This window comes from Lynx canadensis, chromosome F2 (genome assembly GCF_007474595.2).
Source record: "Lynx canadensis isolate LIC74 chromosome F2, mLynCan4.pri.v2, whole genome shotgun sequence".
Classification (NCBI taxonomy): domain Eukaryota; kingdom Metazoa; phylum Chordata; class Mammalia; order Carnivora; family Felidae; genus Lynx; species Lynx canadensis.
The window spans coordinates 51,889,385-51,961,473 of record NC_044320.2 but is presented as its reverse complement, the minus strand read 5'-3'; positions in this window follow the sequence as shown (position 1 = coordinate 51,961,473).

Genomic DNA, 72,089 nt, shown 5'->3' with positions numbered 1-72,089 from the left:
ATTTTTCCATTTCATTATTTATTTTGCATCTCACCAAGCCCAAAAAACAGTTAAGTGATTCAGATGTATTCAAGTATTCTACCTGGATTTTTACTTGACTATTTGAGTGCTTTATGAAATTATTGTTTGTGGAATAATGACATTGACATTAATGATTAAATATTTTGAGAAGGACAAAATATTGGTAAACCAAAATTATCTCCATACCACTGAATTTTGGGAACAATAAAGATAACAGGGTCCCTGTTTCTATATACTCATGGGAAACAATAGAGCTCTGTTGTCTGTCCTGAATAGAGCTGAAGAGAAAGTACAAGGGGCAGCACCAGCTCTAAATTCTAGTTAAAAGACACACTGAAAGGCTGCCTCTCTGCTCTCAGATACACAGCAAGAAGCTTTAAGTTCATTACTGATAACCTGACATTTATAAGCCAGGGTGTCTTGGGTTTTAGCCTGTTCTGATTTGAATCTCATGAGCTTCACATTATGAATTTAGAGTTACATTGTGACTCAAAGGAAATAAAATAATCTTAGTAAAGGAGGATGTTAAGAATGGTTAGGGATATCCAATTTTTTTTTCTGAAATTTGTTTCACAAAGGAAGGTATAGCTTTGATAGGTCCTTCATATAAATCACCAGTAAATTTGAGATTTTGAGCAATAATTTTAGAAAACAACAAAAAAAGTTTTAAAAGTGTAAAGTGTATAATAGATGGTGTTCAATTGGGTTGTCTACTTTTACTTATTAATAGGTGTTCATTGTATGTTCTGTATGTAGGTCCTTTGTCACATATACTTGTTACAAGTACCTTCTCCCCTTGTTTTTCATAAAAATGTTTTAATCTCTTAATGGTTTGTTTTTGGTGAACGAAAGTTTTTTTTAATTTTATTTTAATGTAAACTACATTAATCTAAATGTAGTTTAAACTACATTTAGATTAATGTAGTTTAATACACTTTTTTCTCTATGAAAAACATTTTTGGTGTACTGTTTAATAAATCATTGGCTACTGCAAAGTTTTGAATACATTCATGGAGTAGTAGAATGAATAAAGAAAGTGTGGTACGTTCATGCAATGAATTAGTGAGCAGCACAGAAAATGATTGAACTACATCTACCTGCAGCAACATGATGTTAAGTGAAAGAAGCCAGGTGCATGCACTGTATGTCTATATACGTGGCATCTTTAAAAATATACAGAATTAATCTATGGTGATAAAAGTCAGGACAATGCCTGTGGCGGAAAAGAAGCAACTGAAACGGGGCTCTGGCATTCTGGTAATGCTTTGCTTCTTGATCAGAGTGATTATTATGTTCATTCTTTGAAAATTCCTCAAGCTCTACACTTAAGATTTCTGCATCTTTTTATATGTGTGTTTTATATTTAAAAAAATGCAAGAGGCAGCAGCTGAGTGGCTCAGTCGGTTAAGCATCCAACTCTTGATTTCAGGCTTAGGTGATGATCTTATGCTTTGTGGGATAGAGCCCCACGCTAGGCTCTGTGCTGATAGCATGGAGCCTACTTTGGATTCTGTCGTCTTCTCTCTCTGCCCCCCGCTGCTTGCTCTCTTTCTCTCTCTCAGAATAAATAAAAATAAACTTAAAAAATATTTAAGGAAATAAAAAGAGGAAGACAATTGGGCAAGAGAAATTTAAGATAGTAAGAACAGAAGTCTTTGAAAAGATGTGCTCTAAAAGGAGTTAGAACTGGTACAACACATATAGATTGAATGCTTCACTAAAATGTGTTTAAAAGGAAATATACAGGAGAGCCTGGGTAGTTCAGTCAGTTAAGCAACCGACTCTTGACTTCAGCTCAGGTCATGATCTCACGGTTCCTGAGTTCCAGCCCCAGCCCCATAATGGGCTCTGCACTGGCAGTGCTGAGCCTGCTCAAGAGTCTCTCTCTCCCGCTGTCTGCCCCTCCCTTGCTCACACTCTCTCTCAAAGTAAACAAATAAACCATTTAAAAATAATTTAAGAAGGAAATATACAATGATCTGTGCGTTTTCTTGGTTTTCTATAAATTCTCATTTAAAACAAATAAAGAAGTGGCACCTGGGTGACTCAGTCAGTTAAGCATCTGACTTCAGCTCAGGTCATGATCTCATGGTTCAACAGTTCAAGCCCCATGTTGGGCTTTGTGCTGACAGCTTGCAGCCTGGAGCCTGCTTAGGATTCTGTGACTCCCTCTCTGTCTGCCCCTCCCCCATTCATTCTCTCTCTCTCTCTCTCTCTCTCTCTCTCTCTCTCTCTCTCTCTTTCTCTCTCTCAAAAATAAACATTAAAAAAATTTTTAGGGGCACCTGGGTGGCTCAGCTGGTTAAGCATCGAACTTCGGCTCAGGTCATGATCTCACGGTTCAAGAGTTCAAGCCCCATATCGGGCTTTGTGCTGACAGCTCAGAGCCTGGAGCCTGCTTAGGATTCTGTGACTCCCTCTCTGTCTGCCCCTCCCCTGTTCATTCTCTCTCTCTCTCTCTCTCTCTCTCTCTCTCTCACTCTCTCCCCCTCTCCCCCTCTCCCTCTCAAAAATAAACATGAAAATTTTTTTATTTTTTTTTAGGAGCACCTGGGTGGCTCAGTCGGTTAAGCATCCGACTTCAGCTCAGGTCATGATCTCACAGTTCATGGGCTCAAGTTCTGCGGTCAGGCTCTATGCTGACAGCAGGAGCCTGGAGCCCGCTTTGGATACTGTGTCTTCCTCTCTCTCTGTCCCTCCCCATTTATACTCTGTTTCTCTCTCTCTCTCTCTCTCTCTCTCTCACTCTCTCTCTCTCTCTCTCTCTCTCAAAAAAATAAACATTTAAAAACTTGAAAAAATAAAAATAAAATAAAGAAAATATTATATGTAACTAAGACACATGATAAAATCAGAAATAATATATCCCTGAATATGCAAACATGGAAATTTGACACTGGAGATTGTTTCTTTACAAATATCAAGTTAATTTTTAAATATTTTAATACTGTGTACCAACTCATATTGGTATTTATACAAATCTATATTGTAACTGTGTATAGTAGAAAATATTTACTTTTATGCACGAACTGTACTACTGCTATTTTAAACTACTGATGGCAGTTTAAAACTACCAGAATGGTTAAATCACTATCATCTAATAGCACTGAAAATATAGATAAATATAGTATAAAATAGTAAATAATAAAAATTAAAATATACTATATAATTTAAATATGTAAATGTTTTATATATTTTTATGTGTCAGTATTATGTCAGTATTAATATGTGACCAATTTATTTATAAATGCAATTTACATTATAGTTATTTCATATAGCATATTAGTCTGGGCAATTCTTTAATCACCAGGAAAGTGATTCATAAGTGATATCTAGTAACTATTTAGGACACAGTGGAAATAAATTTATTATCTTAGGTTATAAATTATCCTAAGAAACAATAAAAAATTAATACCTTTATAAGCAGGGAACATAAGTGATATGAAAATATATGAACTGATGTACTTAATGTTACAAGAATAACCACTTAATCAATAGATATATATGAAGATCTTTGTGCAAGGCACAGATACAATCAAATTCTAATCTATGAGGAGCTGAAGATGAAATTAGTAGAGAAATATGTGTAAAGTAAAATATGTGTATGTGAAACAATGGTCTGTATAATACCATTAAGTACCTCTTACTGAAATGTTGAAATATGTGATACTAACTTAATATGATGGGAATATTGGTTTTGTTTAGAGTTTCACTAAGTAGCTTAAATATTTTAATAATTATGCATATACTGATAATCAAACCTTATATAAAAATAAAGGCTTTATTATGAATAAAAGATTACAAGGAAGCCTGGGTGGCTCAATCGATTAAGCATCCGACTTCAGCTCAGGTCATGATCTTGTGGTTTGTGAGCTCGAGCCCCATGTCTGGATCTGTGCTGACAGCTCAGAACCTGGAACCTGCTTCAGATTCTGTGTCTACCTCTCTCTCTGCCCCTCCCCTGTTCGTGCTCTCTCTCTCTCTCTCTGTCTCTCTCTCAAAAATAAATAATAAAACATTAAAAATTTTAAAAAACAGAATAAAAGTTTACATATTTGGAACATATAAAAGAAATTTTTTTGTTTAGAAAAATCGTAAGCATATATATCTATGCTCATATATGAATAATATACATAGTATATATATAAATGGATTTATATATGTAGATAGATATATGTAGATCAATACATGTAGTATATATAGGTAGATGTATATACATGTAGATTGATATATATGTAGATAGATATAATTTAGTACAGTATGTATTATATACACTCCCATACATATATATATATTTTTACATAGTGTGCTTTATAATGAAATAACATTAGTTCACTGAAGCAGGTTGGGATACATCCAGATGCAGGCCCTGAATAAGAATGTAAGTGTGAGTGGTTTGTTTGGGAGGTGATCCCAAGAAACCCTTAAGAGGAGTGAGAAAAAGAGACAAAAAGAAGAAAACTTACACTGGGTGTATTATTAATATTATCTCTATAGATAACTAGAGTTCAACACCTCTGGAAAACAGTTGGGACATTGATTAGTTATATTTAAGGGCCACAAAAATGGGTATATTTGTACTTCAACTCCTGTTCATTATTCATTGAAAGCGGCAACTGAGAGTGCTAACTCCTCGGACTTCTGATCTACCCAATAAGTGAACCTAAACTAGAATGATGGTGAATACTGAGAGACATGGGAGGGACATTGACAGTGTCTGCAACAAGGAGCAATCAATGTGGTTGGCAATAATCTAAAGTGACCACCAAGAATCCAATCCTTTGGGGAGGATACCTTGTATAATTTCCTCCCTCAAGTGCACTCAGTAGCTGTAAATATGACGGGTCTCACATTGTAGTTATGCTATGTTACATGGCGAAAAGATTTCATGTAAGTAATTAAGATGACAAATCAGTTGATTTGGATTTGATCAAAAGGGATGTGATCTGATTTAATCAGGCAGGATCCCTTAAAACTTAAGGAAACATTCAAAGAATGATTTAATTTTCTCCTGCTCATCCTGAAGAAGATGGAAGCTGTCACGGGTTTTATGGCTGTAAAACTAACTCATTGAATGAGCTCACATGAGACCAACACCTTAAGTGAAACCTGCAAAACCCTGAGCAGAGAATGCAATTATGTTGCGCCTGGACTTCTGAACCACAGATACTCTGAGATAATAAATTTGTATTGTTGTAAGCTGCTAACTTTTTGGTCATTTTTTTATGAAGCGATAGAATACTAATACACATAGGCATAAAACACACACACATAAATCTTACAAATTTGGTTTAAAAATTGCAGCCCTTTATAGATTTTAGATACTAGCCCTTTGTCCGATATGTCATTTGCAAATATCTTTTCCCATTCCGTTGGTTGCCTTTTAGTTTTGTTGGTTGTTTCTTTTGCTGTGCAGAAGCTTTTTATCTTCATAAGGTCCCAGTAATTCACTTTTGCTTTTAATTCCCTTGCCTTTGGGGATGTGTCGAGTAAGAGATTGCTACGGCTGAGGTCAGAGAGGTCTTTTCCTGCTTTCTCCTCTAAGGTTTTGATGGTTTCCTGTCTCACATTTAGGTCCTTTATCCATTTTGAGTTTATTTTTGTACATGGTGTGAGAAAGTGGTCTAGTTTCAACCTTCTGCATGTTGCTGTCCAGTTCTCCCAGCACCATTTGTTAAAGAGGCTGTCTTTTTTCCATTGGATGTTCTTTCCTGCTTTGTCAAAGATGAGTTGGCCATACATTTGTGGGTCTAGTTCTGGGGTTTCTATTCTATTTCATTGGTCTGTGTGTCTGTTTTTGTGCCAATACCATGCTGTCTTGATGATTACAGCTTTGTAGTAGAGGCTAAAGTCTGGGATTGTGATGCCTCCTGTTTTGGTCTTCTTCTTCAAAATTCCTTTGGCTATTCGGGGCCTTTTGTGGTTCCATATGAATTTTAGGATTGCTTGTTCTAGTCTCAGAAAATTAAAAATAGACCTACCCTATGACCCAGCAATAGCACTGCTAGGAATTTATCCAAGGGATACAGGAGTACTGATGCATAGGGGCACTTGTACCCCAATGTTCATAGCAGCACTCTCAACAATAGCCAAATTATGGAAAGAGCCTAAATGTCCATCAACTGATGAATGGATAAAGAAATTGTGGTATATATACACAATGGAATACTACGTGGCAATGAGAAAAAATGAAATATGGCCTTTTGTAGCAACGTGGATGGAACTGGAGAGTGTAATGCTAAGTGAAATAAGCCATACAGAGAAAGACAGATACCATATGGTTTCACTCTTATGTGGATCCTGAGAAACTTAACAGGAACCCACGGGGGAGGGGAAGGAAAAAAAAAAAAAAAAGAAAAGAGGGGGTGGGAGGGAGGGGAGGGTGGGTGATGGGTATTGAGGAGGGCACCTTTTGGGATGAGCACTGGGTGTTGTATGGAAACCAATTTGTCAATAAATTTCATATATATAAAAAAAAAGTAAATGAACATTAAAAAAATAAATAAAATATAATGCAGTCTGAGAAAAAAAAAAAATTGTAGCCCTTACCGTTTATCTTGTTCCGGCTGAGACTGATTTAAACATCTCATTCACCAATTCTTAAAGTCCATTTTAGGGGCGCCTGGGTGAAGCAGTCGGTTGAGCGTCCGACTTCAGCCAGGTCACGATCTCGCGGTCCGTGAGTTCGGGCCCCGTGTCAGGCTCTGGGCTGATGGCTCGGAGCCTGGAGCCTGTTTCCGATTCTGTGTCTCCCTCTCTCTCTGCCCCTCCCCCGTTCATGCTCTGTCTCTCTCTGTCCCAAAAAAAAAAAAAAAAAAAAAAAAAAGTCCATTTTATTGGTAATGTTCCTTTTATTGAACACATGTGCAAATCCTTGCCCAACTCTGGTGGTTTCCCAAATCAACTTCTAAGTACTCAGTCATTTGTCCAGGGTGAGAACCACTTTCTCTTAGTTGTAATATAAATGTATTTGTTTTGCTTTGCCACTGTTTTATAAACTCCTATTTACATCACCAAAATTCTAGCCACCATCCTTTCCACTGTCACATTTTCATTCTCCTCTTCTTCTTGATAACCACTTCCATTTTCTTCATTTTTTTTTATGCACATTGACCCAATAACTTACAAGTACGTTTACTCTCTTTACTTCAATGGCTAAGTGTTTTAGTTCCTTCTCTCCCTAGCCCTTCTAAATCTCCACAAAATGCTACATGTAACACACATATACACTCATACATACATAAATACTACATAGAAGACATTATTGATGAGTTGTATTAATTAATCCAAAATATATGGATTAATATATTGATGTGTAGACATATCAGGGGATGATTATATAAGAACAAAACCTAATGTACCTGAGCATCCAACTGACTTACTCTAACCTTCACTCAAGAAAGAGATATCAATATCATTTCTAAGTTCTTCACAGAAAAACTAGACAGAGTTTCCCAGATTGGAAAGTGATAGAAGGGAATTATTGGAAGACTAAATGTGGAAACTTCTTTGCAAAATGATTGGTTTTTTGAATATGGAACAAGAATTGGGAATTATTAACAAATTTTGTGGATTTCCTGAGGAATGAGTGACAAAAACCCTACTCCCATACAGAATCTCATACAGAAAAACCACCTCAGAGGAAAATTTCACCTGGGAAGTTTGAACCTAGTTCCCAGGGCTACAAGTCGCAGTAAAAATTCCTATTCCCTATGAATACAAGCTATGAAGCTTCGTAACTTTTAAGATCATGTAAGTTTATATGGTTAACATATTAACAGTGACTTTTCAAACAAGATAAAGAGAGTCCTAACAAGACAGCGATACACCTTATGGAAACTTTAATGACCTTTGGGACTGGCTTCATAATGAATAGAATGAGGGTTCCCACGCTTTTAAGTGAGAAAAAAATAAATACTATATTTGTTTATATTTTGTTTTTATTTATTTTTTAAATTGTTTTTAAGTGTTTTATTCTTGAGGGAGAGAGACAGAGACATACAAGCGGGGAAGGGGCAGAGCGAGAGAGGGATGCAGAATCCGAAGCAGGCTCCAGGCTCTGAGCTGTGAGCACAGAGCCCAATACGGAGCTCTCTCACAAGCGGTGAGATCATGACCCGAGCCGAAGTCGGAAACTTTACCGACTGAGCCACCCAGACGCCCCTATATTTTGTTTTTATAGTTAAATAAAATTAATGTGCTTTTATACCTATTCTTAGAAAGATAGATGTTTGATAGATCAATCATTTTGCAGATATAAATATGGATAATTGATGAGAGGTTAGGTAGTCAAGGAGGCTAAATAGGTAGATGGATTGAGAATTGATAAATAGGTAGATGGATAGAGAAATTTATGGTTGTGAGTGGAAGAACATGCAGTTAGATAGTTTTCCTAATTATAGATATCTTAAAAATCCATATAATGATTACAAGAATAAGGATATAAGCCTGATTAGTAGTTACTCCAAGGATGCCTTTTTAATGTTCTTTAGGGAGAGCTACAAAACATATTTAACCAACCAAAGCTTCAGGCTAGATTTGGGCAGGGAGTTTATAATTATACAAATTAGAGGCCAAAATGATGAAATTAATGTCTTCATCAAATGAAGAAAAAGGTTAGTCAACTTCCACGAGGCTAGAAAGTAGTTAAGCTGCTAATTAACAATAGTCTTAAAATGTCTTTCATGCTGAAGACTCATTTAACTCTCACAGAGTGACTCCAGCCACCTCAAGTCAGTGTTGCAGACTCTAGGGATTTCTGCCCTTACGAGGAGCACAATCTAAAAGAATAATGAATACATGAACACATATAGTTTCACCATAAAGTAGAATATAATCAAGGATTAAAGTAAATACAAATTAAATTATACAAAGCACACCAGTGTAAACATTTAATTGTAGCTCAAAAACTTTGTAGTTGATGTGACATAATAATGCTCAAAGACTTTGACAATTAATTTAACTTCTATGATTTTAGGCAAATTACTCATTCTTTGTAAGCCTTAACTCATCTTGAGCATGGTTTTAGAAATATCATCTATTGTGTGAGGTTTCAGGGAGGATTTAAAAAATAACTTGTGTAAAGCATTTAAATTTTAAGTTTAGTTAATATTGTTAGGGTCTGTATGACTATAGCTTAGACCTTTTTATCAAAACTGTGCAAGCTATTTTAACGGAAGAAATATTTCTGGAAAGTAGTCTTGCTTGTTCAATAGTGAAAGTTAAAGGGAATAAATTTCTATTTAATAAAGTGTCCCTGGAAATAAAATATAAATAGTAGATATAACAAGCATTTCAGATTATAGAATAAAATTGTGAATTAGTTTGTTAATTACTCTATGCTTCATTTGTGAAAAGTAGAATTATAAAGTTACTGAGTCAACATCCCCCAAGGAAAGCCGATGCTAGAAGTAGAGAAGGAAGCTTAATATGTGAAAGGAGTAGATAGTTTGATTAATTTAGGTCAATAAAGGGTTTTGATGACAAAATGAATGACCATTTTAATGATACTGGTGGAGGAGTAAGGTGAGGAGGATACATGCATAGAAATGAAGAGAAGTAAATCATTGGATTTGACGTGGATTAAAGAAAATCTGTTAATAATATGCTAAAAAAAACTTGTCAGTAAATTTTTTCTATTTAAGGCATTTTATGGGAAAGGAAAAAAAACAAAAGGAGACAAAAACAAACAAACAAACAAAACAAACAAACAAACAAAAAAGGGGTATAAAAATCCCACTGGAGAGAAAAGGATGTAGGCACACTACATTCTTCTATTTCCAAGGTTCCTACAAGTTTTTTTTTAAACCAGATCACATATATTAATTGAAGAAAGCTTGCTTTTTTTTAAAAAAAAAAATTAGATTGAGGAAGACTAAAATCATAACTTCATATCCAGAAGTCTTGTAAGTTTATTTGTGAGATTTCCCCATCTTCTCCACACATAGCATGTTAAAAAATATAAGAATAAGCTAATTCAAAGACATGTACTCTCCTGAAAGCTAGAATATTACCTGAAGTTGAAGTTACATAACTGCTGGGCTCTGGGCCTAGAATCTAGCAGAGATACGTAAGCTATTTCATTTTGTTGGATAACAGGAATTAAATATTTTGCATGAAGTGTGCATATAGAACGAGGGGTGCCTGGGTGGCTCAGTTGGTTAAGTGTCTGACTTTGTCTCAAGTCACGATCTTGCATTTCGTGAGTTCTAGCCCCACGTTGGGCTCTGGGCTGAGAGCTCCAAGCCTGGAGCCTGCTTCAGATTCTCTGTCTTCCTCTCTCTCTGTCCCTCCCCTCGTTGCACTCGATTTCTTTCTATCAAAAATAAATAAACATTTAAACAATTTTAAAAAATTAGAACCAGAAAAGCTTTATGAAACTGGGACATAGAATGAGTCTCTCACATTCATGAAAGTGAGGATGAATAAAACACTGGCATTGGCCTGTATCTGAATGCTCTGATGTGAGGGGAATAGGGAAAGTGGACTCATTCTTGTAATGACAACAGGAGTCAAATTTCTCACTGGATTTGGTCAGCCTCCCTCCCTTCCTCCATCCCTCTATCTTTTCTTTCTTCTTGCTCCCTTTCCTCCCTCTTTCTGTCTTTCTTTTTCTCTTTCTTTTTTCCTTCCTTCCTTCCTTCCTTCCTCCCTTCCTCTTTCTTTTCCTAAATCAGATATATTGACAAGGTATAGATACATACTTTATGCATATAATACCTGCTTTGGGACTGTTTCTTATGGAAGAATAGAAGATAAGTCAACACAATATCCTCTATATGCAAGTTTAAGAGAAGTCAGAAGAGATGAAGAGGGAGAGGAAAAGGTATGGGAAAACAGAGAGATCAGAGAGAGAGAGAGAGAGAGAGAGAGAGAACTATGAAAATACCGTTAATGGAGACCAGTTTCCAGCATGATAGCATGAGGAGTTCTGCTGATTAACTCTCTAGTGACACTGATGTAAACTCTAGAAAAAACAATTTAATTCTCTGGAAATGGTTCTAAAGGAAAATTAGGAAAACCTATGAAAATTTAGTAATTTAGTAGGAAAGGAGGGAATCTGTGGTACTTGAACAGAGACTAATCCCTTACTACCTACCTTCTAAGTCAGAGAGACAGAAAAGCACTCCAAGAACACAGGGTTCCCCATCTCCCCAGTTCTCAATTGTCCTGCCTGTTGCTGAAGCTAAATCCCAGTGAGTACAGCTGAGAAGTGGGGCTCAGTTCTTCTGTCCAGCTCCCACTCAGGGAATGGAGATCCTATCTTTCGCCACTAGGTATTTCCTCATTATGGATACTGGGGCCCTGTCTTTGCCCCACCTCATGAGACAGTAATTCCATACCAATGGAGACAAGCTGAGAGGCTTCCCATCAAGTTCCCAACAAGTGCTTAGCACCTAGAGTAAGGCAGTCACTCACTGACAAGTTTGTCGTTGTCCTCATCCCATGCTCCAGAGACTTGGTAAGGGTAGAGGTAGGAGGAAAGAAGGAGGCCATGAAATACATAGTTCCTAATCCCTTTCTAAAGGAACTATCTTCATTTGCAACAGAGTTTGGGGAGATGAAGCCTAATAGAGGTTGTGGTGGCGAAATGTAATTGGGAGGACATTTAAGATGTAGGGTAAAGTATCAACTTGCTAGTGTGTAAGAGAGTGACTGGGAGTGGGGTAATAGAGAGGAACCGTACTGGGGTCAGAACAATATCAAACACTGACCACCGAAAACATTCCATCAAAAGAACCACAATCTGACTGAGTTAGTTGGTAGAAAAATCTATGCCCCAGGGCATTATTGAAATATTTGAGCAATAACCTGGAAATTAATGGAGTTCAACAGATAAGTGTGGTAAGGGAAAGAGAGTAAGGGAGCCTCACCAAACCACTGTTATCTCCAGGTGATTGTGGGTGTACCCAAAATGGTGCACCCCTGAGGAGCACAGGAGAACTAACTCTGTGTGAGGGGAAATAGACTTCACTAAAATAGTTCAGTGGGTCATTAAGTAATACACATGAAAATAACAATAACAAGGCTCAGAGGAATGGGAGACTGGTACCCAGAGTTGCTAAAATATATTCTATAAAATAACCAGTTTCTTTTCTTTTTAAGTTTATTTATTTCTTTTTGAGAGAGAGAGAGAACAGGGGAGAGGCAGAGAGAGGGAGAGAGTGAATCCCAAGTAGGCTCTGCGCTTTGAACGCAGAAGCCTGACTCAGGGCTCATGACCTGAGCCAAAACTGAGTTGGATGCTTAACCGAGTCACCCACATGCCCTAAAATGTCCAATTTGTAACAAAGAATTATGAGGCATGCAGATAAACAATATTATGTAACCTACAGACTGGGTAAAGAAAAAAAAGTAGGCCACAGAAACTTCTTATGAGAGTGAACAGATTTATCAGAAAAGAAAAATTTCAAAATGGCCATTATAAACAAGTTATAGAATTAAAGAAAAACCATGAATTAATAAATAAATGAAAGTATGATGATAATGTCACATCAAATAGAGAATATCAATAAATAGAAGTCATAAAAAAGAACACAGGAAATTCTGGAGTTGAAAAGGAAATAACTGAAAAAACCCACTAGGGGGTTCATAAGTAGATAAAAACTGACAGAAGAAAAACATATGTGAACTGAGAATAGATAGATAGAGAGCATGCAAACCAAAGCAGAGAGGGAAATAAGAATGAAAAAAAATGATGGGCACCAGCGTGGCTCAGTCAGTTGAGAATCTGACTTCGGCTCCCGTCATGATCCCACGGTTTTGAGGTTCAATCCCTGAGTTGGGCTCTGAGCTGACAGCTCACAGCCTGAAGCCTGCTTCAGATTCTGTCTCCTTCTCTCTCTCTGTCTCTTCCTCGCTTGTGCTCTCTCTCTCTCTCTCTCTCTCTCTCTCTCTCTCTCTCAAAAATAAATAAACCAAGAAAAAAAAGGAATGAAAAATTTGAGAAGAGCCTTAGGAAAATTAGGGATACTGGTTATCATACTGAAATACAGCTAATGGTAGTATCAGAAAGAGAGGAGAGAAGGGAGAAGAAAAAACATTGAATGAAATTACTGCTGAAAACTACACAAATGTATTGATAAGGAATTTACACATCTGGGATATATGAAAGGAAGATAAAAAGGAGGATAAGTTCAATGAGATCCACATAAATGAAGACAAACTAAATGCTTTCCCAGATAAACAAAAACTGAGAGAATCTGTTAGGAGTAGACTTGTCTTACAAGAAACACGCAAGGAAGTTCATCAAAGCTGGAAACAAGTGGTGCCAAGCAATAATTCAAATACACACATTCACAGAAAGAGTGCCACTAAAGATCATTATGTAGACAATTACAAAAGACAGCATGATTCCGTATTTCTGCACCTTTGTTCTCTTGATTAAAAAGCCATTGCATAAAGCAAAATTGAATAGGTTGATAAAAGTGTGGTTGACTGAATAATTCCCCCTTGCCCAAGATGTCCACATCTTGGTCCCTGGAACCTGTGAATACATGCTTCCTTCTACCTAACAGTATAATGACAGAGATGGCATAAAGATATCACAAATCAGTGTAAAATCATGGATTATTCTGTGGGTGACATTCAGATAGTGGGCTATGCAAATGTAAAATTAGATCAGATTATTACCTTATTCCATAAACAAAAATACAGAAGTGATCATTAAAACATCATATGCATCTCTAACCCCAAACTCCTTCCTCTACATTTTTCTTGTCCAATAGGTTTTTAAAAAAGACATATCCAAAATTCTTCAATAGACAACAAAATCTGTCATGTGTAGGGCATCTGGTGTTAACAGTAAACCAAATTTCTGAGGTTCGTATTCACTCTCTCACTTACATTCCAGGTGTAGAAAAGCAGCTGTATTAGGGCAACCATATCTAAAGCATTCTGGGACAATATTCGATTGATGTCATCTTTTGGAGAATTTTCTATTTGTACAAGTATGACAGTTTCCTATTTGTACACCACTTATACAAGTCTTCAGTTTTGTACTGCTACCAAATGTGGAGTTCATGGAAATGGATAGGAAAGCTGTGATTCACAATTAAACAAGATATGTTGGACGACAGAAGCCTAATGCCAAAAAATCTAAAAAGTCTGGATAAATGGGTTTCATCTAACTGATGTAATTTAACATAGACAAATGTTACATTCTGTTCTTAAGGCTTAATGATTTAAAGGCAGGAAAGCAGTCTGAGGAGAATACAAAATGTTAAGCTTTTAAGTTGAACTTGGAATTATATGTGAGTCAGTAATATAATATGATCTTGGGTGATTAAAAAGTTAACATAATCTTGTTTCATTAAAAGACAATGTATAGCCCAGAAGGAGTGAATTTTAAAGCTTATTCTGTTCGCTGGCAAGGGTATTTCTAAAAATAATAGCTGCAGAAATACATTTGTTTTTAAGAGGCAAATTTTCAAAGAACAATAGCATTTGAGTTAGCAGAATGTTGAGAGAGAAAAAGCCATTGACTCAAAATATTTACCACTGTGTTCCAAGTATAATACTAGGCAATGTACCATGGAGGGACACCATGAAAGGAATTAAGTGTGGTGTATTTTGTTATTGATCCCAATTATTTTTTTGCCTCTCCCTGTGAAATGATTATATTTCCTCTTCCCTTTATGCCAGGACTGACCATTTGGTTTTGAAAGTGACTGTGCAAATGACAAGTGTCAACTCTGAGCAAAAACTTTAAAATCCATGTGTGGTTCCTGCAATGTTTTCCGTTTTTTTGTTTTGTTTTGTTTTTTGTGTTTTTTTTTTTTTTCTCTCAGCCCTACTGTCCCTAAAGAGTCTGCTCTTTCAATGAAGACCCGTGTATCAGAGACACTGCTACCCTGCAGCTAAGCTGACAGGTATCCTGTGAGAGAAATCAGTCTTTGTAGTTGCAAACACTGAGATTTGGGAGTTGTTATAACAACATAACCTAGTGAAATTTGACTAATGTTTTAAGGCTGCTTAACTAGAAAAAGACATTTAGGGAGGTCATTGTCCACACCTCTCTGAATGGGTGTCACATGGAAAAATTATGAAAATTTACTTCTGAGGTTGAGCAAATGCCCTAGGCAAGGAGTTATAGGATAGGCTAGGATATGCTACATGAGCAAAAAGTGTAAAAGTCTCGGTCGTTTAACCCAACCAAGAATTATTTATTGCTCACAATACATGTCAGTGCGCATCTATGAGGCCTCTGTTCCATGTGGCCATTCAGATACTCCTGCTGATAGAGGCCTGCCACTATTTTGTAGATGCACCATCTAAAATGTGCTCTTTTGGTCACCAGAACAAAAGAGACAGTGGGAAAGCCATGCACTGGCTTTCTATGCATTGGCTCAAAAGTGGCACACTTCAGCTCATAAACTGGAGTTGTCACATGGCCACATCAAGCTGTAAGGGAGCTGGGAAATGTTAACCAGAGCATGCCATATTTGATAAGCACTATGTCTCTGTCATAGGAGTGAATGGTATTAAAAGACATAGTTGAGCCATATATATTAATGAACTTTATCATGATTATAGAAGATACTGAAGTAGAACAGATTATCTTGTTGACATAAATTCCCTTAGGGAATGATCAAGAGAGTTTATGGCCATTAATAAGATATGTGATAGAAGACATTTATAGATCCAAATACATTCTAGTGTTTAAGATATATAATCCTAAATTAGAAGATTTCATAGATTTAAGTGAGATTATCACAATATAAGCATCCTAAAGTAATTTTAGGTGAATATTGTAATAGGTAACAAAAAAGTTTCACAGTGTATTATATGATTGTATTTACACTTTATCTAATTTTACATAATTATTAGGAAGACTGTTCTTATGCTAAATTTTTCTTTTATTTGTAAATAATTATTTTTTGTTTTAATTTTTGAGAGACACACAGTTAAAAAACCTCCTATCATTTGCCCTTTCAAGACAGTTGAATTCAGACTTCATTCTAGTCTGTCTCCTTTATTGCAATAACCTTGAATAAATTGATTGCTTGTTTAACTTTCTCCAAGCAGTTTTGCTTTGACACCTATGCTCTAACTCTCTAGCTCTTTTCTTTTCCCTTCCATTATGAACCTTGTCCACTTTCAAAATTGGATAGAGGGGCGCCTAGGTGGCTCAGTCAGGTATGCAAACAATTTATTCAAGACAGACAGAGACAGCGTGAGCTGGGGGGGCTGGGGAGAGAGAGAGAGAGAGAGAGAGAGAGAGAGAGAGAGAGAGAGCGCACTGCCAGCACAGAGCCCAATGTGGGACTCAAACTTAGGAAACCATGAGATCATGACGTGAGCCAAAACCAAGAGTTAGATGCTTAGCCAACTCAGCCACCCAGGCGCCCCTAATATAATCATTTCCATTTAAACACTTAAATTTAATTAAATTTGATAAGTAAAGCATTTGATTTAAAAGTAAAAGTATTTCTGGGGTGTCTGTATAGCTCAGATGGTTAACCATCTGACTCTTGATTTGGCTCAGGTCATGATCTCACTGTTCACATTGGGCTCTGTCTGCTTGGGATTCTCTCTCCCCCAGTCTCTTTGCCCCTCCCCTGCACACACACATACACCCACGCGCGCTCTCTCTCTCTCTCTCTCTCTCTCTCTCTGTCTCTCTCTCTCTCTGTCTCTCTCTCTCAAAATAAATAAATAAACTTTAAAAAAGTGAAAGCATTTCTTTTTTATTACACTAATATCCATGCTCCCTAAGAAGAGAGTAGAATAAATATTCTAAAACAAGTTCTCACAGAATGAGAGCAGGAAGAACAGAGATAGAGGGAGACAGAATCTGAAGCAGGCTCCAGGCTCTGAGCTGTCAGCACAGAGCTGATGCAGGGCTGGAACTCATGAACCAGGAGATAATGACTTGAGCTGAAGTCAGATGCTTAATCAACTGAGCCATCCAGGCACTGCTCTTTTATTTGTAAACAATTCTAGTTGCATATTGTCATGTACATTCCAGATGTTTTCCCTATCTTTGGAGAAGATTATTTTAGTGCCAAAAATCTTTAAGGTGCTTTTGAGAGGTGAATCCTGGTTTTCTCTTTGGGTTTCAAATGTTGTTTATGGAGGAATCTACTCTATTGATTTGGTTAAGATTAGGTGTCTGATTAGAAACTCTGAAATAAATTATTAACCTCAAGACAGGCCAATGTAGAGTTAGAAGTCCTTTATCTAATCATTTTGTCTGGTTTCAATTAAAGACTAAATATTTTGAGCCAGAACATCTCTTTTTTATAGAGGCTAAAAGAGTTGAATTAACAAATATGTCAAAAGAAAAATTTAGTAAAGTTGATACACCTCTGTTATTAAAGAAGGATCATTCTGGAGTTGATTGGACACCACAATGTATCATTCTTGGGTCAGAGTAAATAGTATCTTACTACAAGGTCAATAGAATAATAGGAGATTTTTTAACTCTGTGTTGAGAGGGAGACCACTGGTCATTCATTTCCACTAATTGGTATTATCCAAAGGAAAAGTAAATTTTTTCCTATTGTTATGATAGGCGTCTACCTTCCCAAAGAGAATTCCCTGGGAAATAGGGAAACTATCTTACTTGCTGATTACCTTTCAAAGAGTTGGCTCCCAGGTCCCTGAAAAACATTCTTGAGTTGTAAAACTGGCAAGAGACTTTTTAAATGACTTAAATTTCAAAGATGAAGAAAAATATTCTACAAGCATTAGGTGAGAAAAAGAGAGTCAGGGGTTTATTGTCAGCAAGAAGACTATAAAGTTTAGTCAATCTGAGGAGAACTTTAAGGTCCTCTTGGTCATAAGGCAGATTGAAATCTGAGTGATCTTAATAATTAAGTGTCTCTTAACAGTGAAATGACAATGACTGTTTTGATTCCAATATTGATTCTCTAAATAATTACTTTTGTATCCTGTTAAGCCTGCAACGCCTGTGTGCATTTTATTACCAATCTACACATCTATATTTGAACTGCCAACAATTTAGCCGTTTGGAAAAAAAAAAAAACAGGTTTCCAATGTCGATCATTATTTTTCCCAAACTGAATGTGAGTTTAGTCATTGTTTTAAATTATTTTATTTTCTTATTTTAAGCAACAATTTAAAAAGTTTTTGATGCCTTACCATAAGTCACTGTATGTGATAGGGAATTAAGTGTATGGAAAATAAAATTTAGTGCCAAAAGGGAAACTGTGGGAAATTAAGTACTTAAAAAATGAAATAGAATTTTTAAGTTGTTGGATCTTTCTTCCAGTTTCATTGAATCATATCACTGTAATGGAACTTAAATGCTGTCTAGTCAGTTATGAGTGTAAGTAGGCAAAACGTGAAGCAGTGACTACAAAATGTCTACCGATGTAATGCTTAGAGAAGTCTCCAGTGCTGGGGCTCCAGGGATCCGCAGTCAGTTGAGCATCGAATTCTTGATTTTGGCTCAGGTCATGATCTCATGGGTTCATGGGTTTGAGACCTGCATCTGGCTGGCATCCGGCTCATCTCAGTGCAGAGCATGCTTGGGATTCTCTCTCTGGCCCTCCCTGGTGCATGCTCCCTCTCTCAAAGTAAAGTAAACTTTAAAAATGAATGAATGAATGAGCAAATAAATAATTAGTAAATAAACAAATAAATAAAATACACTTTGTCTTCTATTAAACAAATGTCACTAGTGCTGATAACCCACTTTTCTGCTTTCTCTACTTCAAAATACAACATAGGTTTGAATTTCCCTGCACCTTTGAAATTAGGTAAGTCCATAGATCTTGCTTTGAAAAAATGAAATGCAAGAAATATAAGTGATACTTGTCACTTCAGGATGAAAGCATGTAAGAGATGATAATTTTCCATTGTTTTATTCCTTTGCTGAGGAAATCATTGTAGCATGTGCTGACAGAGAGGCTTTGTGTGCTTACATTTTAAGTGGTAAAGGTAAGCAGACTTCCCTGCCAGTCAGCAGTTCCTGTGTAGTTATAAAGCTTGTTTTAAGCCACTGAGGTTCTGTGATTGTTAGTTATGGTATTATTACTTAACGTATCAGTTAATACCTTTACTATATGACTATTTTATAGATTCTACTTAATTTTGTGTTTTTGAAAGTCAGACATAATGCCAAAATGTCTGTGTCCTGAATGGAATAATCCACCTGATATGTAAAATCAATTTTTCATAAGTATCCTGAGATACTTGTGCTGATTCCAAGTCTAAGGTCAGAAAGCATCTTTTTTTCTTGATCGGTTACACTTCTGAGTTTTTGGTGTTCATTCCTTCTAGAAGAATTTCATCTTCTAGAAACACTCAAGTTTCTTATGAAAGATTTTCTTAACTTCAAATCACAGAAATCAAGGATTGTAGCATCAGTCGTTTTTCTCTCAGGAGGCCATGGCTTTTCTTATTCACATCCTCTTTTTAATCTGTGTTCTGTGTTCCAATGGAAATTGCAGAATGACAGCTTCGATAAAATTACAAAAGACTTAGTTTCAATCTTTGAATACCATAATGGAGTATTCTTATTTCACGTTTATCGACGTAAGAGAAACATTCACATGATCCTTCCCATAATAAAGAAAACCTTCTCAAAGGTGGATATTTTTTTTCTGATTTGCGTATGTTCAGCATCAATAAAAAAATAAATAAAACTGAACAACTGGAACATAGCACTGACATAGCTATAGGTATTATCAGAGGTATTTAGGAAGAAATTGCATTATACCATCCAGGATTATTCTAGAAAATAATTATCTTGGCAAAGTCATGAAGATAGAATTTGTACCAAAAAAAAAAAAAAAAATCCTGTCCCAAATCACCATATCAAGTGTTCTCATGACAGAAATCTCACTTCCTCCTACAGCCATTTTTTAATGTTATTTTTAGACAATATAGATTATTTAATGTATGCACTAATCAATAACAATAGATAAGGAACAATAGGAGCATGAAATGTTAACATTAGGTAAATATAGGCAAAGAAAATACAAAGCAAAAACATGAAAGAAAATAATACATAATGAATTCTGCTTTATGATTTGAACCCAGTATTAAGTTGTTCCATGTACCAATGTGATTTATAACATTTGATTTCCTTTCTATTAATCTTATTATCTGGCCATGTCGATGAGGATTTTAGAAAAATATGAGTCACAAGGTAAATCATGTGCTTATTACTGGAAAAAAAAAGTAAGAAAACAAGAGCTTGTAGATAATTACAAGAAGAGAGCAAATATATAAATCTAGGACATAAGGAGAAATAATATTTTTAAGGAAACACAATAAAACATTAAAATATGATTCCCTTAACTGCTCAATTCCACAAAGTACTTGCAAGGACTGAGAAATTTCAAACCCTACTGCTTTGTACAGAAGTGATACAGGCAAAATAAACACTAGAATAAAATGTTATATGTAAATATTATTAACCAATAATCAAAACATAAAGAACAGGAATTCTTTTTTTTTTTTTTTTTTTTAACTTTTGAGAAAGACCTAGTGCGAGCAGGGGAGGGACAGAGAGAGAGGGAGAATCTCAAGCAGACTCTCCACTATCAGCACAGAGCCCTAAGCAGCCTCAAGCTCATGAAACTGTGAGATCATGATCTGAACCAAAATCAAGAGTCTGATGCTTAACTGACTGAGCCACCCAGAAACCCGAGGAACAGGAATTCTTAACATTAACAAACTCTACACAACTGTGAATATAGAAAAGACCATAAGTGAGCATTTATATGGCCCTGAAAGGCTTGCTCTGCTTGGTGAACAAAAACAAAAACAAAAAAAGGAAACAAACAAACAAAAACCTAAGTAAGAAAGAAAAATTGATTAAGTAAGCTATACTTTTGGTTACAGGTCATGGAATGATATATCCCAACCAGACTGCTCCAGTATATGAGCATTTATCTCACAGTCAGTGGTTCAAAATAATTAAAATGAAAAGACTGAAGAAATCATCCTTCTAAATAATCTTACACAGTTTTTCATCAGCAGGTACTCAATAACATGCAAATCATTTTAGGAAAGCAGATTTTGAAACAGACCATGAAAGAATGATATTAGAGTCTTTTATCAGTTTCAGAGTTAAAAATAACATCATCCTGGAAATAAAAGGAGCACTGGAGAGACTATTTAAGATATGTAGCATATAAATTTATCTAAGGTAGAGCAAAACCAACTCAATTATTTACTCAAGAAAATTTTAAACACAGATGAAAAAGATGTTATTATAAAACCAGGGACAGACTCAGAAGAGAGTTTGAAGGGGGGAAAACATGGGCAAAAGGAAGTAGAAACACAAAGAAGAAACAGGTGAGAGAATAACATGTAACTAACGTTAGTGGTTTACCCCAGATCAAACAGTTGCAGCTATGTCATGGATTATTTGGTCTGTTTTCCAGAAAATTTCTCCAATGATGCTATTTAAGATTTTAGAAACAATTGAGTCACAAGAGAAAAAAATAGGGGAAAAGAAAAGTGTGTAGGGAATAGCAAATTTCTTTTTTGCTAATGTTGAGATCCAAGGAGGTGAGACTTCCACTGTAGGCAGAAGTTTCTTATTTATTTATGTATTTATGTATGTATGTATGTATGTATGTATTTATTTATTTTCAATTTTTTTGTTTTTATTTTAAAGAGAGAGAGAGAGATAGGGAGTGAGCAGGGGAGAGAGGCAGAGTGGGAGAGAGAATCTTAAGCAGGCTCCGCACCCAGGGTTCTACCTCACTACCCTGAGATCCTGACCTGAGCCAAAATCAAAAGTTGGACTGATGCTCAACTGACTGAGCCACCCAGGCACCCTGGGAGAAGTTTTAAAAAAGTGCAGAATGATAAAAATGACCACATAGAAGCTAAGTATTCAAGATCCAATAGGAACTACAGGAAGGAAATTACTAAAGAGGTGTCGTAGAAACCTATACTTCAAGAGTTGGAATTGATTAAATGGGGAAGGAGGATATGAAATCACCTTCAAGTGAACAGAGGACATACAAAATCTAGAAAAAAGCTATAAAATATTTTAAAATATAAATAACTGCAATCTATCTCACGTCAAGAGTCATTGCTTGTACAAAAAATGTGTATGGAGAGGAGGGGACTGAGTAAAACAATGTTTTGATTGGAAATAACAGAACCTTTTGGGTCAATAAAAAAATTATAGACGGTTCCTGGGGTGGCTCAGTTGGTTGAACGTCCGACTTTTGGTTTTAGTTCAGGTCATGATCTCAGGGTTGGGAGGTGTAGTCCAGCCTTGATCTCCATGCTTGGCATGGAGCCTGCTTAAGATTCTCTCTCTCCCTCTGCCTCTCCCTCTTCATGTGCACTCTCTCTCTCTCTCTCTCACTAAAAAAAAAAAAAAAAAACAATTATAGGAGGGAAGATAGTAGGTTATCTATAGTTTAAATAATAGTTTCTTACATATAAGCAAAAGGTAAGGGGGGAATATGAAGCACAATCTTAAGGATAATGTTTTTCTGTAAAAGTAGAAATATTGAAGAACCTACAATATTTTAAAAAGTCCAGAAGCCATGTCTCTAGAAGAGACATTCTTTTATAAAAGAAGAATGAAATAAATGAAGGTAGTAACATTGGAGACTCCTGGGTCTATTAGAATTATTTGTGCAGGAAAAAATGGTAATACATAAAAATATTTTATTATAAACATATGATAAAATATTTATTTGAGATGAAAATTCTTTTAAAGTTATAAAATCCTGTCCAAATACAAGAATTTATTTTTATTACTGTCACAAATGGATTCCTTTTAAATTACAGTTATAGCACTTCGGATGTCAAATATATTGGGGAATGAAAATGAATAATAAAACCAAATGAAAAAGCCTAAGGAAAGATATAATATTCCAGACGAGTTTTGTAAGATATTAGTTGGCATGTAACATGTCAGATATAATTGAAATACTAAACTACCCAAATGCACTGCAGAAAAAATAAAATGGAATCCTATGTATTTATTTCTGAAAATGTTTAAATGACATGTAGTAATTTTCATATTTGACAAGCCCCATGAACATGAAAATGAATTGAGAGTTTCAACTTGCATACATGCTTAGTCTCTTGACTCTATACTAATTTTGCCATTAATTTGAAAAAAAAATTAATATCCCTCAACCCTAATATTGTTAAGGGTGTGTGTGTGTGTGTGTGTGTGTGTGTATGTGCATGTTGGCTCATTACATCTATATTTCATAAAAACTATCCTGCCTTAAACCATTATATTCACATTAAAAGCAAAATTCTAGTGCATTGACTTCATTGACTCCAGAAAGAATATTTTAATAATATTGTCTTATGCCATATTTGTCCATTTTGGCCTTCCAAATTTAGATTTATGACAATTTATAAGTATAAGTTGTTTACCTAAGGCCTTGAAGCTATTTAATACAGAACAAGGAAGGACTTTTACCCATTGTTTTTTTCTTCAACCCTAAAATGCCATTCATTCATGGGCTTCAATGATATCCAGTTATACATTTATTAACTTCTGTTAAGATAAAATATTCATAAATGAAGTTGACATTGAGATACAGAAATATATCAGCCAGACAAAATGACTTTGAGCAAACTGCATATTATCCCAGTACAGAAAGGGAAGAAATTTAATTCAAAGGTCATCTATCTTTCATATACTTGCTGATAGATTAATTTACTTAATTCTTAATGATGCTATCATTTATTAAAATTAGGCTGTATTCCTTCAGCACTATGATAGCAGACTTGGGTGAGGTAAGTGGTGCTGTGAACGTATTACATATACCTCATTTGATTTTGACCTCAAAATAAAGCCCGGATATAATTTTTGTCTCAATTTTAAAAATAAAGGAAGTGAAGGGGCACATACAGGGCTTAGTCAGGTGAGTTGGACTTTTGATTTGGCTCAGGTCATGATCTCATGGTTCATTTAGGTTGAGTTCACAGGACTGAGCCCTGCATGGGGTTCTGTGCTGACAGTGTAGACAGCCTACTTGGAATTCTCTCTCTCCCTCTCTCTCTCTCACTGATCCTCCCCTGCTTGTGCTTTCTGTTTCTCAAAATAAATAAATAAACATTAAAAAATAATAAGGGCACCTGGGTGGTTGAGTCGGTTAGGTGTCTGACTTCAGCTCAGGTCATGATCTCACAGTTTGTGAGTTCGAGCCCCATGTTGGGCTCTGTGCTGATGGCTTGGAGCCTGGAGCCTGCTTAGGATTCTGTGTCTCCTTCTCTCTCCGTCCCTCCCCCACTCATGCTCTCTCTCTGTCTCCTGTCTCTCTGTCTCTGTCTCTCTCAAAAATAAACATTAAAAAAATTTTTTTAAATAATAAAAAAAGGGAGTGAAATTAAATTATTTTAGTTTGGACCAATAATCTAAATCTGGTTTTGTATATGGTTGAATGTTGAAGGTTGGTTAAGGAGAAGTAAACAGACAATAAGAGAATCCCAGAGACCCATAAAGCTACTCTTACCTTTTGAAGCAAACTACACAGAGCTATCTTTACTAACTGAAGCATATTAAGATCATTAGTGCATCACAGTGAGTACAGGGTATCTTTGTTTACCCCTCCAGGTCCACTCTCTACCTTTCCCTTCCCTGCTTTGTGTCATGAGAGGTTGATCTATATATGGTTTACATTAGTGAACTTCTTTGCCCTCTGGCTCTTCATTGGGTTCAAAGGAGAGTATTAGGAGGATGAAGGCGAATGGGATCTGAAAATGTATTCCTCTGCTTCCTGCACGCAGGCAGGGTCACAGTAGTCTGGCTGAGGCCCCCAGTGAAAAGGCAGAGCTTCAGCCATGCAGTCCTCTCCACACAGCTATCTCTGATTTTGAGTTCCAGCCACTGCTTTCTCTTCTTACCCTAGTAGGTCACTGCACCCTAACAGACTGTAAGCTGAGAGTAGGCGAGGCTGAAAAAAAGATCTGGAAACAGTGATCAAGACATAGATTTATTGGGGGAACTTACATACAGGGAGTCCAGGAGTAGCCAACTGCACAAAGCATTCCCCACTGGGATCTATATACAGCAGGCTCTTACAGCCTAGCGACTTTGTCTATCAGCTATTTGTAGCCCTGCCCCTCCTTGTATAGTAAGTGGTCCAAGGAGATCAAGGCCTGCACCTAGAGACTTTTCCTTATAAAGGAGATGCTCCAGGTTGGCCACCCCTGGAGCCCCTGACCTTGGACATTGAACATGTTTCTCTACACGTTCTGTTTGATGAGAATATACAGGGAGGACGTGATCTCTACATTTTAAAGATAGTAATTAACAGGGGCATTCAGGGTGTGTTTGCACAAACTAACTATCCAACACATACCATACACCTGGCTTGAAGCCCAGTGGGTTAATGACTTCCTGTTTCTACTGCTTTACCTCATAGATTCCCTCTACCTTGGGGCAAATTGTGTGAATAGTTACTTTTTAAACTTTCCCTAAAACAACCATTTTTATCCATACATCAGCCAGGATCCTGAGTGATATGTAGTAGGAGAAAAACAACAGCAACAACAGCAACAACAACAACAAACAAAAACAAAAACAAAACCCTTGTAGACTCTTCAGGAGTCTATAAGTTCCTTAAGAACAGAAAGTATGCTTCTTTTTTTTTTTCTCTTTGAGTTCTAGCCTTTGTCTATTACACAACAAGAAATCAATACATTTTCTTCTTGTTCAAAGTCACACCTCTAATTGGGATCTGCTTTTAGTTTCAGTGGGATGCTTAGAAATTCAAAGGATAGAGAGTAAACTGTTAAAACAAGTCCGTTAAGATCATGATATAGTTATAATCATTATATGAATATACAAAGTGGATATTAAATAAATATACATGTCAATATTCCAAATAACACACTGAAGACTCTTATCAATATTATAGTTGAGTCATAGCATAAATATCATCTGCTTATTAGCTAGATACATTGCAAGGTTAATATCTGTTTTTATATAGGTATCATGCAGCTTTTACAAGCAGGTCCTTCATTTCTTTTAATGTCTCCACACCTTCTAGAATAAGGTGCACCATAAAATTAGATCATTTATCCAAACAATATTTTATTCTATTAATATTCTAGAGTAGCAATGGAAACATGTAATAATTTTCATGGGCATTTGGGAAGGAAACATTAATGAAATTGGTGTGTATTGGATTAGGTAGGTATAAAGTACAAGCTTTCACATTTTCTAAGACCACTGTATTAATTAACAATAGTTTTATTTTATTTTATTTTTTTTTCAACGTTTATTTATTTTTGGGACAGAGAGAGACAGAGCATGAGCGGGCGAGGGGCAGAGAGAGAGGGAGACACAGAATCGGAAACAGGCTCCAGGCTCTGAGCCATCAGCCCAGAGCCCGACGCGGGGCTCGAACTCACGGACCTCGAGATCGTGACCTGGCTGAAGTCGGACGCTTAACCGACTGCGCCACCCAGGCGCCCCTTAATTAACAATAGTTTTAAAGAGCATCTTAATATTTCCATATTCTTAAAATAAGTTCAAATTTTCATTTAAGTACACACTAAATTACCATTTTCCTCATTTCTGTTAATTTTTCCCTTTTATGTTTTGAAAAATTGGTTAATGCAATTTTCCAAGATCAAGCCTCTTTTCCTTTTACTGAGACATACTCAAAGAGAAATACTTTTAAAAACTCACAAATGAATATTTTTAACCTTTCATGATGGGAATGTTTATCATGAATTTGACATGAGCTTTTAGAAACTTTGGGAAATTGAAAACCTTTTATTATCTAGTCCTATCACAAATGTGTATCAATAATAGAATACCATTTCCAAGTAAAGCTGAGAAAAATGAAAAAATATAGTAACCTAATTTCACTGACAAATAGTCACATCTTTGTTAGTTTATTTTTATTTAAATTTAATTCTAAAATAAATAATTCAAGTAAAAAAATGTATTTATAGTCACCCAAATCCAGCAATCCACAGGCTATGATAATGTGGAAAAAAATCTCATTACAGACACCTAAACACGTTGAATAAAATAGAACAAAAACTATTTTAAAAGCATAGCTTAACTCAGAAAATATGAGATAAAGCTTCATGTCTCAGAAAGAAGAAAGATCTGACAACTAGACAAGAGGGCACTTTGTTTGAACCTGTGGCTATATCGGACATGTGTTTGGGGAGGAGGAAAAGCTTTATACCTATTGCACAAGATACATATTTTCATAGTCATGCATGTATAAATGAATGGTTTTTATTATTTTAATTTTGAGATAATTGTGAATTCACATGCATTATAGTACAATGTCATAACCAGGATAGTGCACTTATATAGTCAAGACACAGAATATATCCATTATCATAAGGTTCCCTCATGTTGCTCTTTTTAAAAAATTTTTTAAAAAGTGTTTATTTATTTTTGAGAAAAAGAGGGAGACAGAGTGTCCGTGGGAAAGGGGCAGAGAGAGAGGGAGACACAGAATTTGAAGCAGGCTCCAAGCCCTGAGCTGTTAGCACAGAGCTCTATGCAGGGCTTCAACTCACGAACAGTGAGATCATGACCTGAGCAAAAGTCAGACGCTTAACCGACTGAGCCACCCAGGTGCCCCTCTGATGTTGCTCTTTAATTCATAGAGTCTCTTCCATCTTGCTACCACTCATTCTTTAAAATGTGGTTACCACTAAGCTGTAATCTATTTCCATAATTTTGTCATTTCAAGAATCTTACACAAATGGAATCATGTAGCATGTAACCCTTTGGGATTGTTTTGTTTTGTTTTGTTTTGTTTTTTACTTAATTCTTTGGAGACTTCCAGGTTACTTCATGTATCAATAGTTCATTCATTTTTATTGTTGAATAGTATTCTATGGCATAATGTATCCTAGCTTGTTAAAACGTTATCCTGTTAAAGAACAGCTGCATTGTTTCCAGTTTTTTGTTGTTATGAATAAAGTGGCTATAAACATTCATGTACAGATATTTGGGTAAGTTTAAGTCTTTAATTGCCTGGGGAAAAGTGCCTAATAATGCAATAGTTGGATTGTATGATGGTTGTGTGTATAGTTTCATAAGAGTTACTAGAGTTAACAATAAGGTATTGTGTACTTAAAAGACTTGTTAAAAGAGGGTAGATATCATGTTAAATGTTCTTACCACAAAAAAGAAAATATCCCCAAAACAAACTAACAACAACAACAACAAAACTGGTACAAGAAAACTTTTGATGTGATGAATATGTTTATTACCTTGATTTTGATGATGGAAACAAGAGTGCATACATATGCTTAAACTCGATGAGCTGTTTACATTAATAATGTGCAGAGGTTTTTTTAATATAGTTCATATAAAATGTTACATTATTTCAGGTGTACACTTAGTGATTTGACAAGCTTATACATTATGCTATGTTCACCACGAGTATAGGTACCATCTGCCCCATTACATCACTATTACAGTGTTATTGACTGTATTCCTTAGCTTTGCCTTTTATTCACATGACTTATTCATTCCATAACTGAGAACCTATATCTCCCCCTTCCTTCAGCCATTTGCCCATCTTTTACTCCCCTCCTCTTTGACAACCATCAGTTTGTTCTTTATATTTGTAGGTATGATTTTGCTTTTTGTTTATTTCTTTTTTTTCAAGATTCTATTAATGAGTGGAATCATATGGCATTTATCTTTCTCAGTGATATTTGTCTTTCTCAGTCTGACTACAAAGCTGTAGTAATCAAAACAGTATGGTACTGGCACAAAAAATAACACAAATCAATGGAATAAAATAGAGATCCCAGAAATAAACCCGAGATCATATGGTCAATCTATAACACAGGAGGCAAGAATATATAATGGGAAAAATATAGTCTTTTCAATACATCATGCAGGGGAAACTGAGCAACTAAATATAAAAGAATGAAACTTGACTACTTTCTAACACCATACACAAAAATAAACTCAAAGTAGATTAAAAACTTGAATATAAGACCTGAAACCATGAAACTATTAGAAGAAAACAGGTGGTAAACTCTTTGATATAGCTCTTGGATATGCTTTTTTGAATCTAACACCAAAAGCAAAGGCAAAAATATAAACAAACAAACAAACAAGTGAGACTACATCAAACTAAAACACTTCTGCAAAACAAAGGAAACATCAACAAGATAAAATGGCAGCCTAGAGAATGGGGCAAGATATTTGCAAATGGTATATCTGATACAGGGTTAATATCCAAAAAATATAAAGAACTTAAAGTATTCAACACCAAACAAATAATTCAGTTGAAAAATGGGCAGAAAATGTGAACAGACATCTTTCCAAAAAGACATTCAGATAGTCAACAGGTACCTAAAAATATTCTCTACATTATTAACCATCAAGTAAATGCAAATCAAAACTACAATGAAATGTTACTTTACACCTGTTAGAATGGCTAAAATCAAAAAGACAAAAAAGTAACAAGTGTTGGAGAGGATGTGGAGAAAAAGACACCCTCATGCACTGTTGGTAGCTATGTCAATTGGCATAGCTTTTGTGGAAAACAGTATGGAGTTTCCTCATACAATTAAAAACAGAAATACCATTTAATCCAATAGTTCCACTATTGGGTATTTATGCAGAGAAAACAAAAACACTAACTCAAAAAGACATATGCACCCCTTGTTTATAGCAGCATTTTTTACAATAGGGAATACATGGAAGCAACCTAAGTATCCATCAAAAGATATATGGCCAAGGAAGATTTGGCATATGAATACAGTGGAATATTATACTGCCACTAAAAAGGGTGAGGTCAAGCCATTTGAGACAACATGAATGGATCTACAAGGCATTATGCTAAGTGAAATATGTCAGATGGGCAGTTTTTTATAAAGAAATTATACCTTAATAAAGCTGGGATAAAAAGAAAGAAAGAAATTGCTAGACTGCTTTTCCAGAGTGGATGTACAATGTTATAAACACATAATAGAAATGCATTAGTAATGTAGTTTCTTTGTATCTTTGCCATCATTTGCTATTATCACTATTTTTTTTATATATTAGCCATCTTGATAGGTGCATGGTGATAGTTCATTGTGGATTTAATTTGCATGTTGAACCTCTTTTCAAGTGCTTTATTTTCCATCTATATGTCCTCTTCAGTGAAATGTCTTTTCATGCCTTTTGTCCATTTTAAAGGAAATTGTTTCCTTTTTGGGGTGGGGGATATAGTTGACACATAATGTTACATTAGTTTCAGGTATACAGCATATGGATTAAACTTTTTTATATGTTATGTTATGCTCACCACAAGTGTAGCTACCATCTGTTGAGTTTGTAGAGTTCTTATATGTTCTCAGTGTTAATCCTTTGTCAGATGTGTTTTGCAAATATCTCCTTTTGCTGTTTAATTTCTATTTGCATCTTCTTAATGGGGTCTTTCAAAGAGCAAAAGTTTTTAATACTATGAAATTCAACTTACTAATTTTTTTTTCTTGTGCTTTTGGTGTCAAATATAGGAATTGTTCACCTGGCCCTGGATTCCATAGATTCTCTCTCACTGTCTCTCTCTCTGTCTCTCTCTCTCTCTCTCTCTCTCTCTCTCTCTCGTTGTTTCCTAAAAAAAATATGGATCTATGTTTTATATATAAGTCCATGATCTACTTTGAGTTATAGCATTTTTAGTGGTTGTTCTAGATATCTAGTAGCCTGGGAGGGATGGAAGTCAAGATTTCCTGTTCTGTCTCTAGTCACACCTGAGGGAATGGGCTCCTTGTCACTGCTGGGTTGAAGTGACATTTCTGGCTTCCTACACGTTCTTCACTGATTCAAACACATATACATGCAAATTCTGTGTGTGTGTGTGTGTGTGTGTGTGTGTGTGTACCTATAATAACTAAAAACACAAATAAGTAAACTGGAACTCCAATAGATAATATTTTATTTTTAAAGTGTTCCATGTTTTTAAAGAGTTACATAAATTATCTAGAAATAAAGATCACCTCACTGAAATTTAAAATACCACCAGGGATACTGTAAACTGCATTTTAGAGTAAACTAATGAGAGACTATATATTTTAAATGATAAAACTGAGGAAAATATTCAGAACTGAATACAGGAAAATAAGGAGATAGGAAATGATTTTTTTAAAAAGATTAAGAGATATGATAAAATGAAATTAAAAAATTAATCATGACTAATATCATTCCAAAAGATGGACAAGAATAGAAAAATTAGAATTGAACAACATTCAAAAGATAAGGACAATATATTTGGTGTTGACAAAAGGCATGAATGAGATATGTAAAGCACAAATCTTGAGGAATACAAATAAGAAATCACACTGGGAAGCATTCCAATGAAATTGGAGAAAGTGAACCAGGAAACAGAGCAAGCAAGTACCTGAGCCAGATTTGTTGTCGCCTTGGTGCATATGTGCACAGATGCCATCCAGGTCTGGTAAATGGGGTTCATGTCCATGTGTGTTGCCCTTCATGAGTTGGATTTTATGGAGAAGTCTTCTTTCTGTCTCACAGACGTTAATCTGCGTTTCACCAGAGTGAAGAAAAAGTTACTTCTAAAGAAACAGCAATAGACTTGTTAATACCAATACAAGTGAGAGATTCTTCTATCTTTAAAAATGTTATTGAAAAACATGTAAATGATATTTAAAACGTGGGAAACATACAAAAACATCTTTTTAAAGAAAGACTGAGAATTTACTACCCATAGATTCTTGTTGGTGTGGTGTGGAAGAGAAAACAATTACAAAAAAAAAAGTCCTCCCATATCTATAGGATCTATTTCAAGCAAAAGGAAACTAAAGCTCAAGGAAAAAAATGGAATATAAGGAACTATGATAGCAAAGTTGGTAATATGTATCTCTAAACTAGCGTGAATTATACAAAGTAATATTGAAAACAATGGCTAAAGACTGTTCGGATAAACCATTCTTAAATCACAAGTGAATTTTTATGTCATTGGTATGTTTCTCACTCACTGCCACCATCTGAGCATCAGGGTCATTGTCCAAGCTGTTGCCCTCTATGTGTTGCCTCTGTATTCCAGTCTGCTTAATCATGTGGCACCTCCATATTAACATGTACTTCCACAGTCACTAGGGCAGGAGAACAACAGGTAGTTAGTAGAGAACTTTAAATACTTACACTATGAAGTGAGATGCTTTATGTCTGCTTATATTTCATTGTCCTGAAAAACACATACAACCACACCACAGTTTTGAGGAGCAGAGAATTCCGGACCTCCAAAGACACAGAAGAAAAGGAGAATCAAGTATGCATGAGCATTAGACTTCTTTTTCATAGAAATCATTCTTTTCTATTGTATTTGAATTATGGAAAGTTAATCACACTATGTCTAAGTGGATTTTTTTTAAACAACAATCCCTCCTGGAACAGGTTGAGTCCTTTTATTTATTTTTTTATTTTTAAAGATTATTTATTTTGAGAGAAAGAGAGAGTGAGAGAGTGAGAGAGTGGGCCTGAGCACAAGCAGAGGAGGGACAGAGAAAGAGAGAGAGAGAGAGAGAGAGAGAAAGAGAGAGAGAGAGAGAGAGAATCCCAAACAGGCTCCACAGATCAGCAAGTGGAGCCTGACATGGGGTTCAATCCTACATCCATGAGACCATGAGCTCAGTGGAAACAAAGAATTGGACACTCAACAACTGAACCACCCAGGTGCCCCTAGTCTTTTTAAATTTCATACTAAGGTTTTGCTTCAGTTCACAAAAATGTTCTTTAATAATTACTTTATTCACTATTTTTAATTTTTTTAATGTTTATATATTTTTGAGAGAGAGAGAGAGAAAGAGAGTGAGCACGAATGGGGGAGGGGCAGAGAGAGGGAGATAGAGTATCCAAAGCAGGCTCTGTGATGAGAGCAGAGCCCGACTTGGGGCTCACATTCATGAACTGTGAGATCATGACCTGAGCTGAAATCAAGAGTCAGCCGCTTAAACAACTGAGCCACCCAGACAGACCTAGTTTATTCACTATTTATATTACTTCTATCATTTTATTATTTTAGGGGCATTATTATTTTAACATTAGGTCCGTTAGACCTGTCCTCAATACCCTTATCTTTCCTTGCATAATTCTCTCAATAGTTTTGTACTATGAGTGACATTTCTATTTAATTTTCTAAGCCACAGATTATGGAGGATGAAAGTGATTAGCAGCAGTATCTAGTTTGCCAGATTGAAAACCTTGTTCCCTGGAATTCTGCCTCTAGAAATTTCACATGAGAGAGAAATGCTCTGCTGAAGCTACTCTTTTTGGGGATTTGTGTTAAGGGCAGTTGAATCATTACTGTTTTAGCCTCCATAATTCTCTCAGTGACTGATAGATTTCACCACTTTATGTACAGCCAAACAGCCAAACAGCCAAATGGAAGATGGGGTAGAAAGTGCTCCCCATTTTATGACCTTCCACAAAACAATCCCACCTCTATTTCTGTATCTCTGTACGCCTACACCCATTATTTTTAGCCACTATAAATGTATCCAACTACATACTGCAGCTTTTTATTCTGTTGTAAGGGAGGAGAAAGGAGTGGATATTAGGAATATCTAGCAAAATTTCTGCCATAATAGATTTGAAAATTAAATCCTAAATGGATTATCTTATTTGTTCAATAATCTATTAAATAAAATTATATTTTTAACATAAAATTTCAGTATTGCTGAAACATGAAATTTAGTTTAAAAATACATTCAGGGGCACCTGGATGGATTAGTCGGTTAAGCGTTTGACTCTTGATTTCAGCTCAGGTCTTGGTCTCAAGGTTTGTGAGATTAAGCCCTGAGTCAGGATATACACTGACAGTGTGGAGCCTACTTGGGATTCTCTCTCTCCCTCTCTCTCTCTCTCTCTCTCTCTCTCTCTCTCTGCCCTTCTCCTGTTCTTGTATGTGTGCTCTCAATCTCTCACTCTCTTTAAAAATAAATAAATTTTTAAAAAATGTGTAAAATGTATGCTAAATTAGTAATATGAATTATTAATTACATTAATATGTAATATCCACTATGTTACCTGTTACCCAGAACCAAAATGAATTGAATGAGTTACCAGGAATAGTAAGTGTTCTCCTTTGCAAAACATATTAAAGAAATAATTAATTCCAGAAACATACTTTTGGCCCTATTGATGTCTATGCATTTGCTATTTTATCAAATTTCATCCACCAAAAGAATAGCCATACATCTAATACAAAACTATTTTTGTTGGCTTTGAGTTTTTCTTCCTATAAAAATACTGGCACCTTTATGTGAATGTCCTATAGTTATATATGTTTGTGAGACAGATTACTTTAAGAATGCAAATCGAAAAGAAATGAAATTCCATGTGCTTTTATAATCTATAAATAGGAAGAACATACTGTAATTAGAGGCAGAATGATTTTGGAGTCAGCCAGACCTAAGTTTGAAATAAAGTTTAAATGTACTATCTGTGTGCACATGACCGCCTTAAGCCTTAACTTCATCTGTAAAGTGGGGCTAATAGAACTTACCTCACTGATTGTTACAGTAATTAAGCTAGATAATTTATGTAAAGCAGCTCACACAATGATTAGGCTGTCACCTCCTCCCAATTTATATGGCAAAACAGATCAAAGTGAGGAATATTTACTTTGGTATTCTTGATGTTTATTTAAGCATCAAGTATGAGTAGGATCATTATTGATGACTTCTTTCTGAAGAAATGGTTAAGAAAATAGGGAACTCAGCTTTATGGTAAAACATTCATACATTCACAGGTATTACTGGCATCTAACAATCTGTCTCACATAAAAAGCAGCACATGACTACATATATACATCAACACCCGCGTATATATTTATATGCATTAATCTAATTAAGGATCTCCATCAATCTAATCCCTTGAAAGTTGGAGGAAGAAATATTAAAATTTCAATGATTCTTACCACTGGTTTCACCTCAGAATTTTCCATATCCTTAAAAAGAATAGACTATTGCTTCTGGCTGAGATAAATTAAAAGAATTGGATATACCCTCATGTCTGAAACAGCCAAAACATAAAATATATGAAACAGTGGTTTTCAAGACATTGGAATTCATGAAAATCAGTGATCCCCCAAAGATAGAAAACAAATAAGATGATCACTATGACTGTCACACCTTGCTGATTTGGAAAGGGGTCCAGTCCATGACACTTGGAAGTCAAACTAAGCAGAGCAAGGCCAACTCCCTGAGCTGAGGAGACAGAGAAGAAAGTGTGAGGATACACTGGCTAGAGTTAGTTAACCAGATATATTATGGGTTAGGAGAAGCCAAGCAGAGACAGAACGCTGAAGTCTACAAAGCTGCCCTTCTCTCTCCAAATCATGTGAGGCAATTACAAGAGGCTGCAGAAAACGTACCTGAAAGGATGCTTAGTGCTCACCCTGGGTTGGAAAACTTGCCTCTTCTCACCAGTCAGGCTGGAAAATTTCATGTTTCACAGGGCATTATCTGGAGCTTGCAGAATGGAAATAATGAGCCCTAGGTGATTACTACTCTAGTCCTGCCTCTACCAACTCCACCCCCCACCCAACAAATGTTTCTGAATGACTTAAAAACATTCCAATACAAACTCAATTATGGAGAATTTAAAAAAGGATACAAAAAAGGATAAAATTCACAGATTCTGCAATCCAGTGAAAAAAAGCAAAGACAAGGGAAAATAAAACCCACGAGGAACAAATTTAATCAATCTGGTATCAACCCAGATTGACACAGAATTTAGACTTAACAGAAGAGCATTTGAATAATTATTATCATTGTATTCTGTGTGTTCATAAATTTTAGCAGAGGCATGGAGGAGAGCCAAAAGTCCAAATCAGATTTTACAGAAAAAAACTACATACACTGGATTGGATTAACAGTAGATTAGACATTTTAAGGCTTAATAACCTTGAACACACTTCTAATTAAATTACAGGTCAAAAAATGAATCGCAACAGTATTTTAAACTGAAGGAAATTTGTCAAATGTAAAAGAAATATTGAGAGGAAACAAGAATAGATTCATTTAAGTGAATCTATTAAAAAAGAAAAAAGGCCTCAAATCAATAACCAAACATCCTCCTTAAGAACTGCGAAGAGCAAAGTAAAACCAAAGCAAGCAGACAGAAGAAAATAATAAGGATTTTTTCTAAAAAGGAATAAAAACCAGAAAATAATAGACAAACAACAATGAAACTGAACTTTTATTCTTAGAAATAATCCACAGAATTAATAATCTGTTACCTAGAATGATTAAGAAAAAAAAGGAACGACATTTAAAAAACGAGGAAGGAGAGAACATCACTAGCTAATTTATAGTAATTAAAATATTTATAAGGGAAAATTATGAGCAAATTTATACCAAGTAGATGACTTAACCAAAGTAGAAAAATTCCTAGAAAGATACAAATTATTAAAACTAATTAAAAATGAATAGAAAATCTCAATCGGTTTTTAAAAAGTAATGGCATTGAATTAGTAATTTAAAATATTTCAACAAATAAAAGCCTGGACCCAGGTGTCTTCATTGTGAATTTAATAAGGAAGTGATACAGATTGTACACAAATTTGTTCAGAAAATATTGAAGCAGTAAATACTTTTATCTGTCTTAGTTCAGGCTGCCATAACAGAATACCATAGACTGGATGGCTTAAGCAACAAACCATAATATAACCCTTATATTGGGTATTAGAATTTCTACATGTGATTTTTGGGAGGATACAAACATTCAGTCTATGACAACATCTTATTCTGAGTCTAGTATTATTGTCATACCAAAACTAGAAAAAAGCATCTCAGGAACAGAAAACTGCAAGTGAATATCCCCCCTGAATATACATGTAAAAATCTTTAACAAAATATTAGCACACTGAAACTAGGAACTTATAAAACTATTATATATTTCTTACAGAAGCATTTCCTATTATATAGGTATATATCAACCCCCTATCCAGAGCTGGGCTTCTCCTCCTCTACTTCCCCTTGATGGTGGACTTGACTTTTTGGCACTTTCAAAAACTAGCGTAGGGAAAGGGAAAAATAATAACTTTACAGTGGAGAAACTTAGGAAACTGTGTTAAAAAAGTGATGGTGGTTAACACCATCAATGATGTTATGTGTGTATACGTATCATGTATCCTCTTATATGATGCAACAAGAAGGGCAATTGACATTACATAAGAATACAGGTAATAATCAGCTTTTGGAGCACTTTACCTAGCTAATTGCTTTGCTCTGTTAGTCATTACAAGCTACTTTTTGCCTCCTTAGCAACTTCAGAAATGTCAATAACCTAACACAAATATATTAATTTATATTCAATAAAATTTTACTGTAATTACAAAAATTTTTCCATAGCCAACTGTTCTGCGTAAGAACTCAGGCTCCATTGATCTTGTGGTACTATCATCCATCATGACTCTTTTCTGATTTTTGCAGAAGTGAAAGGAATAATAAGTCTTAAACCAGCAATTACACGTTTTGTAAAAAAACATCACCTCTGCTCACAACCCCTTAGCCCCATATATCTGCAATGGGGAGAGTAAATGTTTGCTGCCAAGGATATTCTGGTTCTTAGGTAGAAGTATTTAGCTTTTGGAAATCCCTCTGGGATTGTGTATCAAACTTTCTTTCTTCCCTGCCTGCTTGCTTGCTTGTTTGCTTGCTTTTTTGTTGTTGTTCTCTTTTTCTTTTCTTTCCCCTTCCTCCTTCCCTCCCTCCTTCCCTCCTCCCTCCCTACCTCCCTTCCTCCCTTCCTTCCTCCCTCCCTTCCTTCCTTCCTTCCTTCCTTCCTTCCTTCCTTCCTTTCCTCTTTCTTTCTTTCTCTCTGGCCCAGGCTTCACATATCATTTTCTTTTAGATTTGAATTTCCATCTTTTTTTTTACACTCATTAAAATTTTTTTTCAATGTTTATTTATTTTTGAGAGAGAGATGCAGACTGTGAGCAGGGGAGGGGTAGAGAGAGGGAGACACAGAATCCGAAGCAGGCTCCAGGCTCTGAAGCTGTCAGCACTGAGTCCGACGTGGGGCTCAAACTCACGAACCACAAGATCATGACCTGAGCCAAAGTTGGACACTTAACCAGCTGAGCCCACCAGGCACCCGACAGTCATTATTAAATAACCATTGAAACAATATATTGTACATACACCATAACAATTTGGGAAATATAAAGGGATAAATATCTAAAATAGTTTTGAAAGTATGAAGACCTAGGAATAAAATTGAATGAGAGCTGTGAAGCAGTTTAGGGGAGGGAACACTTTTAAGTTCTACTCTGAGAAATTAAATAAAACACTAATAAATGTAAAAACATGTTCACTTATTCAATATGTAGGAAAGATATTATGAAATAGTAATTTATCCTTATATTGATCTATATATTGAGTGAAAGACCTCTGGCTTTCCTAACAAAATGGTGATTTATCATATATGGATGGCTCTTTTCCTCAACTCCAAGTCGAAGGTAATAATAGAAGCAAGAGGATGATTGGAGCCAAGATTGATGAAGCTGAGAAACTTACTTTCAAACTGTGAACGATCCTGAAGAGATGGAAGCAATTGGTTCTCCTTGTGGTAGAGAAGGAAATAGCACCCCGGATCGGAACCGGGAAGGGCACTCAGACAAGAAGCAGCTTTGTTTTGCCTCTGGGTAAAGAAGTCCGGAAGACTTGTGGCACAGAAGAAATTGGGTTTCTTTTTTATTGGTTAGTGTCTGTCCTGTTTACTATTACTAAAAACCATGTGTGTATTACTTTTCCAATTGTATATGAAATTTCGGTAAAAATGTCAAAACATAGTTTTATGGTTCTAATCATTTTGCTCAAGTCCAGATCTTTCTTATATTTATAGATTCAGGTTACTTCTGATATTTTATTCCCTGCTAGGTGTCCTTTCTCCAACTTCTGAAAATTTCATTTAAAATTAGAGGTTTCTCAGTATGAGTGTATTTGCTTGTTTTGAGAAGATGCATTGTCTTCCTTACTGGGATTATTTGAATATCAGATTTTCTTTTAAAATGTTTGCATCTATCTTGAACCACATTTACTTAAGTGGTCGAAATTATTGAAAATAATAATCAGAATCCCTATCTTATTTTTCATAGTCTTAGGAGCCTATCAATTTTGTCCTTTAAATAGACAATAAACTGGACTAGAACTTTTTGCTGATGTCTAGAAATGATTATGAAGTCCTTTAATGAATGTAGAACACAATCTGATTTCTGGCTTTAATTTTAAATATTTTCATGAAAAAACAAATCCTTTTTCCACTAAGAAACACAGTACTGTATTTAGAAAAGAGCCTTAAGGACATCAATAATTAACTTGTAAGGAAAATGGCATAGTCTATGACAAGTGGATGAACAGAACAGCAAGCCACATTGTAGCCTTGAGATACCACATTGTATTGGTCTGAGGCTATTTCGCTTACTCTCCAAGTTTTTGCAGAGTCTGTATTATTTCAGAATTTCCAAGTGTGTTATCTTTCAAGTTCTACAACAAGTCTTTGTTAGCACAGTGACACAGTCCATTCTTACTGCCAGGATTGCATTATTAAAAATTCAAAATTACAAAAATTCAAAATTACAGCTGTCTGAAACTTTACCAAATGAAAGGAAAATGGAAGATACAGCTTCATACATTACACTCGTATTATATGCAGTCAGCTATAAAAAATAAAGCCAAAGCCTTTTTTTATAATCAGCTCTTTGTTCTCCCATATAGTTAGCTCTATTCTTAATACGTTCTAATATTAAATGAATCAAAAATTCATTAGTGTTTATCAACTCATTTTTCCCCCCAATAAAATTACACATGCCGTAAATTCAGTTAAAACACACTCAGGCACCTGGGTGGCTCAGTCAGTTATGCATCTGACTCTTGATTTTGGCTCAGCTCTTTTTTTTTTTTAATTTTTTTTCAACGTTTTTTATTTATTTTTGGGACACAGAGAGACAGAGCATGAACGGGGGAGGGGCAGAGAGAGAGGGAGACGCAGAATCGGAAACAGGCTCCAGGCTCTGAGCCATCAGCCCAGAGCCCGAGGCAGGGCTCGAACCCACGAACCGCGAGATCGTGACCTGGCTGAAGTCGGACGCTTAACCGACTGCGCCACCCAGGCGCCCCGGTTTTGGCTCAGCTCTTGATCTCATGGTTCATGAGTTTGAGCCCTGCTTCAGGCTTGGAATTCTCTCTCTCCCTCTCTCTCTCTCTCTCTGCCTCTTTCCTGCTCATTTGCATGTGCTCTCTCTCTCTCTCTCTCTCTCTCTCTCTCTTAAAATAAATAAACTTAAAAAAAACAGCACACACTCAAGTTGAATAATTATAAGTACAATATTAGCTACCTTATTCCAATTAAAACATATACTGGCTTATTACTTAGCATAATCACTACTATAATCACAAATATAAATATAAGATCCTTTATATATATAAATATATCCCCACATATTTGTAAAGTAATATTGTGTTATATGTTTCCTTTATGTATATTAAGGTAAATTGTAAGTTAGAGAGCAAATTTAAAAAGAGAGCTCTATTCATCCATACACACACACAAAATGAATTATAGAGGGAAAGAGAACTGGATTTAGAGAAAAAGAAAAATAAATTCACATTTGGATTCATGATATATTTTATGTTCTTTTTTTTAAAGACTTTTTTTATTACAACAGTTTTAGGTTTATGACAAAATTGAGAGGAAGGTACAGAGATTTCCAATATACTGTCTTCCCCCAAACATACACAGCTTCCCTATTATCAATGTTATTCACAAGAATTATATATATATATTTATATATATATATATATATATTTTTTTTTTACCAAAGATGAACCTATATTAACATATTGTAGTCAACCAGAGTCCATAGTTTACATTCTGACTCACTCTTGGTGTTATACATTCTGCACGTTTGGAAAAATGTAAAATGACATGTATCCATCATTATGGTATCATACAGAGTATTTTCACTGCCCTAAAAATCCTCTGTGCTCTATTTATCCCCCACCTTCCCGGCCCCTGACAACCACTGATCGTTTTACTCTTTCCATAGTTTTGCTTTTTCCAGAATGTCATGTAGCTGGAATCATGCAGTTAAGTAGCCTTTCAGATTGGCTTCTTTTCATTTTGTAATATGCATTTCAGATTCCTTCGTGTCTTCCATGACTTGGTAGTTCATCTGTTTTTCACACCGAATAATATTTCACTCTCTGAATGTGCCATAGTTTATTAACCAGTTAAGTAATTAAGGACATCTTGTATGTTCCAAGTTTGGTAATTATGAATAAAGCTGCTATAAATATTCTTGTACAGGTTTTTGTGTGCACCTCAGTTCTTAGCTCCTTCGGGTAAATATCAAGGAGAGCAATTGCTCGATGGTATAAGAGTATGTAACTTTTGTAAGAGACTACCAATCTGCCTTCCAAAATGGCCATAACATTTTCCATTTATACTAGCAATTCTTCCATATCGATTGCTTCACATCCTTACCAACATTTGGTGTTGTCAGTGTTCTAGATATTGACCATTCTAATAGGTATTTGAGTATAGCTGGCACATGTTACATGAGTTTCAGATATACAACACAGCAATTCAACAACTCTGTATTATACTATGCTCACCACAAATGTAGCTACCATATGTCACCATGCAACACTATTATAATATTGCTGACTGTAATCTCTATGTTGTTGTACCTTATACTCTCCTGATTTATCCATTCCATAATCAGATGCCTGTGTCTCCCACTCATTTTGTCCATCCTCGACACCCCTCCCTTCTGGCAACCATCAGTTTATTCTCTGTATCAGTAGGTTTGATTCTTCTTTTTTGTTTGTTTATTCATTTGTTTTGTTTTTTATATTCCACATATAAGTGAAATCATGTAGTATTTGTATTTCTCTCTCTGATTTATTTCAATTAACATGATACTCTCTAAGTCTTCTTGTTGTCACAAATGACAAGATCTCATTCTTTTTATGAGTGTGTAATACTCCATTATATATCCATTTATCCTTCAAAGGACACTTGGGCTGCTTTCATATCGGTATATCTTCCTTGGTAAGGCAAAATATTGATTTAAAATTTTAGTTCATGTATTTAAAATATTATTATTTCATTTTGGAAGTATTTATGATAAACTTTAACCAAATTTCACAAGTTTTATAGAAAGTGATAAATTTCCTCATTTTTTAAACATTTAAATGTTTTAATTTAAAACAGTTTTAACTCTTGTGATGTAACAGTGAGTTTGGGCAATATTCATAAAGTCCAAAATGGTAGAATATTGACATTATAAGTTTTGAATATTTCCATAGGAACTTAGAAGGTTCACCTCATATTTGGTAATTTTATATTTTATTTTTATAAATTTATACTTTTATTTGCAGTTATCTTTACCATTTATTTATTTTTTATTTTTTCCATGTTTATTTATATTTGAGAGAGAGAGAGAGAGAGGGAGATAGTGTGTGAACAGGGGAGGTGCAGACAGACAGATGGAGACAGAATCTGAAGCGGGGTCCTGGGTGAGCTGTCAATACAGAGCCCGATGCAGGGCTCAAACTCACAAACCATGAGATCATGACCTGAGCTGAAGTTGGACACTCAATCAACTGAGCCACCCAGGCGCCCCTATCTTTACAATTTAAAATGAACTAATTAACATGTAATAAAGTCAATATTAAAAGCACTATGAAATTTCACAATGATAATCTAGTCCAGACTCTGTATCAGGTTCAGCCATTTAAGTTTTATTTTTTGTTCAGAGTACTTTAAAATGAAAGTCAAATCGGAAATCTTTAGGTTTTTTTCTCGAAGATCATATTTCTAAGTCCTTCTCCCTAGATCCCACTAAATTCCTATCAAAGTTCTCCTTTCCCTTTATTCAAAGTAACACTCTCCTTGCATAATAGAATGAATCCCTGAGTGCTAACAAGGCCTTCCACAACCTAGTGTTATGGAACACAATGTGCTCATCATTCTTGGTTCTTCTCACCCTGAGGATATCTCACTCCACATTGGCTGTATTGACCCCTGAACTTTGGCTGTGGCTCATTAAGAAATGCTGATGCATTAAAGGACTGCTTCCACTCACAGGCATGTTTGGTCTTGAACATGTCCTTTGCACAGCTTGTACCATGACTTGGTAGTAAAACAAAGTAAAAGAACCTAAGTCAATTCCAAGTTATCTTTCTGGTCAACCTTCAAATCCAGGCCAGTGATTTGGGTATGGTCAAGCTCAGAGATAACTTTTACTTTCTTCTTTTATACTTTATACTTTCTTTATACACTTTATACTTTCTTTTCTTCTTTCAAACTTCCCTCTTCTTTGTCTTTACTTTAAAGATAACATAAAATTGACTTTAGAATATGACATTAACCAATAATTACTCCCAACTTTCTAACAACCTAAAATTGCAGTTAAAAAAAATAGAGTCTGTGATTTTCTTCACCCCAGTGAAGAAATTGTTACTATCAAAGAACTAATATAGAACTTTAAATATGGTATGTATTGTTTTCTGCATGTTATCTGTGTTCACAAACGAAATCATTACAATACCTCTATGATTTAGATATACTATTATTATAATATTCTTTTCACAGATCACAACATTGAGGCACAGAGAAGTTAAAGTATATTGCCTAAGTCACACAGCTAGACAGTGACAGAGGTGAGATTTAAGGTCAGGCGATGTGGTCCCAGACTTTATGTTCTTAGTAAACATACTATATGCCTTACAAAAGGTACAGGGCCCCAGGGACTACTGATAGCTAATAATGCAGAGCAGTTGCAGAATTTTTCAGAAATGAAGTAGTCAGTCAACAGGGGTATTCCTTTCTGTTTTACTTTATTTTTTAGTTTTTGAAATCAATAATCACTTTAGTCCCTTGATTTGTTTTTGCCTTTGCCTACCTCCCTGGAACTGAGACCATGCTTTCTTTTCTTCCCTGGTACTGGAATCCTCCCTGTGGTTCCTGACTAAGTACTGAGATCATGCTGACCGATTTTCTGATGCTGAGGTCCTAACTGCTGACTTGAGAAGCACTTATTCTTTTTATCCCCTGAGTGGATGACTGCTTTGTGTCATGAGGCATGGCTCCTAATATCAGATACTTCTTAGAAGTAATTTGCAAGGCACACACTGCTTGAAGCACTTGTTGCTAAGGGAATCACCATAACTGTGGAATTGCCTTCAAAGTGGGCATTTGGGGTTTTATAGCATGGGATCATCCACTATTCTACCTCCATACATAGACCACGTAATGCTGTACACTGATGTACAACAACTAAATAGTCTGAATTTTGACTTAGTCATGATTTCAGATATTTTGTATGTGGTCAGACTATGTATCAGTCTATTTGTTTGATTGACTTCAAAATAGATTTGCAATATGTTATTATAGTCTAATAAAAGTTGGCCACAGTTAAGGAGAATTTTGCTTAGAGAACATTTTTGAAGACTGCATCCTATAAGTCTTATGTTATTTGGCATATAAATAATGAATTTTCATTTTTTCCTTCAAATAGATCTCTGCTTATTCTTTTGTTTGAATCCTCTTTCTCGCATAAACTACATTGCTAGCTTAAAAAATCTTGCTATTTCTACAAAATATTCTATTAATAGTCACTGTAGTCACAGAGAAAGCAGCTCACACACAGATTGCTTGTGGAGCACATCAGAATATTTTATCATAATTATATTAAGTGAAGAAAAAAGAGAATTGTGAGATTCACTTAGATTGATTTATTTTGTTTGTTGATTATAACACCAATTATCAGTTCCAGTTTGCTTTTATTAGAATAAGACTTATTAGAAAGCATTGACTAACTCAGCATACGCACTGCATGTGAAAATAAAAATGCTATTAGGAACATGTAAGAGCTTAATATTCTGAACATGCACATGAATCAATCAGTCACTGAAAGAAGATTAGAATTCACTGCACATTCTGCAAATCTAAATCTCTAAATTGCTAATTGAACTTTAATTGGATTTCATTCTAATTTAATTGTTAGCACAAATCAAAAATGTTTACTTAAATATGAGTATTCGAGAGATTTGATGGTCAAGTAATAGATTCTACTTAAGTCTATTAATTAGGCATAAGTCCCTGGTTTCTAGGGACTAAAATTCTATTCTGAATACAATAGCACTGAATAAGTTTGGAAAATATTTTTCTTAATCTGTAGGTAAAATTATTTTGTTCATTAAAATAGTGCTGTTCAATGAAAACTAGTCATAGGGAAAGTTACAATTGCTAAGTCTAACTATATCATATGACAGTCCCCAAACAATTAAGATTTAAAAACGAAGGAAAACCAGGTTATTTAATTTCTATACCCTCTTTTATTTCAGAAAACTTAGTATTCAATTATAGATACTTGGCTCTAGGACTTTATCCAGCTTTTTCTCTTTTTCTCATTTTTAGCCTGGGAATTTATATTTACAATATTTTAAGAAATTCTTGTAAAGTAATAGGCAAATGTTATCAGGTATTCTGCCTAATCAAACCAGTGTATTTAAAGCAATACACTAATGTGAATTTATATATTTAGCTCTTATCTCCCAAATCAACTTCCTTGTGCAGAATATATTCAGCTCTTATTTACAATTGAGAAATTTACCTAAGAATTTCAAAGTATAAATTATCCCAGCCACAAAGTTTGTCCCCTTTGAAAACATTTTTTTTTGTAATATTAAAACCTCACCAGAAATGGTGGCCTAAAAATTTGTAAAGATGATGTTATAATTAAGAAACATTAATTATATTGTTAAAGGCAATTAAATTCTTAATTTCAAAAGCAGACCTCTCAAATTAACATTTTCCCTATTTTATAGATGATAAAACTGAGGCTAATAATATTAAGTCTGTCTAAGATCACAAAGCTGATACAATAACTACCCCATCAGTACCTGGCCCTGTGCTAACGATTAAGTTAATTTTATTGTGTGGGACAAATAAGCAAGAATGTTTCCTTATGAATTATAAACTATTTCACATAAGTAACAGAAACTACCAATAAACTCTGTCATAAACTGACACTCTCAGTAATGGTAGGTAGTATTGCTGTTTCAGCAGTTTGGGATTTTTTGTTTCCTTTTAGTAACTTCCAATCTCCTGATGCATTATTCAGGTGCATATTGCTGACAGTTTTTATGATCTGTGCATTTGGGAGGAAAGTGTCTAAGCAAGGCAGAAAGGTAGTAGAAGAGTTCGAGATGCATTTTCTATTTTACTGTTCGTTTTCTTCTGAGGTCAAGGTTATCTGGGTCCTCCCCTAACCTTGAATCTACCCCTCACATGCTATCAAATCTTCATTATTCTACTGACAAGAAGGTGCCTACATCCTTAGTCTCCTTCTGGTATCTGTTCACTGAAAACATGTTATGTGAAATATTTGCCTGCCTCCTCACAGTATATTTACGGTTTTTGTGTTGTTTATTTAAACAACTTTAGGTGCTCAGATTCTATTTAAAAAAAGATATGTCTTACAAAGTAGAGTTTGAAACTTTGCCTAGTCTAAGGTTTAAAACCATAGTAACAATTCATTTGTTTTGCTGTGGGGACAAGAAAAAAGATTGTAAAATTATACCCTACCCCAAGTATCATACAAACATGCATACCTTAATTATCTTTTGAAAAACAAATGTCTACCAGATAAAAATTCAGAGTCCATGAATTTATGTATGCAAAAAACATCTTTTTTTTTTAAGTTTATTTATTGACTTTGAGAGAGAGCGTGCACACAAGCAGGGGAAAGGCAGAGAGAGAGGGAGAGAGAATCCCAAGCAGGCTCTGCTTTGTCAGCTGAAAGCCCAACACGAGGCTCCATCTCATGATCTGTGAGATCATGAACTGAGCTGAAATCAAGAGTCAGATGCTCAGCAGACTGAGTCACCCAGGTGCCCTGATATCTCAATCTCTTCTTGAAGCCGCTATTCTGTCTAGTTAGCAATTACTAAATGTTTAGGCTATTGAAAGGAAATTATGTCAGAATGTAGTGGTTTTCCATTCATTTCAAATATATGAAGATTTCTCTGCCACTGTTTTTTGGGAAAACACCGGGTGCATGGCCATCTTCTGCTGATACCTGCCAAAATGTACAATCATCTCTGGCTACTTTTCATCAGCATATGCTCATGTTGGAGTCTGCAGGAATCAGAATCTTGATATATTGTCATCTGATTAAGTAGTCTTGCCTCATGTGACATCTACCTCCCACTCTATTTGCTATTGAGTCATCCTGTCACACCACGGATCACTTTCTTTAGCTAACTTCTTTGCCTTTATTTGGGACAAAAAGGAAATGACTAACCAATGACTTAGGAGCAAAACTTTCCGTGAAGCTGCCTCCAGCCATTATGCATTGTATTGTGAGTGTCCTAGAACAGTGGCTGCCCTATGGTTTCATCAGTGGGCTTATTGTTCCCTGGATCTTCAGTGGGGAAACTGATCCAAACCCCTCTACTCTAATGTTTCTAAAAATTTACTGGAGGTTTAATGCCCAATTCCCTCCCTAGGAACAACTACGAGCCCCTTCTCAGGCATGAAAAACTATGAATCTTTCCAGAAATTCTCTTATTGGCTTCCCTGTCCTATCCCAGGGAACACATATACCTCCCTGGACTACAGAATGTCAGAAATGGAAGATTCTACCTTCTTCCACTTTGTTGTTTTAGCTAGGACTTCACTCATGAATACTCACAAAGTGCTTTCATTCAGCACATTGTGGTGGGCTGAATTTTGTTCCCTCCAAATACATAGATTGAAGTCTTAACCCTCAGTACCTCAAAATGTTACTGTTTTTGGAGATGGTGCCTTAAAAAAGGGAATTGAGGTTAAATGAGGTCATATGAGTGAGCCCAATCCAATCTAACTGCAACCTTATGCATGGAGGTGACTTGGACACACAGAAACACCAGGGATGCACAAGGCCAGAGTAGAGGCCATGTGAGGACACGTGAGAAGATGGCTATCTACAAGCTAAGGAAAAAGAGACCTTAAGAGAAACCAAATCTGCCAACACCTTGATCTTGGGCTTCTATACCCCAGAACTCTGAAAAATGAATTTCTGTTGTTTACGCCCCCCAGACTGTGATTATTTTGTGATCGTCCCCCTAGAAAACTAATACACTAGTATTTTAATCTTGGATTTCTGAGTCTATTTTGATTCTGAAAAACTGTGTATTGGCTGTTTTTCTTTAAATGTCTGCTATCATTCTTAATCTCCCACCAATCAGTGTATTCTTCTAAATGAATAGGGACTAGATCAGATGCCAGGAAATGGGAAAATGAAAAAAAAAAACCTTTATTTAATATTTTGATATGTTAACACTTCATAGACTATGCACAATAGAGTATTTATAAGTAAAAATTTATAGTTAAGTGTTAAGCTATAAACATTAAATCTAATTCTGTAGCCAAAAACAAACATGGAGTTTACAGGACTAAATTTATAACAGGATCAGAAATTTAACAAAGTTTAAGTTAGTTATAAAATGTTTTAGCCATTATATAAATTTACAATCAATCCAGCTTACTCCACCTTATTAAAATTATAAAACGATATGCTGTTTTCATTTTCTTACATCTGTAGAAACCCAACTCACATATAAAGTGAGCAGAACAGTTTAAGTCAGCATTCACAGGTAATTCACAGGCAAGTAGATAAAAGAGAAAGATGTATTTGTGAGAATTAAATACTAGAAAAACAGTATGCTTAAGAGACAAAAATCCAGATTTAAGAAGGAGATTTCAGACATTATATGTTTTCTCCAGTATTGTTCAGTGATTATTTCACATAAATTCAACTCTTCCATACTCATCACATGAACTTCATCTCAAACAAACCGTATTTGGTAACTTTAACAAACTATAACTGATTAGCCTCTGCAGGCATGCTGATACATATTATGTGATATTGTGCCCTGAATAATGGCTTTGACATTCATACTGGGTTTTTGATCTTCAGATTTGGAAGCATAAAATAATATATCCTGAGGAAACAAGTTAAGTATAAAATGGTCTTGTAACTAGATTACGAATCTCAACCATTAAATAATGACAGCTCTTAGTGTAGAGTAGGAGGATATCAAAAAGCAGCCTTTGCAAATTCATATATCATTAACATGGAGGTAATTTTTATTGGGTCAAATATAAGCATTTACAAGGAGCACTGTGCCATTAATAAATAACAAAGATAAATAACTATTTTATTTTATTTTATTTTATTTTATTTAGTTATTGAGAGACAGAGACAAGCTGGTGAGGGACAGAGAGAGAAGGGCACAGAAGATCCGAAGCAGGCTCTGTGCTGACAGCAGAGAGCCCAATGAAGGGCTCAAACTCATGAGCCAAGCCTTGAGATCGTGCCCTGAGCCAAAGTAGGATGCTTAACCCACTGAGCAACCAACCGGCCACCCCAAAGAAAACTATTTTAAATGAATGAACTTGATTTTTAAATGTTAACAGAAATCATTTTCTTTCATCTTATGTTTGATTTATACTCTAAAAATGTGATTTTTCTCAAATGAGGGAAACTATTAAATCATTTTCAGTCTAAATGAATAACACTGAGTAGCAAAGTGAAACAAAGCAGGGTTTTCATTCTTGTTTTGCTTTTCTTTCTTTTTCTCTTTCTTCCTTTCTCTCCTTTTTTCTTTCTTTCTTTCTTTCTTTCTTTCTTTCTTTCTTTCTTTCTTTCTTCCTTTCTTTCTTCTTTCTTTCTTTCTTTCTTTCTTTCTTTCTTTCTTTCTTGATAGGGTCAATTGGTGCCTGGTTTCAAATAGGAGGATAAAAGGATGGATTTTAAAGATTGCTCCAAGAAATTTGAGTAATTTTACTTTTTCAGTAAAAGTAAAAGCAATCTAGAAAATGGTAACCATTGGCACACTTACAATTCTGTTTTTTCTGTACACAGATTTTTTTTTAATTTTTAATGTTTATTTTTGAGAGAGTGTGAGTGTGGGAAGAACAGAGAGAGGGGGACAGAGGAGCCGAAGCAGGCTCCCTGCTGACGACAGTGAGCCCAATGTGGTGCTCAAATTCACAAACCATGAGATCATGACCTGAGCTAAAGAGTCAGATGCTCAACTGACTAAGCCACCCAGGCACTCCTGTACAAAGAATATTTGATATAGGGATAATGTGATAATATTTTAGACAAATCCTTGATTTTTAGTTGCCAAAGAGAATTATCATGAATCCAAATGACATAATATATAATAAAATCCTGTCGAACAGGCACTATACGTTTGTTTTAAAATGTAAAGAAGCTTGAAACAAATATTCAAAGTTTTCCATAAATGCAAAAGTGTGGAAAATGTTGTATACAGAAGGACCTGTATATTTTCAGCAAAAATAATTCATAAAACAATTTGTGAAATTTATTGAACACCCTGAAAAGACAAAAGCAAAAATTATTTTTGGTGATATTGTGAATACCTATTTTCAATTTAGAGTCACCATAATTCTATTACCTGATCTAGGAATTATTCTATTTCTTATATATCCATATCCACACATATGTACATATGTCGTCTTCAAAACTTGACCCAGCATAGGTCAAACCTGAGCAGAAGAGAACTAGATACCCAGGCAAATGCACAAATTTTTATAAAAGTCATGAATCTAAAAATATACCATTATAATTCACTGAGATAAATGTCATGATAGAAGAAAACACAGGATGCCATAGAAGTCTGAGGAAGGATATGGAACCTAGACTAAAAGAAACAAGAAAAACTGGAAAAAATAAGTTCTAGAGACATGTAAGTCTAATTATATAGACAGAGGGGGAACGTTCCTCTTAGAATAGCAGCACATGGGAAAACTCAAAAGTAAGAAAAAGTAAGATTTATAGGTAAAGAGGACCTTGGGCTTTATATATTTAATACATAAGTTTGACTAGAATGTGTTTTTGAGTGACTCTGAAGATCCCTTGATTAAAAACTCTCCTGGTAGCTAACAGTATGGAATAGTTTTGCCTGCTGTTGAAATTTATGTAAGTGAGCAATTCATATACTCTTTTGACACTGAATACTTTTGGTCAGCATTTTGCATTGGGATTTATCCATGTTGTTGTATGTAACAGATCGTTAGTTTGCATTGCTATATAATATTCCATTGAGCCAGCCTCCTAGTTTATTTATCCATTCTACTGTTAATGGACAATAGGTTATTTTCAGATTTGGGCTACTGTAAATAATGATGATATGAACATTCTTGTACATTTACACTGAGAACATGTTAGAGTATTTTTTAAGTTTATTTATTTATTTTGAGAGAAAGGGAGGGAGAGAGAGAGAGAGAGAGAGAGAGAGAGAGAGAGAGAGAATCTGGGGGAGGGGTAAAGAGAAAGAGAAAGAGAGAATTCCAAGCAGGCTCTACACTGTCAGCACAGAGCCTGGCGCAGGGCTTGAACCCATGAACTGTGAGATCATCACCTGAGTCAAAACCAAGAGTCAGATGCTTAACCAAGCCACCCTGGCACCCCTAGAGTATTCCTTCAGGGAGAAGTGCATTAAATAAATACAATGAAAGTGTCTAATGCCACTTTTGATGTATTATGACCCTGGTGAACCATATCTAATTTGTGGACTTCCTAACTACTTTTCCTCAATTAGTGATATTTCAAAGTTCAAGAATAGCACATACCATACAATTTCACCTATATGTGGAATTTAAAAGACAAAACAAATGAATAAGCAAACAGAAAAAAGCAGAATCAGACCTATAAATACACAGAAAAAACTGATGGTTGCCAGAGGAAAAGGGCTTGGAGGTTGGACAAAATGGGTGGAGGGGAGAGGGAGGTACAGGCTTCCAGTTAAGGAATGATTATGTCATGGAAATAAAAGGTACAACAAAGGGAATATAGTTGATGGTACTGTAATAGCATTGTATGGTGACAGATGGTGGCTACACGTGTGCTAAGCCTAGCATTAGGTATAGAGTTACTGAATCACTATGTTGTATAGCTGAAACTAATGAATGTTGTGTGTCAACTATACTATAAACAAAAGAATAGTACATATTTCATAACACTTGATTTGTAAGATCTAATGTGGTCTAATAACTTAGAAATTAAACTAAATGGGAAGAATTTTATAACAAGAGGATAGATAAAAATAGGAACAAAATCATAAAGATCTTTGTTCACTAGTTGAAGGTTTTGAGCTACATTTTCAGTGATTTGTAGTGTAGTTTTAAAACTATCATTCTACTCATGTGGAAGATGACTTGAAAAATATGCAAAGAAGAGAAGTAGGAAGTGTTTCACTAATTCTAGGTAGAGCTGAATGAGACTGGCAGGGAAAAGAAAGAAGCAGGTGGATCTCTGAATAATTAGAAAATTTGCCGACATTATACCTTCTCATCCAAGGACATACTCATAGTTGTATAGTTTTAAACTTTACACACTGTCAAAGGGATCAGAGATCCATTAGCCAACCAACCCTAGGTTCAGAACCTTTGTATTGCATCAGCATAAATTCATCAAAATTGTAGATGGATGGGAGAGGAGGTGTTGGTATGGTGTTGGGCTTTTAGCAACAAGAATTATTTACACCTCTCTCTTCTGTGGTTTTAAAAATAATAGAGAAATAGCGGGGTGCCTAGGTGGCTCAGTCTGTTGAGCGTCCAACTTCGGCTCATGTCATGATACTCGCAGTTTGTGAGCTCATGCCTCGCGTTGAGCTCCGTGCTGACAGCTCAGAGCCTAGAGCCTGCTTCAGATTCTGTGTCTCCCTCCCTCTGCCCCTTCCCCACTCAGGCTCTGTCTCTCTCTGTGTCTCAAAATGGAATAAACTTTAAAAAAATTAAAAAAAACTAATTAAAACTAATAGAGAAATAAAACATAATATTTAAATGTCAAGTATTTGCAAATAAAGCTCTTTGGAAAATGAGGCCTGAATGAATCCACACTTAGACTCCTTAATATATTTTATTGAGTTAAACTTAACTGCTTGGTCACAGGAAAAAACAAACAAACAAACAAACAACAACAACAAAACAGACTTTCTAAGCACGGGAAAGCATCAATTTAAATTATTTTGCACATAAAGAATCTGTATGTCTTACTGACAATCACTTCGGAAAAAAGAAATTCTTTAAAGAACTCAACTGAAAAATGCTAAGTTATTGCAATTAAATTCAGAAATCAGAGATTTTCTTGAGTTTCACTGAAGCTTTTGTCTTTAGTACTTAAAAATGGAAGGTGCTCTTAATTTGTGTACCAAGGGAGAAAAGGGATTAAGGAAAAAAGATGTTTCCCATCAGCAGTCCCCCTCAATTCTTTTAAAGAGGCAAGAGAAAGGGCAGTCAGAAAAATCTCCTATGGAAAGAAAATGGAGGAAAGAAAAACAGCAAGTCTAGTCTTATGTTCAGTTTTAATTCAAGTCTCCAGATTTAGCACATGAAATACATGATACCCAGTTAAATTTAAACTTCAAACAACACATAAATTATTCAGTGTATATAATGTCCTCTTCAGTGGTATCGGTTAGCCACAGTCAACTGCAGTATGGAAGCAGATGATCCTCCTTCTGATGTATTGTCAGAAAGTAAATATAGTAGCCTAACCTTACGTCATGATGCCTACATCATTCACCTGCCTTCATCTCATCAGGTAGGCATTTTGTCATCTCACATCATCACATGAAGAAGGCTGAATACAGTAACCCAATATTTATATATAGAGAGAGAGATCACATTCACAAAGCTTTTGTAATGATATATTATTATAATTCTTCTATTTTAGTGTGCATTATTGTTGTTAATCTTCTCTTACTGTGTCTAACTTATAAATTGAACTTCATCATATGTACATATATGTAGGAAAAAAAACATAGTATATATAGGTTGTGCAATTATCCATGGTTGGAAGCATCCACTAGGGTTCTTGGAACATAAATCCTCAAGGATATGGGGGACTGCTAGAAGTATATCTCATGCAATATTTGGGAAAGCTTATTTTAAAAGTAGTTTTTAAAAAGTGAAATTCACATTAGGGGCACCTGGCTGTTCAGTCAGAAGATCATGAGACTCTTGATCTTGGGGTTGTGGGTTTGATCCCCACGTTGGGGATAGAGAATACTAAAAAAATAATAAACTTTCAAAAACAAGAACTGATTTAAAAAATAAACAAAATGTGAAATTCAAATTTAAAGGATGTCTGTATTTTATCTTGCAAACCTAATTTAAGAGGTAGATAAATGGTCATAGAGAAACTGGGTGCTTGACAGAAGACAAATAACATAATTGGTTATTGACTAAGGTTTAAGGCTTAATTTGATCTAAAGTTCAGCCTTGGGTAGATTTTCAATGTTGGGACATTCTTCAAGGAGGCATTTTTGCTCACCAGGCCAGGTTTTATTCAGGGGTTTTTACTTTAAAAAGGAAAATCTTAGCAAGCTTGACCTCTAGGGAATCATCGATGTTTAGAAAAGTAAACACTAGAACCCCCAGGAAATATGCAAGTAAAAGCTTAATATAGCATATTCCATAACATAGTAAAAACATTTCATGAGATGCCTGGATGGCTCAGTTGGTTAAGTGTCCAACTTTAGCCCTGCTCATCATCTTCTGGTTCATGAGTTTGAGCCCCACGTTGGGCTTTCTGCTGTCAGCACAGAGCCGGCTACTGATCTTCTGTCTCTCTCTCTCTGCCCCTCCCCCACTGGTTCTCTCTCTCTCTCTCTCTCTCTCTCAAAAATAAATAAACTTAAAAAAATTCTTTTTGGCACCTGTCCCTAGAGTAGATAATATCTAAAATCTTTTCTGCTTCTCAGGTTTTATGATGTAAAAGGAGATACAGTACCACTGAACTGTTCACTTTAAAATGGTTAATTTTATGTTATGTGAATGCCACCTCAATCAATTTAAATAAAACACACTAGAGATACTAAATCTCTCTTTTAGTTCTTATTCTGTGAGTCTGGATACCATTAGTAAGCTTTTCCTCAAATGCCCTTTCCTCAGGACACCCAAGGTATTTATTCTATTTTGTTTTTTAACTTTATGATTTGTAATTCAATTTTTTCTCATCACGCCCTACTTCTAACCCTAAATATTGGGGTTTCCATTAATCAGTCTCAGAACTTTTAGTTCTCTCATTTTTATATTCTGTCCTTTGGAAACATGTGCATGATCTAAAGAAAATGGTAATTCTGATACAATTTAACTTGGTGTATAATTACTTACAAAGGGTATTTGATAAAATTTTCATTTTTATTATTAGCTCTCTTAAAAAGAGAGGCAGTGTCGGCCTGTGTATGGGATTTTGCAGAGGTCTGCATGGAGTCAACTGACAGTTATAATGAATATATTAATATAGAGATATTGAGTATACCTTGATTTGATTATGTTTAGTCAGTGTTAACTATTTCAGGAATTTCTGCATGACTATAAATGCTTTAAGAGAAAGTATCTGTACACTTTGTTTTCATAATTAAAACATAGTTTTTGTGCCAAATACTATAGTAGAATACTTTGGTATTTAAAATAAATAAATCATGGGGCACCTGGGTGGTTCATCAAGGCATCTAACTCTTGATTTTGGCTAAGGCCATGACCTCACAGTTTATGATATCAAGCCCACATCCTGGTCTGTGCTGACAACGCACAGCCTGCTTGCGATTCTCTTTCTCCCTCTCTTTGCTACCTCTCTCTCTCTCTCAAAATAAATAAATAAACATTTAAAAATAAATGGATTAAACTAAACTAAACTAGGATAAGTAAATCAATGAAAGGTAGTAGAACTGAGGCCCTGCTCTGATGAATGTGAGTCTGACATGGGAGGGACCATATACAACATTGCAGTAGGTGTATGACATTTCTGTTTTTACAGTGCTCTGAGAGACCCAAAAGTTACTTCTTGAGCGCTCCATGAGACAGAAATTGAAAGCATTTGCAACAATACACAGCAGTCATTAACACCATATGAAACATTAGTCACAAGCATCTGTATAGGTAGAATGCCTTGATCTCTATGCTTGGGGGTATGGGTGGTTGAGGTAGGTAGTATTATTACCTTGATATCATGAAGCTATGTGCCTTTTATAAACTTATTTTCTTCTCTGATTGACCCTTTCATCTCTATTTGTAAATACATTTAGATCTTCTTTATCAAAAAGTAAATAAGCACATAATATTTCTTCCATTTGCAAAGCCATGCCTTAAGTTCCCGATCAGTAACTTTCAATTCCAGCCAAAGTTCTCAAACATATTGATGAGTATTAATGAATTCAAATTAATTAATTTTTTTCCGTCATTCCATTGTACCCAGTGATTCATTAATTTTGGGAATATGACAGCTACATTCTCATTCTGTTCCTACCCAGCAACTCCAAAACTTTAAAAAATCATCTCTCCCTCTGACTCACCAAATCACTGGATACCAAGCAATTATTTAGATATACCCATTCCCAGGTATTTTATGATTCTTGGTGCAATTATGAATGGGATCAGTTTCTTTATTTGTCTTTCTGTTGCTTCATTATTAGTGTATAAGAATGCAACTGATTTCTGCACATTAATTTTGTATCCTGCGACTTTGCTGAATTCATGTATCGGTTCTAGCAGACTTTTGGTGGAGTCTATTGGGTTTTCCATGTACAATATCATGTCATCTGCAAAAAGTGAAAGCTTGACTTCATCTTTGCCAATTTTGATGCCTTTGATTTCCTTTTGTTTGATTGCTGATGCTAGTTCTTCCAACACTATGTTAAACAACAGCAGTGAAAGTGGACATCCCTGTCGTGTTCCTGATCTCAGGGGGAAAGCTCTCAGTTTTTCCCCATTGAGGATCATATTAGCTATGGGCTTATCATAAATGGCTTTTATGATGTTTAAGTATGTTCCTTCTATCCCAACTTTCTTGAGGGTTTTTATTAAGAAAGAATGCTGAATTTTGTCAAATGCTTCTTCTGCATCGATTGACAGGATCATATGGTTCTTTTCTTTTCTCTTATTAATGTGATGTATCACATTGATTGATTTGCGAATGTTGAACCAGCCCTGCAGCCCAGGAATGAATCCCACTTGATCATGGGGAATAATTCTTTTTATATGCTGTTGAATTCGATTTGCTAGTATCTTATTGAGAATTTTTGCATCCATATTCATCAGGGATATTGGCCTGTAGTTCTATTTTTTTGCCAGGTCTCTGTCTGGTTTAGGAATCAAAGTAATGCTGGCTTCATAGAATGATCCTGGGCGTTGTCCTTCCCTTTCTATTTTTTGGAACAGCTTGAGAAGGATAGGTATTATCTCTACTTTAAATGTCTGGTAGAATTCCCCAGGGAAGCCATCTGGTCCTGGACTCATTTGTTGGGAGATTTTTGATAACTATTCAATTTCTTCGCAGTTATGGGTCTGTTCAAGTTTTCTATCTCTTCCTGTTTGAGTTTTGGAAGTGTGTGGGTGCTTAGGAATTTGTCCATTTCTTCCAGGTTGTCCAGTTTGTTGGCATATAATTTTTCATGGTATTCCCTGATAATTGCTTGTATTTCTGAGGGATTGGTTGTAATAATTCCATTTTCATTAATGATTTTATCTATTTGGGTCCTCTCCCTTCTCTTAGAAGCCTGGCTAGAAGTTTATCAATTTTGTTTATTTTTTCAAAAAACCAACTCTTGGTTTCATTGATCTGCTCTACAGTTTTTTTAGATTCTATGTTGTTTATTTCTGCCCTGATCTTTATTATTTCTCTTCTTCTTCTGGGTTTGGGGTGTCTTTGCCGTTCTGCTTCCATTTCCTTTAGGTGTGCTGTTAGATTTTGTATTTGGGATTTTCCTTGTTTCTTGAGATAGGCCTGGATTGCAATGTATTTTATTCTCAGGACTGCCTTCGCTGCATCCCAAAGCCTTTGGATTGTAGTATTTTCATTTTCATTTGTTTCCATATATTTTTTAATCTCTTCTCTAATTTCCTGGTTGACCCATTCATTCTTTAGTAGGGTGTTCTTTAACCTCCATGCTTTTGGAGGTTTTTCAGACTTTTTCCAGTGGTTAATTTCAAGTTTCATACCTAGGAATAAACCTAACCAAAGATGTAAAGGATCTATATGCTGAAAACTATAGAAAGCTTATGAAGGAAATTGAAGAAGTTATAAAGAAATGGAAAAACATTCCGTGCTAATGGATTGGAAGAATAAATATTGTTAAAATGCCAATACTACCCAAAGCAATCTACACATTCAATGCAATCCCAATCAAAATTGCACCAGCATTCTTCTTGAAGCTAGAACAAGCAATCCTAAAATTTGTATGAAACCACAAAAGACCCCGAACAGCCAAAGTAATATTGAAGAAGACCAAAGCAGGAGGCATCACAATCCCAGACTTTAGCCTCTACTACAAAGCTGTAATCATCAAGACAGCATGGTATTGGCACAAAAACAGACACACAGACCCATGGAATAGAATAGCGACTCCAGATTTGGACCCACAAATGTATGGCCAACTGATCTTTGACAAAGCAGGAAAGACTATCCAATGAAAAAAAAGACAGTCTCTTCAACAAATGGTGCTGGGAGAACTGGACAGCAACATGAGAAGAATGAAACTAGACCACTTTCTTACACCATGCACAAAAATAAACTCAAGATGGATGAAGGACCTGAATGTGAGACAGGAAACCATCAAAACCCTAGAGGAGAAAGCAGGGAAAAACCTCTCTGACCTCAGCTGCAGCAATTTCTTACTGGACACATCTCCAAAGGCAAGGGAATTAAAAGCAAAAATGAACTATTAGGACTACATCAAGATAAAAAGCTTCTGTACTGCAAAGGAAACAGTCAACAAAACTAAAAGGTAACTGATGGAATGTGAATAAATATTTGCAAATGACATATCAGACAAAGGGCTAGTGTCCAAAATCTATAAAGAACTCACCAAACTCCACACCCGAAAAACAAATAATCCAGTGAAGAAAAGGGCAGAAAACGTGAATAGACACTTCTCTAAAGAAGACATCCAGATGGTCAACAGACACGTGAAAAGATGCTCAACGTCACTCCTCATCAGGGAAATACAAGTCAAAACCACATTGAGATACCACCTCACACCAGTCACAGTGGCTAAAATGAACAAATCAGGAGAATATAGATGCTGGAGAGGATGCAGAGAAACGGGAACCCTCTTGCACTGTTGGGAATACAAACTGGTGCAGCCGCTCTGGAAAACAGTGTGGAGGTTCCTCAAAAAATTAAAAATAGATCTACCCTATGACCCAGCAATAGCACTGCTAGGAATTTACCCAAGGGATACAGGAATGCTGATGCATAGGGGCACATGTACCCCAATGTGTATAGCAGCACTCTCAACAATAGCCGAATTATGGAAAGAGCCTAAATGTCCATCAACTGATGAATGGATAAAGAAGTTGTTGTTTATATACACAATGGAATACTACTTGGCAATGAGAAAGAATGAAATATGGCCTTTTGTAGCAATGTGGATGGAACTGGAGAGTGTTATGCTAAGTGAAATAAGTCAGGAAAAGAAAGACAGATACCATATGTTTTCACTTTCATGTGGATCCTGAAAAATGTAACAGAAGACCATGGTGGAGGTGAAGGGAGGAAAAAAAAAGGTTAGAGAGGGAGGGAGCCAAACCGTAAGAGACTCTTAAAAACTGAGAATAAACTGAGGGTTGATTGGGGGAGGCAGGGAGAGATGGGTGGGTGAGGGGTATTGAGGAGGGCACCTGTTGGCATGAGAACTGGGTGTTGTATGGAAACCAATTTGACAATAAATTTTATATTAAAAAATTGAAAAAATAGATGTACCCATTAAAATGTTTTTAACATTTAAAAAAATCATATTAAAGATAAGCTCACTAAAATATTCAAGTAAAATATTTGCATGTTACATTGCATTTGGCCTTATCATTCTGTGATAATGAATGAATAAAAAAGACAATAGTCTATGTATTATTTTATTAGAAAAATTAGGACAGTGGTGATTAATTATCACATGTGCAAAAAGCAATAAAATTTTAGCCCAATCAGATAGTCATTGTCCTTAGAAAGATATCCTTGTGTTCTATTTTAAGGTAAGATAAAATTATTTACTATCATGTCCAAAATTCTATAAATATACTATTGAATATTATCGGAAAGTGAAGCATTAAGATGAATGTTGTAAATTTTACATTTCTGTGAACGTAGGTCTCTCTTATAACTTGTCTCATGTTACAAAAAACATGTTTTTACTTTCAATATTATAATTATAATTAGGAAATAAGTATATACCAGATTAGGATTTCCTTGAACTTGCCTTTAGAAGGAATTATTTTCATTCTTCTGATAATTTGGCTTCATACAAGTGAAAATTAAAGTGTTCCAGCTCATGTTATTTTATAATAATATTAGAAAGTATGTTATGTGAAAGTATTACATAATTACCAACATTTTGAATATAATGATTGCTATTCAACTACCATTCTACTAATGATGAAATCGAGATTGATTTTATTTCATACCACAAGATTTAATACGCAGCAATTTTAACCTCATCAGAAACTGCCTTCTTTTGATGCCTAGCAGCTTCAAGATATTTTGTTTTAATGCCCTGGTACTAAAATTGTGCTGTAATTAGGAGATCTAAGAAATAATTTATTCATTCTCAATTTTTTAAGGTCATATTATGGATTATCTTAAAATGCAATCTGAAGCAAATTAGGATGTTAGGAACATTTTACCACTAAACTTGGAAAATGGGAAGAGAACTGTATCTATGCAGATTTTTCATCAAATAAATTCCTTTTTGTTTGCAAAAGAATCAGTTACATAAGTAGTGATGCAACTTGAATTTTGTCAGATTATCATAGATTTTGAAGAATGAAATTGTCAAGTATTACATTTTGATTACACATTTGCAGAAATCAAACTTATTCATAAATGAAATCCACACAACGAAAATGCAATTTTATATTCTCACAGGCTTTTTGAGAAGCATAAATGAAGTAATGCTTGAGAAGTTGCTTTGTAAACCATAAAATGCTATTATAATAAAAAACATTATTAGTAATCTCTAGGAGTTAATACCTACAACTGACTTGCTAGAATGGTTTTGGCTTTTGGTAAATGAAATTTGCATTAAAGACATACAAATATTATTAATTTGTCTTATAATATTTTAACGTCTGTTAGAATTTAAAAGCTGTATATCTTCTAAATAATTTGCTATTTTGCCGTACATTGTAGACCTCTGTCTGTACATAACTACATATACACAGTTCTGGAAAATATGAATTATGAGATTTTTGTAGATAATTATTTAAAAGGGAAAATAAAGCCCAAGTCACAATACTTTTAATTTTTGGATAAATTTTATATTTTATAATAGTGTTTTTCTTTGAAAATTTTACTTGCACTCATCAAAAATATGTACAAAATACCTTTTTTCCACAATTAACTGAAGTCTAGGTAAAATTGCCTTCATAATGAAGGTTAAGTACTTTATTATATTCACAAATATGTCACTAAATTAGCAAAATAAGGCATAAAATCCTATACAATAGAGTGTAATCACTATTTTACAATAAAATGCAGCTACCATAGTTCTTAATAAGCAGGGAAGCAAGTTATTATTAGTTGGATTTAAATTTAATGATAACTTAAATAAATGCTCTAAAAAAGTATATTTACTTATTATCTGATATTTATAAAGTGTCCTCTTAAAGCTTCAGGCTATTTATCATATTTTATCTAATGGACACACATCTCAAAACTTAATTCCCAAAAGATATTATACATTAAAGCAAACAGTTATAACCTCATGTCTTTTTTTAACATCCAAATTACCTTTGAGTTCCCCAAATCCCTATACGTTCTTATAACACATTTTTGCACAGATAAACATACACACATATCAGACCTTTAAAGTACAACTATTACTTTTTGTTAAAAAAAAATGTTATGAGATTTATTTTCCCTGCTTCTTAATTATACCCAAACATCATCTACTTAATTACATTTTGCTTCTTACAATACATACACAATATATGATTCATTGATCATTAAAAATCGCTATAGAGAAAAAATTAACACTATCTAATCAAGCTATATAGGCATTGATTCTTTGGCCTAGTAATCCTGTTTTGAAAGTACACCACAACACACATAAAATAGCACACAGACAGGTTATATACAGGTTATATACAGTATTATTTGAAATAGCAAAATATTGAAAACCACATAAGTATCCATCCATTCACAAGGCATTGATAAAAATTTTTTTAAATATGATTTATTTACTAAATTTTATTCTATGAAGCAGTCAAAATTTGAAAAGACTCTATCATCTGCTTCCTAGAAATACACCCACATGTACATGGTTAGTTAATTTGCAACAAAGGAACCAAGAATCTACAATGGGGAAAGTGTAGTTTCTTCAATTAGAGGTGTTGGGAAAACTGGATAGCCACATGCAAAAGAATGAAGCTGGATATGTCTTCCACCATATACAAAAATTAATTCAAAATGGATTAAAGACTTGAAGGTAAAACCTGAAACCTTAAAACTCCTAGAAGAAAACAGGTGGTAAGCTCTTTGACATAACTCAGAGATACTTTTTTGAAACTAATACCAAAGCAAAAGCAAAGAGAAAGAAAGAAAGAAAGAAAGAAAGAAAGAAAGAAAGAAAGAAAGAAAGAAAGAGGACTACATCAAACTAAAAAACTTTACGCAACAAAGAAAACCATCAACAAAATGAAAGGGCAACTTACTGAATGGGAGAAAATATTTGCAAATTATATATACAATAAAGGGCTAATATTCAAAATATATAAAGAACTTATAGAAGTCAGCAACCACAAAAACCAAACGATCCAAATAAAAAATGGGCAGAAGTTCTGAACAGTTTTCCAAAAAGACATAGAGATGACTAATAGGTACATAAAAAGATTTTCTACATTATTAATCATCCGGAAGATGTGAATCAAAAAACCACAGTGAGGTATCATCTCACACCTGTCAGAATGGCTAGTATCAAAAAACACAAGAAATAACAAATGCTGGTGAGAGATGTGAAGAAAAGAGAACACTTTGTACCCTGTTGGTGGGAATGTAAATTGGTATAGCTATTATGGAAAATAGTACGGAAGTTTAAAAAAAAATAGAACTACCTTATGATTCAGCAATTCCATTTCTGGGTATTTATCTGAAAAAAAAATAAAAACACTAATTCAAAAATATATGTGCCCCCCCCCCCGCCATGCTCACTGCAACCTTATTTACAATACCAAGGTATGGAACCAACATAAGTGCACATTGATGAATGAATGGATAAAGACCACGTAAGACATGGATGGACCGTGAGGGCCATTATGCTAAGTGAAATAAGTGATATAGGGAAAGACAAATACTGTATGACCTCTCTTGTATGTGGAATCTAAAAATAATAGTAATAAGTTCATAGATACAGGGAACAGATTGGTGGTTGCAAGAGGCGAGGGCTGAGGGTAGGAGAGATGGGAAAATTTGGGGTTTTTTTTGGTTTAAATAAATTGAATAAAACTTTTAAAAACCCAACTCACTGGGCAGAATCAGGCAGCCCAGTGAGTTGATCAATTAGGCTGATCAAACAGCCCTAACCAAACACAGGCCTCCAGAATCAATTAGAAGTCTAAAAATAACTAATAGTTGATATGTAACAATAATGACAACTGAATTGCCATTCTTTTTCTCCACTTTGTAAAAAAAATTAGGAATGAGATGGATGGAGCTAAAGAGTATTATGCTAAGCAAAATATGTCAGTCAGAGAAAGACAAATGCCATATGATTTCACTCTTATGTGGAATTTAAGAAACAAACAAATGAGCAAAGGGGAAAAAGAGAGAGGCAAACCAAGAAACAAATTTTTAACCATATATAGAGAAAAAACTAATGGTTACTGGGGGCAGGGGGGATGAAATAGGTGATGGGGATTAAGGCGTGCACTTGTTATCATGAGCACCGGGTGTAGTATGGAAGTGTTGAATCACTGTATTGTACACCTGAAACTAATATTACACTTATATTAACTAACTGGAATTTAAATAAAAACTTTAAAAATGTAAAAAAAAAATAGGAAGATTTCTATCACCCAATAAATAAATCTATAGGATATATAGTTAAGGAAAAATATATTGCAATATTGATATGTAGATATATGATTACAAAAAATACAAAAAGGACTAAACCAGAAGCCAAAGAAAAAATTATCTAAATAGATGCATTACAGTGGGTTATAAAAGTTAGGTGTTGCTCTGACATTGTTTTTTAATACTTGTTGGATATAATATTTTTTAATATTTATTAAAAATTTTGTTTAATGTGTATTTATTTTTGAGAGAGAGAGACAGAGAGAGAGAGCAGCCTCCAGGCTCTGAGCTGTCAGCACAGAGCCCAACGCGCGGGGCTCAAGGCCACGAAACTAAAGATCATGATCTGAGCTGAAGTCGGAGGCTCAATGGACTGAGCCACCCAGGTGTCCTGCCTTTTCTTTTTTAATAGTGCATTCTTTCACAGGTGCCTTTTGGTACAGTGGAAGGCTGCAAGGGAACCTTGAAAAATTCTTAGTAGAATTGTTTGTTATGATATTGGAGTAGCCATTCTGGAAATTTTCTATTTGTATTATAGGATAGAGCAGACATGCGTTTTGGCATTATTGGAATGAGATTCTTTACTTTGGGAGACGGTATATAAAAATATGGAATCTATGAGATGTGGAAGAACTATATGGTATTGGATTTAAATTGTAAGATTCAGTATGAACATAAGAGTTTGTCACTGAAAAGGCCTAGAGGCATGAGACAATCTAACGTCCAGAATTTCACTTTGAAATGCCATTTCTACTAAAAGAATCAAGACTTCTCTAAAGAAATAGACAACTCTGGGTCAGGAGAAGGAACAGTATAAAGTACAATACCTTAATGTGCCAGAAAGCACAAAGGTGTTAGAAAGAAAGACAGACAAAAGACAGAGGTGGGTAGGTGAGCAGGAGAGGGGGAGAGAATGAAGGAGAGAAGGAGGAGGGTGGATGAGGAGGAGAAGGGAGAGAATTTGAGAAAGAGAAAGAGATTCCTGTTTTGTTTTGTTTTGTGTTGTTTTGTGTTGTTTTGTGTTGTTTTGCCAGAGTCTGTTAAATTGTAGACCCTGCACAGTTCTTTACAGGATACCAAAGAATTCATGAGCACTCAGTGACACCCAAAGAGTAGACAAGGGGCACTTCTTTGCTTAGGAAAGTTTGCATAATGAATCTGAAAGCAATGACAAAACTAAAAAATCACTATTTTGCAATTACCAAAGTAATTAACTGTTTTCAGTAAGGGTAACCAATGGATGCTGAAATCATTGAGTAAAAATTTGTTAGGGAAAAGGATATTTGCATGCTCATAAACACAAGGAGAAATCCCACAAAGATTTCTCATCTCTTGATTACAAGTAGGGGGAAACATATTTCTAGCGGAGAGATGTTGCAGTGCTACCTTATCCAAATGATCCAATTTAGGGTTACTAATTATGAAACCAACTAAGATTATAAAACTTCTGCCAAGATGCAATAGAAAGTACATAGATAATCTGTTATATTAGTTCCAGAAATATTTAACCTGAATCTTATTATGAGTGAAAAGTTTTTTTAATGTTTGTTTATTTCTGAGAGAGAGACAGAGGGCAAGTGGGGGAGGAGCAGAGAGAGAAGGAGACACAGAATCCAAAGCAGGCTCCAGGCTCTGAGCTGTCAGCACAGAGCCTGACATGGGGCTCGAACTCATGAACTGCGAGATCGTGACCTGAGCCGGAGTCTGATGTTTAACTGACTGAGCCACATGGGCGCCCCATTATTATGAGTTAACCATCAGGAAAATTTGACATATTTGACATTTTGACTTATTGTACAAGATAATTGATTTGAGTTGTCAAAAATATCAGTGTGATAAAAGAATTTTGGGGATCCTTTTACAGTAAAGGAGATTAAAAATAGATGCCAACCAAATGTCACTAGTGATATTTGATTGGGTCCTCAGTCAAAGATATCCCTCCCAAAACACCTTTTGGGATATTTGAGTAAATTAAAGTTATGAGCTTTAAAGTGGATTATATTGTTGTATTGTTATAGATTATACTGTTAAATTTCTGGGTTGCGATAATAATACTATTGCAAGAGATAACATAAATGAGACATACTGTTGACCATTGGTGATTCAAGGTGAAGAGTATACAAGTGTTTCTTGTGCCACTTTTAGTTGTAAAATTCTCAAAGTAGAGCATTTTGGGAATTTTTGTCATTAAATTTTTATAATTTGTCAATTATTAAATTTCTTGGTTTGGCTGGTAAGTTTAGGTATATATTGTGAATGAAGTATCATATGTATAAAAATAAAATATATACAAAACCAAACAAATAGTCTTAATCATGAAAGCTTCTCTGTAACCATGCAGCCTTGCTCAGCCTAAGGGCTGGGTATCATCAGGCACCAAAGTTAGAGAATAATGAATCTGCTTTCTAAGTTCATAATATGAAGACGCACATTCTGCTCCAAGTTGCCTAGCCAGATTGAACTCCCATTGTCTGCAGGGGAAACCTGTTCATCAGTGCACTGTTTGTTGGTCTTTCTCCTCATTCCCTTTTTCTCTGCTTCCTCACTTGTGATTACTAGAATCAACTCCCAGATAAATTATCAATGCCAAATCCTTGCCTCAGGCTCTGTTTTTAGGGAAACAGAAACCAAGACCAGCTGACAAAATACCAGGAATTTATGTTGGAAATGATGCAGTTATTTTGTCAATATTGAAAGTATATTGTTATAAAGGAAATGCTGGTGTGATAAGCCTACCTCTAACCCAAGCCAAACCCTATGGAGGCAGAAGTGCTTGCAGAAGTCCTGAGTGTAAAATTGGTCTTCTTCCTTCTTTTCCAGCTAGGGCAATTTTGTCAAGCTTGTTAACTAGAAACTCAGTGGTTATGAGCTTAGGCACATGTCAGCATGTATGGAGCATTGTGATTCCTACACTAAAAAATAAAATGATTTCTGTGTTAACTTTTATTCCCCTCAATAAGTTTTATTATTTTTTCTATCAAATTATCCACTTCAATTCTCCACATTTTTTCTTAAATATGTTTCATATATTGATTCTACATTTTCTCTAGCGCCAGGCCATATAAAGTTTTCTAAGCAAATGTTTTATCAAAGCAGGCTTCTATCAGTAAAAAATAGAATAGCGATTTATATTTTCAAATTAATTATTTGCCACTATAATAGGATTCTTGATAAGATTTTTTTCTAATTTAAAAAAATATAATGTTTTCATATATTTACTTTCATTAGTATATATATGCAAAAGAAGTAAAAAATTTACACAAAAAAGGGTTGGTGGACTCATTTTAGTCAAAAGGACAGAGAAAAAAATACCGCAAATATAATAATAGCCATTCCTTACTTTAGCATGGAAATTTGGCTCAATTTTTAATATGCCTTTTTTGAACTTGAGTTATGGAAGAGAGAATATGCTGATGCCTCAGTGTAAGTCAAAGTAAAGAATTCATTGACATAAAAATATTTCTTATAATATAACTTCAGGTTTATTATAATTTTTTTTCTTAACTACCAAAATTGTTGATATATCAATGTTTAATTCACTATCTTAGTCCATGAGAAGAAACATACATCTGGAGATAGGAGATAGAAAGTTTTTACCTTGGCGGAAACCAGTATGTTTAAAATTGGTGAGAGCCTTCAGATTTTAAACTCTTCCTTCAAGAAAAAGTGGCGGGGGGTGGGGGGAGGTGGGGGGAAGAAAAACATTGAGTTGGTAATAAAGCTTTCTTCCAAACTGCATGACCATTGTGAAGAAGTATCTGTGAAAAATCCGAGAAGGACAATATAAATTGCTTCTGGCTATCAAGGGAAAAAGAAAATTTGATGGTGCTGTAATCAAAATTTCCTCTTCTACTATGGACAGAAAATATTAGCACTCTGCCAGTTTCCTGTCTACTCTTCCTTTACACATCAAATGGGAAAAATGGATTTTGAGAATATTCAAACTTTACATTTCCCTTAATGCATGCAAATAACTTGTGCAAAATATTATAGCTTTAATTTCCATGGATCTTTCTCTCATTTTCTGTGAATGAAATTCTAATTAGAATATTTGAAATTTTGAAGTACACCCTGACAGACTACATTTATATTATATTCATTTATATTATATTCATTTATATATGAATTCCTGTAATATCTTTATATTTCCACAATGAATAGGTTTAAATTTCTGTAAGTAATATTTAGAAAGTAATAGCATCCATGTTTTAAAAAATGGCAGTAAAATATGTCAAATATTATAAGATCATTTTGTATCCCCAAAAGTAGTGTTTCTCCATTTTGAGTAGATGTCTGTTTTTATATATTTTATCACACTAAATCTGTTTTTTTAATGTTTATTTATTTTTGAGGGAGAGGGAGAGGGGCATAGGGGAGGGGGACAGAGGATCTAAGCAGGTTCTGTGCTGACAGCAGAGAGCCTAATGAGGGGCTCGAACTCACAACAGTGAGATCATGATTTTAGTCGAAGTCAGACGCTTAACTGAGCCACCCAGGTACCCATATCACACTAAATTTAAAAGAAATCCAGAAAATTACACTTCCAGGAGTACAGAATAAAAATATATAGAAATGTATTTTAAATGCACCTTATACCCATACTCAGACTTCTTTGTTATTGTTCCAAGTCTCCATTCTTTTTTTTATTTTTTTTTAAAGGATTTTTTTTTTCAACGTTTATTTATTTTTGGGACAGAGAGAGACAGAGCATGAACGGGGGAGGGGCAGAGAGAGAGGGAGACACAGAATCGGAAACAGGCTCCAGGCTCCGAGCCATCAGCCCAGAGCCCGACACGGGGCTCGAACTCACGGACCGCGAGATCGTGACCTGGCTGAAGTCGGACGCTTAACCGACTGCGCCACCCAGGCGCCCCCCAAGTCTCCATTCTTTAAAGAGTCAGGCCATTTTTAAATCTCTAGACTGAGAAATTAAATGAGTAGGATTTTGGAATATCACATAAAGACACAACTACTTTAGTAAAGTAATTTGAAATATTGAAAAGTGCTGCCAAAATTTGTTTTTTCTATATAACAACAGATTTTCTCCCCAATATAGAAAAGGACCACCATAAACTGCTAAGCAAGAGAAACAAATAAGTCTTTCTTATAATACTGCTGTAGACTCTTTTAGTACAGCGAAGGGTTTCAGTTAATGATTTCCCTCCTCAGTGCAGCCTGAATCCTGTCTGCTGTTCCCTTATATGATTCAACAGTACAGAAAGAAGTACTGGAAAATTAAGGAGGAAATCTACTGCCATTCTTCAACTCCTGACACATAGGGGGAGAGGGAAAATAGTGGCTTCAGCCACCAGTGAGTTTGAAAAATACACTTGGCCATGACTGAGAACTGATGTTATTGTGATAAAGAGTAAATAAAGGAGAGATAAAATGGAATTTGGTAGAAAGGATACTAAAAGATACTCGGTCACTAAAAGGAAAAGTCATTTCCCAGATTCTGAAGCCACAGCAAAGGCTTCTGACCCAGGCAAAGTAAAAAATACAATACTAATTGTAATAGTACAATTTTTAACGGGTCATGTGGAATCTGCTCCATTCATATCTTTTATTTAGAATTTTTGCCTCAACTTTAAAATCTAAAATTTACTAATTAGAACTTTATTCACAACTTAGTTGGCTTAAAATAGATACTCTTTATAGTACCTTTAAATATTCTTAAAATGGGATTAAATATTTTACATTAAAAACCACAAAGTAAACCTTGGTAGATATAAGACATTTTGCAACACTTGATAATACAATTTTCCATTGTGTTGAATTTAAAACTTTACAAAGCATTTCAACAAATATTCCTGTATTCCTCATGTGGTCTTTAGGCAAAATTACCTACACTTACTATCTGTTCTTTCCCATCTTGCATTTACTTTATCAAACATCTCTTAAGAGTGCCTATTCCATAGGAGGCGTGGTGATAGGCTCTGTTGGTATAGTTTCTGCTAGCAGGAAGATTTGCACTCTGTCTTGAAAGATAGGCAGTTACACCAAAAAATAATTCTCAATGGTAAAATAGCCCTTTCCCATCTCAATGTGGTCTCTATTAGAGAATCATATTTATTTTCTCCACCTGTTTGTCCACCTCCTGCTACTGTCTCTCTCCTCCTCCTCCTCCTCTTTCCTCTGTTTCTTCCTTTCTCTCTTCCTCCTCTTTCTCCTCTTACTCCTTTTTCTGTTTGTCTTTTCCCTTAATATACAAGCTCAATAAAATAGGGACCAAGTCTTTGTTTTCCTAATCTAACTAAAAGAATTTTTAGGATGTTACATAGAATTCGACATTGGTTTTTGGTATGCAGAGCCCAGAGTAATTAGTTGTCATTTTAACAAGTCTTGAGTTATGTACCTATCAGTGGTAATAATGTAAAATGAAAGAGTCAAGTCTCTAGATTTAGACAAAAAGACATCTTTTTAAAAATATTTATTTATTTATTTATTCATTTATTTTGAGAGGAAGAGAGAGAGAGAGAGAGTAGGGGAGAGGCAGAGAGAGAGAGAGGGAGAGAGAAAATCCCAAGAAGGCTTTGCACTGTCAGCACAGAGCCTGACATAGGGCTTGATCTCATGAACTGTGAGATCATTATGACCTGAGCCAAAATTAGGAGTTGGAGGTTTAACTGACTGAGCCACCCAGGCGCTCCAAGACAGAAAGACATCTTAAGCTTGAATAAATACAAATCAAATCATGTGATTGGGTCATCTTCATAAGGATAAAAAAAGGATAATCTGTTTTGTAAATTATATATATATGTGTATATATATAATATCGCATATATATCATATATACATATTATATATCAAATATACCATAAATGATAAAATATATCATATATATATATATGTAAGCAGACTGTGTGTGTGTGTTTGTCTTCCTGTAAGGACCTCTACCTCCGTGCTGTATTTCCTTCACTTTGCTACCTTCTCAGAGACTCATGAAATTGTAGCACTGGTGTCCTCAGGGGATCCTACCCTTTTACATCTATCAGTACACTGTTGGGGTTCCAGTTCTCTTTCTCTCTCAAGCCTGTTTTCACTCTCACTCTATTTGTTTGGTTTTGTTTGGTTTTGTTTCATTTAGTGGCTAGCAATGAATTAAACAGTACATTTTGTAGCTATTTTACAGTGAAACAGACCTTGAGAATATTCAGAATATTTAGTCCCCTCTAAAAATAAGTTGAACTTCTAACTCCCAGTGCCTGTGAATGTGACCTAGTTTGGAAATAGGGTGGGCTCTATCCCAACCTGTCTGATGCCCATACAAAAGGAAAAAAGACACAATGATGCAGTCACACATGCAGGATGCCAGATGAAGTGATGTGTCTGTAAGCCAAGGAAAGTCAATGATTTCCAGTCATGCCAGGAGTTAAAAGAAGGGGATAGAACAGTTTCTTCCTTCAGGACTTGAGAAAGATCATGTCCCTGTTTTTAGACTTCTAGCCTCCAGGACTGTGAGGGAATGAATTTTGTTGTTTTAAGGTAACCCATTTGTGGTCCATTTGTACAGCATCCATAGGAAACTACAACTGCTCAGCTCTAATGTCTGGCTTAACTAGGGTAGAGTGAAAACATCTAAATTGGACAATTAAGATGTCTCTGGACTTTATATATTTAACCTAAAATTCGTGGGTGTGCAAAAAAGAATTAGCAGACTTGAGACTCCTTGCTCTCCTTTACAAAGGCCTGCTTGCAAGGATGGCCCTTGTCTGGTACAGTAAAACCTTGGTTTGCAAGTATAATTCATTATGGAAACATGCTTGTTATCCAAAGCACTTGCATATCAAAGCAAATTTCAAGAACCATTGCCTCCAGTTGTGATCATGTGATGTTCAGCATCACATACTATTGCAAGACATTGTTCATTTATCAAGTTAAAATTTATTAGAAATGTTTGCTCGTCTTGCAGAACACTCTCAGAATAAGCTACTTGTGATCCAAGGTTTTACTGCATTTGTGAGGTTAGCTCTTAGAGTGTTCCCAGGCAACATTTAACTGACAAAAGTGGCTCACTTTGCCTAGATGGGGTAAACAATATGGGTAATGGTGAACATG